Here is a 72,089-nt window from a genome sequence, read left to right as displayed (position 1 = left end):
ACAGGTTCTAGAATTACAGAAAACTAACAGGGGGAATATTTCTCTATGTTAATACAGAGAGGAGAGACTAACGAGCTGATCCACTGAGGATGGTCCTAATGGGACCTCTGAGTTACTACCCACACCACACCGGGAGAGGACAGGAGAGAGGAGAGGAGAGGAGAGGGGAGAGGAGAGGAGAGGAGAGGAGGAGAGGAGAGGAGGGTAGAGAGGAGAGTAGGAGGAGAGGAGAAGAGAGGAGAGGATGAGAGGAGAGGAGAGGAGGAGAGGAGGAGAGGAGAAGAGAGGAGAGGATGAGAGGAGAGTAGAGAGGAGAGGAGAGGAGAGGAGGAGGGTGAGGAGGAGAGGAGGAGCGGAGGGTGAGGGTGAGGATGGTAGAGAGGAGAGGAGGGTAGAGAGGAGAGGAGGAGAGGAGGAGAGGGGGGTAGAGAGAAGAGGAGGGGAGGAGGGTGGAGAGAAGGGTGAGGAGGAGAGGAGGAGCGGAGGGTGAGGAGGAGAGGAGGGTGAGGAGGGTAGAGAGGAGAGGAGGAGAGGAGGAGAGGAGGAGAGATGAGGGGAGCCTGATACCTCCATTGATATAATTGTCAGCTCTGACTCTATGTGATTCATCTAAATGAACCGAGACATCAACACAGTTTCAGACTATCAGGATGTGCATCGCTGAACTCCCAGGAAAATAATAACACACAGCTTCATTTGTAACTGTCAGACCATTCCTCCTGCTTCAGTTTCACTCTGCTTCTCCTCTGTGTAAGACACATTATCTATGTCAAACAAAAACTCAACCTGCATGTGTACTTAAGTTTGTCTAACATGCCAACTTCTCTGATTTAATACAGTCGCACTCTCCTGGCCGTTCTGACTCTTTCTGTCCTGTAGAGGAAAAACTATCTGATTCAATACAGTCACACTCTCCTGGCCGTTCTGACTCTTTCTGTCCTGTAGAGGAAAAACTATCTGATTCAATACAGTCACACTCTCCTGGCCGTTCTGACTCTTTCTGTCCTGTAGAGGAAAAACTATCTGATTCAATACAGTCGCACTCTCCTGGCCGTTCTGACTCTTTCTGTCCTAGCCATGTAATACAACTCAGCACACACACACACACACACACACACACACACACACACACACACACACACACAGTGGTCTTCTCCTCTCTGTTGTGTGTGTTTTATCTTGTTAACGACAGGACTCCTAACCGTCAGACCCTAACAAAGGGCATCCATCTTCCTCTGACATCCACCCACCCGTAGCCAACCGAGTTGGAGCAACTTCACCCACTACACCAACCTCCCCAGTCCCTCAGCCCCCCCCGTCCCTCCCCAGTCCCTCAGCCCCCCTGTCCCTCCCCAGTCCCTCAGCCCCCTTCCCTCCCCAGTCCCTCAGCACCCCCCTCCCTCCCCAGTCCCCCCTCCCCAGTCCCTCAGCCCCCCCTCCCTCCCCAGTCCCCCCCTCCCTCCCCCAGCCCCCCCCGTCCCTCCCCAGCTCTGCTCCTCTGTCTCCTCTGGCTGTGTTTATCCCCGTGTCAGGGCCCTGGTCCCCCCTCCCCCCAAGTCCCCTAGTGATTTATCAGAATTTGGAGGAGTGCTGCAGGGCCCACATAGAGCCCCCTGCAGGTGGGTCAGAATGGACCTACTGCCGGGCCTTGGACCACAGCTCCACTACAGAGGAAGACCATCGGACAATAGAGGACTGATAACTAACATCTCATCAACTGCATTAGTGCACTGTTTATCTTTCAGTTACAGTGATACACGGACAGAGGAAATGGAATATTAATTAACTATGTTTCATGTCTGTCTTGTTAAACTGGTAAAATGCGTTATAACATTGTCAGCTTATTACAATGATTATTCATCTCATGAAAAGAAATCATACATACATACATCCACGGCTCTCTCCTCAGTCTCAACATCATCAGTGTATTATTCCGCCCATTAGGCTGCACCTGGTGCCTCCCCACTGCTCCATTGCCTTCCCCTCATTACACAGTGTTTGAACATTAGGATTTTAGAGGGCATTTCATGGCAGAGTGTAATATCTCCTACGTTTGCTTCATAAAGGCTTAATTGTCCCTGATAGACATCATTCATTACTTGACCATCACACTACATGATTGATTCACAGCTTAATGGGTAAACTTTGACTGAGGCGGCAGCGTGGCAGAGACTTTAACAAGGCCCCATGTTTCTGGAAAAGGCTGGTACTAAATGAAAGAGTGATTAAGGTCAGTCGTTAGTTAGCTTGGCCTGACACCTCGCCACGCAGAGGCACGTCCTGGGAGACGGACAGAGACATTGATGCTCCATATCTCTCCGCTGCTCAGGTGAAGATTAAACACTTTAATGATGAAGCCATTTGCTTAATGTTCTTCTACATAAATCTGTTTTTCCAAACCCATGTCAGCTCGGCTAATTCTCTGCCTGTGTATGGACTCTCTTGGGAGGTATATTTTTGGCCTGGCTGGACGCATGTCTGACTGTCTGCTTGTTGCCTGACTGTCTGCTTGTTGTCTGACTGTCTGCTTGTTGTCTGACTGTCTGCTTGTTGTCTGACTGTCTGCTTGTTGCCTGGCTGGATGCATGTCTGGCTGTCTGCTTGTTGCCTGGCTGGCTGCTGTCTGACTGTCTGCTTGTTGCCTGGCTGGATGCTTGTTGTCTGACTGTCTGCTTGTTGCCTGGCTGGATGCTTGTCTGGCTGTCTGCTTGTTGCCTGGCTGGATGCTGTCTGACTGTCTGCTTGTTGCCTGGCTGGATGCATGTCTGACTGTCTGCTTGTTGTCTGACTGTCTGCTTGTTGCCTGGCTGATGCATGTTGTCTGACTGTCTGCTTGTTGCCTGGCTGGTGCTGTTGTCTGACTGTCTGCTTGTTGCCTGGCTGGATGCATGTCTGACTGTCTGCTTGTTGTCTGACTGTCTGCTTGTTGCCTGGCTGGATGCATGTCTGACTGTCTGCTTGTTGTCTGACTGTCTGCTTGTTGTCTGGCTGGATGCATGTCTGACTGTCTGCTTGTTGCCTGGCTGGATGCATGTTGTCTGACTGTCTGCTTGTTGCCTGGCTGGATGCATGTCTGACTGTCTGCTTGTTGTCTGACTGTCTGCTTGTTGCCTGGCTGGATGCATGTTGTCTGACTGTCTGCTTGTTGCCTGGCTGGATGCATGTTGTCTGACTGTCTGCTTGTTGCCTGGCTGGATGCATGTTGTCTGACTGTCTGCTTGTTGCCTGGCTGGAAGCATGTCTGACTGTCTGCTTGTTGCCTGGCTGGATGCATGTTGTCTGACTGTCTGCTTGTTGCCTGGCTGGATGCATGTCTGACTGTCTGCTTGTTGTCTGACTGTCTGCTTGTTGTCTGACTGTCTGCTTGTTGTCTGACTGTCTGCTTGTTGTCTGACTGTCTGCTTGTTGCCTGGCTGGATGCATGTCTGACTGTCTGCTTGTTGTCTGACTGTCTGCTTGTTGTCTGACTGTCTGCTTGTTGCCTGGCTGGATGCACGTCTGACTGTCTGCTTGTTGCCTGGCTGGATGCATGTCTGACTGTCTGCTTGTTGCCTGGCTGGATGCATTTCTGACTGTCTGCTTGTTGTCTGACTGTCTGCTTGTTGCCTGGCTGGATGCATGTCTGACTGTCTGCTTGTTGTCTGACTGTCTGCTTGTTGTCTGACTGTCTGCTTGTTGCCTGGCTGGATGCATGTCTGACTGTCTGCTTGTTGCCTGGCTGGATGCATGTCTGACTGTCTGCTTGTTGCCTGGCTGGATGCATGTCTGACTGTCTGCTTGTTGCCTGGCTGGATGCCGTCTGACTGTCTGCTTGTTGCCTGGCTGGATGCATGTCTGACTGTCTGCTTGTTGTCTGACTGTCTGCTTGTTGTCTGTCTGTCTGCTTGTTGCCTGGCTGGATGCATGTCTGACTGTCTGCTTGTTGCCTGGCTGGATGCATGTCTGACTGTCTGCTTGGTGTCTGACTGTCTGCTTGTTGTCAGTCTGTCTGCTTGTTGCCTGGCTGGATGCATGTCTGACTGTCTGCTTGTTGTCTGACTGTCTGCTTGTTGCCTGGCTGGATGCATGTCTGACTGTCTGCTTGTTGCCTGGCTGGATGCATGTCTGACTGTCTGCTTGTTGTCTGACTGTCTGCTTGTTGTCTGACTGGATGCATGTCTGACTGTCTGCTTGTTGCCTGGCTGGATGCATGTCTGACTGTCTGCTTGTTGCCTGGCTGGATGCATGTCTGACTGTCTGCTTGTTGCCTGGCTGGATGCATGTCTGACTGTCTGCTTGTTGCCTGGCTGGATGCATGTCTGACTGTCTGCTTGTTGTCTGACTGTCTGCTTGTTGTCTGACTGTCTGCTTGTTGTCAGTCTGTCTGCTTGTTGCCTGGCTGGATGCATGTCTGACTGTCTGCTTGTTGTCTGACTGTCTGCTTGTTGTCTGTCTGTCTGCTTGTTGCCTGGCTGGATGCATGTCTGACTGTCTGCTTGTTGTCTGACTGTCTGCTTGTTGTCTGACTGTCTGCTTGTTGCCTGGCTGGATGCATGTCTGACTGTCTGCTTGTTGTCTGACTGTCTGCTTGTTGTCTGACTGTCTGCTTGTTGTCTGACTGTCTGCTTGTTGCCTGGCTGGACGATTTCTGACTGTCTGCTTGTTGCCTGGCTGGATGCATGTCTGACTGTCTGCTTGTTGCCTGGCTGGATGCATGTCTGACTGTCTGCTTGTTGCCTGGCTGGATGCATGTCTGACTGTCTGCTTGTTGCCTGGCTGGACGCATTTCTGACTGTCTGCTTGTTGCCTGGCTGGATGCATGTCTGACTGTCTGCTTGTTGCCTGGCTGGATGCATGTCTGACTGTCTGCTTGTTGCCTGGCTGGATGCATGTCTGACTGTCTGCTTGTTGTCTGGCTGGATGCATGTCTGACTGTCTGCTTGTTGCCTGGCTGGATGCATGTCTGACTGTCTGCTTGTTGTCTGACTGTCTGCTTGTTGCCTGGCTGGATGCATGTCTGACTGTCTGCTTGTTGCCTGGCTGGATGTATGTCTGACTGTCTGCTTGTTGTCAGTCTGTCTGCTTGTTGCCTGGCTGGATGCATGTCTGACTGTCTGCTTGTTGTCTGACTGTCTGCTTGTTGTCTGACTGTCTGCTTGTTGCCTGGCTGGATGTATGTCTGACTGTCTGCTTGTTGCCTGGCTGGACGCATTTCTGACTGTCTGCTTGTTGCCTGGCTGGATGCATGTCTGACTGTCTGCTTGTTGCCTGGCTGGATGCATGTCTGACTGTCTGCTTGTTGCCTGGCTGGATGCATGTCTGACTGTCTGCTTGTTGTCTGACTGTCTGCTTGTTGTCTGACTGTCTGCTTGTTGCCTGGCTGGATGCATGTCTGACTGTCTGCTTGTTGTCTGACTGTCTGCTTGTTGTCTGACTGTCTGCTTGTTGTCAGTCTGTCTGCTTGTTGCCTGGCTGGATGCATGTCTGACTGTCTGCTTGTTGTCTGACTGTCTGCTTGTTGTCTGTCTGTCTGCTTGTTGCCTGGCTGGATGCATGTCTGACTGTCTGCTTGTTGCCTGGCTGGATGCATGTCTGACTGTCTGCTTGTTGCCTGGCTGGATGCATGTCTGACTGTCTGCTTGTTGCCTGGCTGGATGCATGTCTGACTGTCTGCTTGTTGCCTGGCTGGATGCATGTCTGACTGTCTGCTTGTTGTCTGACTATCTGCTTGTTGTCTGACTGTCTGCTTGTTGCCTGGCTGGATGCATGTCTGACTGTCTGCTTGTTGTCTGACTGTCTGCTTGTTGTCTGACTGTCTGCTTGTTGTCAGTCTGTCTGCTTGTTGCCTGGCTGGATGCATGTCTGACTGTCTGCTTGTTGTCTGACTGTCTGCTTGTTGTCTGTCTGTCTGCTTGTTGCCTGGCTGGATGCATGTCTGACTGTCTGCTTGTTGTCTGACTGTCTGCTTGTTGTCTGACTGTCTGCTTGTTGTCAGTCTGTCTGCTTGTTGCCTGGCTGGATGCATGTCTGACTGTCTGCTTGTTGTCTACTGTCTGCTTGTTGTCTGACTGTCTGCTTGTTGCCTGGCTGGATGCATGTCTGACTGTCTGCTTGTTGTCTGACTGTCTGCTTGTTGTCTGACTGTCTGCTTGTTGTCTGAATGTCTGCTTGTTGCCTGGCTGGACGCATGTCTGACTGTCTGCTTGTTGCCTGGCTGGATGCATGTCTGACTATCTGCTTGTTGCCTGGCTGGATGCATGTCTGACTGTCTGCTTGTTGCCTGGCTGGATGCATGTCTGACTGTCTGCTTGTTGCCTGGCTGGATGCATGTCTGACTGTCTGCTTGTTGCTCTGGCTGGATGCATGTCTGACTGTCTGCTTGTTGCCTGGCTGGATGCATGTCTGACTGTCTGCTTGTTGCCTGGCTGGATGCATGTCTGACTGTCTGCTTGTTGTCTGACTGTCTGCTTGTTGTCTGACTGTCTGCTTGTTGCCTGGCTGGATGCATGTCTGACTGTCTGCTTGTTGTCTGACTGTCTGCTTGTTGTCTGACTGTCTGCTTGTTGTCAGTCTGTCTGCTTGTTGCCTGGCTGGATGCATGTCTGACTGTCTGCTTGTTGTCTGACTGTCTGCTTGTTGTCTGTCTGTCTGCTTGTTGCCTGGCTGGATGCATGTCTGACTGTCTGCTTGTTGTCTGACTGTCTGCTTGTTGTCTGACTGTCTGCTTGTTGTCAGTCTGTCTGCTTGTTGCCTGGCTGGATGCATGTCTGACTGTCTGCTTGTTGTCTGACTGTCTGCTTGTTGCCTGGCTGGATGCATGTCTGACTGTCTGCTTGTTGTCTGACTGTCTGCTTGTTGTCTGGCTGGATGCATGTCTGACTGTCTGCTTGTTGTCTGGCTGGATGCATGTCTGACTGTCTGCTTGTTGCCTGGCTGGATGCATGTCTGACTGTCTGCTTGTTGCCTGACTGTCTGCTTGTTGCCTGGCTGGATGCATGTCTGACTGTCTGCTTGTTGTCTGACTGTCTGCTTGTTGCCTGGCTGGATGCATGTCTGACTGTCTGCTTGTTGCGTCTGACTGTCTGCTTGTTGTCTGGCTGGATGCATGTCTGACTGTCTGCTTGTTGTCTGGCTGGATGCATGTCTGACTGTCTGCTTGTTGCCTGGCTGGATGCATGTCTGACTGTCTGCTTGTTGTCTGACTGTCTGCTTGTTGTCTGACTGTCTGCTTGTTGCCTGGCTGGATGCATGTCTGACTGTCTGCTTGTTGTCTGACTGTCTGCTTGTTGTCTGACTGTCTGCTTGTTGTCAGTCTGTCTGCTTGTTGCCTGGCTGGATGCATGTCTGACTGTCTGCTTGTTGTCTGACTGTCTGCTTGTTGTCTGTCTGTCTGCTTGTTGCCTGGCTGGATGCATGTCTGACTGTCTGCTTGTTGTCTGACTGTCTGCTTGTTGTCTGACTGTCTGCTTGTTGTCAGTCTGTCTGCTTGTTGCCTGGCTGGATGCATGTCTGACTGTCTGCTTGTTGTCTGACTGTCTGCTTGTTGCCTGGCTGGATGCATGTCTGACTGTCTGCTTGTTGTCTGACTGTCTGCTTGTTGTCTGGCTGGATGCATGTCTGACTGTCTGCTTGTTGTCTGGCTGGATGCATGTCTGACTGTCTGCTTGTTGCCTGGCTGGATGCATGTCTGACTGTCTGCTTGTTGCCTGACTGTCTGCTTGTTGCCTGGCTGGATGCATGTCTGACTGTCTGCTTGTTGTCTGACTGTCTGCTTGTTGTCTGGCTGGATGTATGTCTGACTGTCTGCTTGTTGCCTGGCTGGATGTATGTCTGACTGTCTGCTTGTTGCCTGGCTGGATGCACGTCTGACTGTCTGCTTGTTGTCTGACTGTCTGCTTCTTGTCTGACTGTCTGCTTGTTGCCTGGCTGGATGCATGTCTGACTGTCTGCTTGTTGCCTGGCTGGATGTATGTCTGACTGTCTGCTTGTTGCCTGGCTGGATGCACGTCTGACTGTCTGCTTGTTGTCTACTGTCTGCTTGTTGTCTGACTGTCTGCTTGTTGCCTGGCTGGATGCATGTCTGACTGTCTGCTTGTTGCCTGGCTGGATGCATGTCTGACTGTCTGCTTGTTGCCTGGCTGGATGCATGTCTGACTGTCTGCTTGTTGTCTGACTGTCTGCTTGTTGCCTGGCTGGATGCATGTCTGACTGTCTGCTTGTTGTCTGACTGTCTGCTTGTTGCCTGGCTGGATGCATGTCTGACTGTCTGCTTGTTGCCTGGCTGGATGTATGTCTGACTGTCTGCTTGTTGTCTGGCTGGATGCATGTCTGACTGTCTGCTTGTTGCCTGGCTGGATGCACGTCTGACTGTCTGCTTGTTGTCTGACTGTCTGCTTGTTGCCTGGCTGGATGCATGTCTGACTGTCTGCTTGTTGTCTGACTGTCTGCTTGTTGCCTGGCTGGATGCATGTCTGACTGTCTGCTTGTTGCCTGGCTGGATGCATGTCTGACTGTCTGCTTGTTGTCTGACTGTCTGCTTGTTGTCTGGCTGTCTGCTTGTTGCCTGGCTGGATGCATGTCTGACTGTCTGCTTGTTGCCTGGCTGGATGCATGTCTGACTGTCTGCTTGTTGTCTGACTGTCTGCTTGTTGTCTGACTGTCTGCTTGTTGCCTGGATGGATGCATGTCTGACGGTCTGCTTGTTGCCTGGCTGGATGTATGTCTGACTGTCTGCTTGTTGTCTGGCTGGATGCATGTCTGACTGTCTGCTTGTTGCTTGGCTGGATGTATGTCTGACTGTCTGCTTGTTGTCTGGCTGGATGCATGTCTGACTGTCTGCTTGTTGCCTGGCTGGATGCATGTCTGACTGTCTGCTTGTTGTCTGACTGTCTGCTTGTTGCCTGGCTGGATGCATGTCTGACTGTCTGCTTGTTGCCTGGCTGGATGTATGTCTGACTGTCTGCTTGTTGTCTGGCTGGATGCATGTCTGACTGTCTGCTTGTTGCCTGGCTGGATGCACGTCTGACTGTCTGGTTGTTGTCTGACTGTCTGCTTGTTGCCTGGCTGGATGCATGTCTGACTGTCTGCTTGTTGCCTGGCTGGATGCACGTCTGACTGTCTGCTTGTTGTCTGACTGTCTGCTTGTTGCCTGGCTGGATAAATGTCTGACTGTCTGCTTGTTGTCTGACTGTCTGCTTGTTGCCTGGCTGGATGCATGTCTGACTGTCTGCTTGTTGCCTGGCTGGATGCATGTCTGACTGTCTGCTTGTTGTCTGGCTGGATGCATGTCTGACTGTCTGCTTGTTGTCTGACTGTCTGCTTGTTGTCTGGCTGGATGCATGTCTGACTGTCTGCTTGTTGCCTGGCTGGATGCATGTCTGACTGTCTGCTTGTTGTCTGACTGTCTGCTTGTTGCCTGGCTGGATGTATGTCTGACTGTCTGCTTGTTGTCTGACTGTCTGCTTGTTGCCTGGCTGGATGTATGTCTGACTGTCTGCTTGTTGTCTGACTGTCTGCTTGTTGCCTGGCTGGACGCATTTCTGACTGTCTGCTTGTTGCCTGGCTGGATGCACGTCTGACTGTCTGCTTGTTGCCTGGCTGGATGCATTTCTGACTGTCTGCTTGTTGTCTGACTGTCTGCTTGTTGCCTGGCTGGATGTATGTCTGACTGTCTGCTTGTTGTCAGTCTGTCTGCTTGTTGCCTGGCTGGATGCATGTCTGACTGTCTGCTTGTTGTCTGACTGTCTGCTTGTTGTCTGACTGTCTGCTTGTTGCCTGGCTGGATGCATGTCTGACTGTCTGCTTGTTGCCTGGCTGGATGCATGTCTGACTGTCTGCTTGTTGCCTGGCTGGATGCATGTCTGACTGTCTGCTTGTTGCCTGGCTGGATGTATGTCTGACTGTGTGCTTGTTGCCTGGCTGGATGCATGTCTGACTGTCTGCTTGTTGCCTGGCTGGATGCATGTCTGACTGTCTGCTTGTTGCCTGGCTGGATGCATGTCTGACTGTCTGCTTGTTGCCTGGCTGGATGCATGTCTGACTGTCTGCTTGTTGCCTGGCTGGATGCACTTCTGACTGTCTGCTTGTTGTCTGACTGTCTGCTTGTTGTCTGACTGTCTGCTTGTTGCCTGGCTGGATGCATGTCTGACTGTCTGCTTGTTGTCTGACTGTCTGCTTGTTGTCTGACTGTCTGCTTGTTGTCTGTCTGTCTGCTTGTTGCCTGGCTGGATGCATGTCTGACTGTCTGCTTGTTGTCTGACTGTCTGCTTGTTGTCTGTCTGTCTGCTTGTTGCCTGGCTGGATGCATGTCTGACTGTCTGCTTGTTGGCTGGCTGGATGCATGTCTGACTGTCTGCTTGTTGCCTGGCTGGATGCATGTCTGACTGTCTGCTTGTTGCCTGGCTGGATGCATGTCTGACTGTCTGCTTGTTGCCTGGCTGGATGCATGTCTGACTGTCTGCTTGTTGTCTGACTGTCTGCTTGTTGTCTGACTGTCTGCTTGTTGCCTGGCTGGATGCATGTCTGACTGTCTGCTTGTTGTCTGACTGTCTGCTTGTTGTCTGACTGTCTGCTTGTTGTCTGACTGTCTGCTTGTTGCCTGGCTGGACGCATTTCTGACTGTCTGCTTGTTGCCTGGCTGGATGCATGTCTGACTGTCTGCTTGTTGCCTGGCTGGATGCATGTCTGACTGTCTGCTTGTTGCCTGGCTGGATGCATGTCTGACTGTCTGCTTGTTGCCTGGCTGGATGTATGTCTGACTGTCTGCTTGTTGTCAGTCTGTCTGCTTGTTGCCTGGCTGGATGCATGTCTGACTGTCTGATTGTTGTCTGACTGTCTGCTTGTTGTCTGACTGTCTACTTGTTGCCTGGCTGGATGCATGTCTGACTGTCTGCTTGTTGCCTGGCTGGATGCATGTCTGACTGTCTGCTTGTTGCCTGGCTGGATGCATGTCTGACTGTCTGCTTGTTGCCTGGCTGGATGTATGTCTGACTGTGTGCTTGTTGCCTGGCTGGATGCATGTCTGACTGTCTGCTTGTTGCCTGGCTGGATGCATGTCTGACTGTCTGCTTGTTGCCTGGCTGGATGCATGTCTGACTGTCTGCTTGTTGCCTGGCTGGATGCATGTCTGACTGTCTGCTTGTTGCCTGGCTGGATGCATTCTGACTGTCTGCTTGTTGTCTGACTGTCTGCTTGTTGTCTGACTGTCTGCTTGTTGCCTGGCTGGATGCATGTCTGACTGTCTGCTTGTTGTCTGACTGTCTGCTTGTTGTCTGACTGTCTGCTTGTTGTCAGTCTGTCTGCTTGTTGCCTGGCTGGATGCATGTCTGACTGTCTGCTTGTTGTCTGACTGTCTGCTTGTTGTCTGTCTGTCTGCTTGTTGCCTGGCTGGATGCATGTCTGACTGTCTGCTTGTTGCCTGGCTGGATGCATGTCTGACTGTCTGCTTGTTGCCTGGCTGGATGCATGTCTGACTGTCTGCTTGTTGCCTGGCTGGATGCATGTCTGACTGTCTGCTTGTTGCCTGGCTGATGCATGTCTGACTGTCTGCTTGTTGTCTGACTGTCTGCTTGTTGTCTGACTGTCTGCTTGTTGTCCTGGCTGGATGCATGTCTGACTGTCTGCTTGTTGTCTGACTGTCTGCTTGTTGTCTGACTGTCTGCTTGTTGTCAGTCTGTCTGCTTGTTGCCTGGCTGGATGCATGTCTGACTGTCTGCTTGTTGTCTGACTGTCTGCTTGTTGTCTGTCTGTCTGCTTGTTGCCTGGCTGGATGCATGTCTGACTGTCTGCTTGTTGTCTGACTTTCTGCTTGTTGTCTGACTGTCTGCTTGTTGTCAGTCTGTCTGCTTGTTGCCTGGCTGGATGCATGTCTGACTGTCTGCTTGTTGCCTGGCTGGATGCATGTCTGACTGTCTGCTTGTTGCCTGGCTGGATGCATGTCTGACTGTCTGCTTGTTGCCTGGCTGGATGCATGTCTGACTGTCTGCTTGTTGCCTGGCTGGATGCATGTCTGACTGTCTGCTTGTTGCCTGGCTGGATGCATGTCTGACTGTCTGCTTGTTGCCTGGCTGGATGCATGTCTGACTGTCTGCTTGTTGCCTGGCTGGAGCACGTCTGACTGTCTGCTTGTTGTCTGACTGTCTGCTTGTTGCCTGGCTGGATGCATGTCTGACTGTCTGCTTGTTGCCTGGCTGTCGATGTATGTCTGACTGTCTGCTTGTTGTCAGTCTGTCTGCTTGTTGCCTGGCTGGATGCATGTCTGACTGTCTGCTTGTTGTCTGACTGTCTGCTTGTTGTCTGACTGTCTGCTTGTTGCCTGGCTGGATGCATGTCTGACTGTCTGCTTGTTGCCTGGCTGGACGCATTTCTGACTGTCTGCTTGTTGCCTGGCTGGATGCATGTCTGACTGTCTGCTTGTTGCCTGGCTGGATGCATGTCTGACTGTCTGCTTGTTGCCTGGCTGGATGTATGTCTGACTGTCTGCTTGTTGCCTGGCTGGATGCATGTCTGACTGTCTGCTTGTTGCCTGGCTGGATGCATGTCTGACTGTCTGCTTGTTGCCTGGCTGGATGCATGTCTGACTGTCTGCTTGTTGCCTGGCTGGATGCATGTCTGACTGTCTGCTTGTTGCCTGGCTGGATGCATGTCTGACTGTCTGCTTGTTGTCTGACTGTCTGCTTGTTGTCTGACTGTCTGCTTGTTGCCTGGCTGGATGCATGTCTGACTGTCTGCTTGTTGTCTGACTGTCTGCTTGTTGTCTGACTGTCTGCTTGTTGTCAGTCTGTCTGCTTGTTGCCTGGCTGGATGCATGTCTGACTGTCTGCTTGTTGTCTGACTGTCTGCTTGTTGTCTGTCTGTCTGCTTGTTGCCTGGCTGGATGCATGTCTGACTCTCTGCTTGTTGCCTGGCTGGATGCATGTCTGACTGTCTGCTTGTTGCCTGGCTGGATGCATGTCTGACTGTCTGCTTGTTGCCTGGCTGGATGCATGTCTGACTGTCTGCTTGTTGTCTGACTGTCTGCTTGTTGTCTGACTGTCTGCTTGTTGCCTGGCTGGATGCATGTCTGACTGTCTGCTTGTTGTCTGACTGTCTGCTTGTTGTCTGACTGTCTGCTTGTTGTCAGTCTGTCTGCTTGTTGCCTGGCTGGATGCATGTCTGACTGTCTGCTTGTTGTCTGTCTGTCTGCTTGTTGCCTGGCTGGATGCATGTCTGACTGTCTGCTTGTTGTCTGACTGTCTGCTTGTTGTCTGACTGTCTGCTTGTTGTCAGTCTGTCTGCTTGTTGCCTGGCTGGATGCATGTCTGACTGTCTGCTTGTTGTCTGACTGTCTGCTTGTTGTCGACTGTCTGCTTGTTGCCTGGCTGGATGCATGTCTGACTGTCTGCTTGTTGTCTGACTGTCTGCTTGTTGTCTGACTGTCTGCTTGTTGTCTGACTGTCTGCTTGTTGCCTGGCTGGACGCATTTCTGACTGTCTGCTTGTTGCCTGGCTGGATGCATGTCTGACTGTCTGCTTGTTGCCTGGCTGGATGCATGTCTGACTGTCTGCTTGTTGCCTGGCTGGATGCATGTCTGACTGTCTGCTTGTTGCCTGGCTGGATGCATGTCTGACTGTCTGCTTGTTGCCTGGCTGGATGCATGTCTGACTGTCTGCTTGTTGCCTGGCTGGATGCATGTCTGACTGTCTGCTTGTTGTCTGACTGTCTGCTTGTTGTCTGACTGTCTGCTTGTTGCCTGGCTGGATGCATGTCTGACTGTCTGCTTGTTGTCTGACTGTCTGCTTGTTGTCTGACTGTCTGCTTGTTGTCAGTCTGTCTGCTTGTTGCCTGGCTGGATGCATGTCTGACTGTCTGCTTGTTGTCTGACTGTCTGCTTGTTGTCTGTCTGTCTGCTTGTTGCCTGGCTGGATGCATGTCTGACTGTCTGCTTGTTGTCTGACTGTCTGCTTGTTGTCTGACTGTCTGCTTGTTGTCAGTCTGTCTGCTTGTTGCCTGGCTGGATGCATGTCTGACTGTCTGCTTGTTGTCTGACTGTCTGCTTGTTGCCTGGCTGGATGCATGTCTGACTGTCTGCTTGTTGTCTGACTGTCTGCTTGTTGTCTGGCTGGATGCATGTCTGACTGTCTGCTTGTTGCCTGGCTGGATGCATGTCTGACTGTCTGCTTGTTGCCTGACTGTCTGCTTGTTGCCTGGCTGGATGCATGTCTGACTGTCTGATTGTTGCCTGGCTGGATGCATGTCTGACTGTCTGCTTGTTGCCTGGCTGGATGCATGTCTGACTGTCTGCTTGTTGCCTGGCTGGATGCACGTCTGACTGTCTGCTTGTTGTCTGACTGTCTGCTTGTTGTCTGACTCTCTGCTTGTTGCCTGGCTGGATGCATGTCTGACTGTCTGCTTGTTGTCTGACTGTCTGCTTGTTGTCTCTGCTTGTTGTCAGTCTGTCTGCTTGTTGCCTGGCTGGATGCATGTCTGACTGTCTGCTTGTTGTCTGACTGTCTGCTTGTTGTCTGTCTGTCTGCTTGTTGTCTGACTGTCTGCTTGTTGTCTGACTGTCTGCTTGTTGCCTGGCTGGATGCATGTCTGACTGTCTGCTTGTTGCCTGGCTGGATGCATGTCTGACTGTCTGCTTGTTGCCTGGCTGGATGCATGTCTGACTGTCTGCTTGCTGCCTGGCTGGATGCATGTCTGACTGTCTGGTTGTTGCCTGGCTGGATGCATGTCTGACTGTCTGCTTGTTGTCTGACTGTCTGCTTGTTGTCTGACTGTCTGCTTGTTGCCTGGCTGGATGCATGTCTGACTGTCTGCTTGTTGTCTGACTGTCTGCTTGTTGTCTGACTGTCTGCTTGTTGTCAGTCTGTCTGCTTGTTGCCTGGCTGGATGCATGTCTGACTGTCTGCTTGTTGTCTGACTGTCTGCTTGTTGTCTGTCTGTCTGCTTGTTGCCTGGCTGGATGCATGTCTGACTGTCTGCTTGTTGTCTGACTGTCTGCTTGTTGTCTGACTGTCTGCTTGTTGTCAGTCTGTCTGCTTGTTGCCTGGCTGGATGCATGTCTGACTGTCTGCTTGTTGTCTGACTGTCTGCTTGTTGTCTGACTGTCTGCTTGTTGCCTGGCTGGATGCATGTCTGACTGTCTGCTTGTTGTCTGACTGTCTGCTTGTTGTCTGACTGTCTGCTTGTTGTCTGACTGTCTGCTTGTTGCCTGGCTGGACGCATTTCTGACTGTCTGCTTGTTGCCTGGCTGGATGCATGTCTGACTGTCTGCTTGTTGCCTGGCTGGATGCATGTCTGACTGTCTGCTTGTTGCCTGGCTGGATGCATGTCTGACTGTCTGCTTGTTGCCTGGCTGGATGCATGTCTGACTGTCTGCTTGTTGCCTGGCTGGATGCATGTCTGACTGTCTGCTTGTTGCCTGGCTGGATGCATGTCTGACTGTCTGCTTGTTGCCTGGCTGGATGTATGTCTGACTGTCTGCTTGTTGTCTGGCTGGATGCATGTCTGACTGTCTGCTTGTTGCCTGGCTGGATGCACGTCTGACTGTCTGCTTGTTGTCTGACTGTCTGCTTGTTGCCTGGCTGGATGCATGTCTGACTGTCTGCTTGTTGCCTGGCTGGATGTATGTCTGACTGTCTGCTTGTTGTCAGTCTGTCTGCTTGTTGCCTGGCTGGATGCATGTCTGACTGTCTGCTTGTTGTCTGACTGTCTGCTTGTTGTCTGACTGTCTGCTTGTTGCCTGGCTGGATGTATGTCTGACTGTCTGCTTGTTGCCTGGCTGGACGATTTCTGACTGTCTGCTTGTTGCCTGGCTGGATGCATGTCTGACTGTCTGCTTGTTGCCTGGCTGGATGCATGTCTGACTGTCTGCTTGTTGCCTGGCTGGATGTATGTCTGACTGTGTGCTTGTTGCCTGGCTGGATGCATGTCTGACTGTCTGCTTGTTGCCTGGCTGGATGCATGTCTGACTGTCTGCTTGTTGCCTGGCTGGATGCATGTCTGACTGTCTGCTTGTTGCCTGGCTGGATGCATGTCTGACTGTCTGCTTGTTGCCTGGCTGGATGCATGTCTGACTGTCTGCTTGTTGTCTGACTGTCTGCTTGTTGTCTGACTGTCTGCTTGTTGCCTGGCTGGATGCATGTCTGACTGTCTGCTTGTTGTCTGACTGTCTGCTTGTTGTCAGTCTGTCTGCTTGTTGCCTGGCTGGATGCATGTCTGACTGTCTGCTTGTTGTCTGACTGTCTGCTTGTTGTCTGTCTGTCTGCTTGTTGCCTGGCTGGATGTCATGTCTGACTGTCTGCTTGTTGCCTGGCTGGATGCATGTCTGACTGTCTGCTTGTTGCCTGGCTGGATGCATGTCTGACTGTCTGCTTGTTGCCTGGCTGATGCATGTCTGACTGTCTGCTTGTTGCCTGGCTGGATGCATGTCTGACTGTCTGCTTGTTGCCTGGCTGGATGCATGTCTGACTGTCTGCTTGTTGCCTGGCTGGATGCATGTCTGACTGTCTGCTTGTTGCCTGGCTGGATGCATGTCTGACTGTCTGCTTGTTGCCTGGCTGGATGCATGTCTGACTGTCTGCTTGTTGTCTGACTGTCTGCTTGTTGTCTGACTGTCTGCTTGTTGCCTGGCTGGATGCATGTCTGACTGTCTGCTTGTTGTCTGACTGTCTGCTTGTTGTCTGACTGTCTGCTTGTTGTCAGTCTGTCTGCTTGTTGCCTGGCTGGATGCATGTCTGACTGTCTTTGTTGTCGTCTGTCTGCTTGTTGCCTGGCTGGATGCATGTCTGACTGTCTGCTTGTTGTCTGACTGTCTGCTTGTTGTCTGACTGTCTGCTTGTTGTCAGTCTGTCTGCTTGTTGCCTGGCTGGATGCATGTCTGACTGTCTGCTTGTTGTCTGACTGTCTGCTTGTTGTCTGACTGTCTGCTTCTTGCCTGGCTGGATGCATGTCTGACTGTCTGCTTGTTGTCTGACTGTCTGCTTGTTGTCTGACTGTCTGCTTGTTGTCTGACTGTCTGCTTGTTGCCTGGCTGGACGATTTCTGACTGTCTGCTTGTTGCCTGGCTGGATGCATGTCTGACTGTCTGCTTGTTGCCTGGCTGATGCATGTCTGACTGTCTGCTTGTTGCCTGGCTGATGCATGTCTGACTGTCTGCTTGTTGCCTGGCTGGATGCATGTCTGACTGTCTGCTTGTTGCCTGGCTGGATGCATGTCTGACTGTCTGCTTGTTGCCTGGCTGGATGCATGTCTGACTGTCTGCTTGTTGTCTGACTGTCTGCTTGTTGTCTGACTGTCTGCTTGTTGCCTGGCTGGATGCATGTCTGACTGTCTGCTTGTTGTCTGACTGTCTGCTTGTTGTCTGACTGTCTGCTTGTTGTCAGTCTGTCTGCTTGTTGCCTGGCTGGATGCATGTCTGACTGTCTGCTTGTTGTCTGACTGTCTGCTTGTTGTCTGTCTGTCTGCTTGTTGCCTGGCTGATGCATGTCTGACTGTCTGCTTGTTGTCTGACTGTCTGCTTGTTGTCTGACTGTCTGCTTGTTGTCAGTCTGTCTGCTTGTTGCCTGGCTGATGCATGTCTGACTGTCTGCTTGTTGTCTGACTGTCTGCTTGTTGCCTGGCTGGATGCATGTCTGACTGTCTGCTTGTTTTCCTGACTGTCTGCTTGTTGTCTGGCTGGATGCATGTCTGACTGTCTGCTTGTTGCCTGGCTGTGCATGTCTGACTGTCTGCTTGTTGCCTGACTGTCTGCTTGTTGCCTGGCTGGATGCATGTCTGACTGTCTGCTTGTTGTCTGACTGTCTGCTTGTTGTCGTGGCTGTGTATGTCTGACTGTCTGCTTGTTGCCTGGCTGGATGTATGTCTGACTGTCTGCTTGTTGCCTCTGCGTCTGACTGTCTGCTTGTTGTCTGACTGTCTGCTTGTTGTCTGACTGTCTGCTTGTTGCCTGGCTGGATGCATGTCTGACTGTCTGCTTGTTGCCTGCTGGATGCATGTCTGACTGTCTGCTTGTTGCCTGGCTGTGTTGTCTGACTGTCTGCTTGTTGTCTGACTGTCTGCTTGTTGCCTGGCTGGATGCATGTCTGACTGTCTGCTTGTTGCCTGGCTGGATGCATGTCTGACTGTCTGCTTGTTGTCTGACTGTCTGCTTGTTGTCTGGCTGTCTGCTTGTTGCCTGGCTGGATGCATGTCTGACTGTCTGCTTGTTGCCTGGCTGGGATGCATGTCTGACTGTCTGCTTGTTGCCTGGCTGGATGCATGTCTGACTGTCTGCTTGTTGTCTGACTGTCTGCTTGTTGTCTGACTGTCTGCTTGTTGCCTGGATGGATGCATGTCTGACTGTCTGCTTGTTGCCTGGCTGGATGTATGTCTGACTGTCTGCTTGTTGTCTGGCTGGATGCATGTCTGACTGTCTGCTTGTTGCCTGGCTGGATGCATGTCTGACTGTCTGCTTGTTGCCTGGCTGGATGTATGTCTGACTGTCTGCTTGTTGTCTGGCTGGATGCATGTCTGACTGTCTGCTTGTTGCCTGGCTGGATGCATGTCTGACTGTCTGCTTGTTGTCTGACTGTCTGCTTGTTGCCTGGCTGGATGCATGTCTGACTGTCTGCTTGTTGTCTGACTGTCTGCTTGTTGCCTGGCTGGATGCATGTCTGACTGTCTGCTTGTTGCCTGGCTGGATGTATGTCTGACTGTCTGCTTGTTGTCTGGCTGGATGCATGTCTGACTGTCTGCTTGTTGCCTGGCTGGACCGTCTGACTGTCTGCTTGTTGTCTGACTGTCTGCTTGTTGCCTGGCTGGATGCATGTCTGACTGTCTGCTTGTTGCCTGGCTGGCTGCACGTCTGACTGTCTGCTTGTTGTCTGACTGTCTGCTTGTTGCCTGGCTGGATGCTCTGACTGTCTGCTTGTTGTCTGACTGTCTGCTTGTTGCCTGGCTGGATGCTGTCTGACTGTCTGCTTGTTGCCTGGCTGGATGCATGTCTGACTGTCTGCTTGTTGTCTGGCTGTGCTGTCTGACTGTCTGCTTGTTGTCTGACTGTCTGCTTGTTGTCTGGCTGGATGCATGTCTGACTGTCTGCTTGTTGCCTGGCTGTGCTGTCTGACTGTCTGCTTGTTGTCTGACTGTCTGCTTGTTGTCTGGCTGGATGCATGTCTGACTGTCTGCTTGTTGTCTGATGGATGCTGTCTGACTGTCTGCTTGTTGCCTGGCTGGTGCATGTCTGACTGTCTGCTTGTTGCCTGGCTGGATGCATGTCTGACTGTCTGCTTGTTGTCTGACTGTCTGCTTGTTGCCTGGCTGGATGCATGTCTGACTGTCTGCTTGTTGCCTGGCTGGATGCATGTCTGACTGTCTGCTTGTTGCCTGGCTGGATGCATGTCTGACTGTCTGCTTGTTGTCTGACTGTCTGCTTGTTGCCTGGCTGGATGCATGTCTGACTGTCTGCTTGTTGTCTGACTGTCTGCTTGTTGTCTGACTGTCTGCTTGTTGCCTGGCTGGATGCATGTCTGACTGTCTGCTTGTTGCCTGGCTGGATGCATGTCTGACTGTCTGCTTGTTGCCTGGCTGGATGCATGTCTGACTGTCTGCTTGTTGTCTGACTGTCTGCTTGTTGTCTGGCTGTCTGCTTGTTGTCTGGCTGTCTGCTTGTTGCCTGGATGGACGCATTTCTGACTGTCTGCTTGTTGTCTGGCTGTCTGCTTGTTGCCTGGATGGATGCATGTCTGACTGTCTGCTTGTTGTCTGACTGTCTGCTTGTTGTCTGACTGTCTGCTTGTTGTCTGACTGTCTGCTTGTTGTCTGACTGTCTGCTTGTTGTCTGACTGTCTGCTTGTTGTCTGACTGTCTGCTTGTTGCCTGGCTGGATGCATGTCTGACTGTCTGCTTGTTGTCTGACTGTCTGCTTGTTGTCTGACTGTCTGCTTGTTGTCTGACTGTCTGCTTGTTGTCTGACTGTCTGCTTGTTGTCTGACTGTCTGCTTGTTGCCTGACTGTCTGCTTGTTGTCTGACTGTCTGCTTGTTGTCTGACTGTCTGCTTGTTGTCTGACTGTCTGCTTGTTGTCTGACTGTCTGCTTGTTGTCTGACTGTCTGCTTGTTGCCTGGCTGGATGCATGTCTGACTGTCTGCTTGTTGCCTGGCTGGATGCATGTCTGACTGTCTGCTTGTTGTCTGACTGTCTGCTTGTTGTCTGACTGTCTGCTTGTTGTCGGACTGTCTGCTTATTGTCTGGCTGGATGCACCTCTCTCTCATCATTAGGATTGTAACTATTTCCACCTCAGCAACATCCACTAACGGTAACTGAACACTACCACAGGAACTCTAGTTAAACACAACAGTCATTTGAATACTGGGAGGTGCCCCTACAGAGCCCGGTCTTCCTCACCCCATACCCATCCCATCAGCTCACATCAAATCCAACAACCTTAGTTTAAATGGTTATTAACGAGCCCCTAATAATTACACAGATGTACAGGATGGGGGTCTTCAACAGCCATTACAGCTAATGTTCTGTAAAGCCGTGATGATGTTGATGCTAGAGGAGTCAAATGTCAATGATGGAGCTGGTTGGCTCTAACGAGTGAAGGGCTATCGGTTCTGACCCGACGCTCCAGAGAGCTGTCAGTCATCCAGACGGTATAATGGGGTTGTTCCGTTTCATTTCAATCACTGTTTGACTGCACCCCATTTGATTTGAATGAAACTTTCTATAAATATTTGTCCATTGTAGAAGTGGTCAGAAAGTGACCGTTTTGGACCTGAATGACAAAACATTTAGGATATATAGGTGCTCAAAGTTAACATTTTTAATTCAATACAAATTTAAATGGTGTGCCGGCTAAATTGCAGTGGTCTAAAGGGGTAGGTCCAGTCTATGAATTATATTTCTGTGATTGAAATGACACCCACCATGCTGTCTCAACCGATGGCACAACACATACACCTCAGATTATGTAAAATACAACATATGCCAAAATGAAAAATAATCTGAGTTGATGCATTATTAGATAATTGATGTTAAAGGTTAAAATTGTTATTAAAAAACATTTTTTTCAAGAAATTATAAATAGTTTGACAACCCTGTTTGTAAGCTTTTAAATGATATCAATCTCAACCGTTTATCTTTTCCATGGATGAAGACATGGATGTCTCATGGTAGGGTGGGGGATGCAAAATGGGTCAGTTTGGCGCACCTCTATCTCCCAAACGCTTTGGCATTCAGACCACTTCTACCATGGGAAAATATGCATAGAACGTTTATTTCAAATCGAAAGGAGTGCGGTCAGAAAGTGATTGAAATGGAACAGAAGGACCTGATAGGGAAAGGCCCAGTGCAGTCAAAACGCTGTTTTCCTGGGTTTTATATCATGTTGGACAACAGCTGATGAAACTAACACTGTAAAAGTAGGAAAAAAACGGATTAGTGTTATTCCTGATAGATGCTGGTTGAAAATACACTACACAGGACCTTCTAATCAGCAGGTTTGCATTGGGGCGTGAATTTCGTCTTTCCATGGTGACATCACCATGTGGTAAATTGGTCAACAGACCAATTACAAAGAGAGTTCCAAACCTCTCTGCCAATAACAGCTAGTTTTCAGTTTTCCCCTGTCCACTCAGACCACTCCCAGACAGTCCTAGCTAAATTTTTGCTTGAGAAATCGTTTTTTTTTGCTAAAAAAGCTATTTTTGCCCATTTGAATGGAAATGTATTACAGTAAGGTAGAAGATAGAAGGCTTTGTTCAACAACTCGAAGAGGAAGAGCTCTGTTCAACGACTCGAAGAGGAAGAGCTTAACAGCCGCGTCGCTCTCTCAACAAATCTCCTGCCAACTGGAGCGCTGGGCCAGCCACTCTTAAATAACGCCTGGAGCGCTGGGCCAGCCACTCTTAAATAACGACTGGAGCGCTGGGCCAGCCACTCTTAAATAACGCCTGGAGCGCTGGGCCAGCCACTCTTAAATAACGCCTGGAGCGCTGGGCCAGCCACTCTTAAATAACGACTGGAGCGCTGGGCCAGCCACTCTTAAATAACGCCTGGAGCGCTGGGCCAGCCACTCTTAAATAACGACTGGAGCGCTGGGCCAGCCACTCTTAAATAACGACTGGAGCGCTGGGCCAGCCACTCTTAAATAACGCCTGGAGCGCTGGGCCAGCCACTCTTAAATAACGCCTGGAGCGCTGGGCCAGCCACTCTTAAATAACGCCTGGAGCGCTGGGCCAGCCACTCTTAAATAACGCCTGGAGCGCTGGGCCAGCCATTCTTAAATAACGACTGGAGCGCTGGGCCAGCCACTCTTAAATAACGCCTGGAGCGCTGGGCCAGCCACTCTTAAATAACGCCTGAGCGCTGGGCCAGCCACTCTTAAATAACGACTGGAGCGCTGGGCCAGCCACTCTTAAATAACGCCTGGAGCGCTGGGCCAGCCACTCTTAAATAACGCCTGGAGCGCTGGGCCAGCCACTCTTAAATAACGCCTGGAGCGCTGGGCCAGCCACTCTTAAATAACGCCTGAGCGCTGGGCCAGCCACTCTTAAATAACGACTGGAGCGCTGGGCCAGCCACTCTTAAATAACGACTGGAGCGCTGGGCCAGCCACTCTTAAATAACGCCTGGAGCGCTGGGCCAGCCACTCTTAAATAACGCCTGGAGCGCTGGGCCAGCCACTCTTAAATAACGCCTGGAGCGCTGGGCCAGCCACTCTTAAATAACGACTGGAGCGCTGGGCCAGCCACTCTTAAATAACGACTGGAGCGCTGGGCCAGCCACTCTTAAATAACGACTGGAGCGCTGGGCCAGCCACTCTTAAATAACGACTGGAGCGCTGGGCCAGCCACTCTTAAATAACGCCTGGAGCGCTGGGCCAGCCACTCTTAAATAACGCCTGGAGCGCTGGGCCAGCCACTCTTAAATAACATCCTGACCAACAAGGATGTGATTCCACCTAAATAGAACCATACTCCAAATCCAAAACCAAATCCAAAACGAAAGCCTGTGACATAATTGTTGCCAAGATATGATTTGATTTTGATATAAAAACGTCTGCATTGGGCCCTCGAGACACAGCCCAGTGGCTCCGTATCAGACACAAGCTGTGGCATCGTTAGTGTTATAAAAACAGATATTTTTTCCTCCCAATACTCATAATGTGTCACTTTGGCATCAGACTGTTGGGAAACTAGGGAATGGGACAAATGAGACTTCTGGATCGACTTAACAATAACGTAACAATGATACTGTTGATGCTGTATGTTCTGGAGGACCACATGAGACATTTGGTCAGTAATCTTAAGGGCTGTATTCAGTCTGGATGGCTGAAGCCTTACAGCGGGATAGAGATGTTAAGGTCATTTCCGATTGAACTCACATATGCAGCGTTTACAGTGAATGCAGTCTCCGCTAACGGGGAACATTGTCTTTGAATTTCAATCACGTTGTAATGCTGAACTTCCGCAATATGGATTAAATAGAGCCCTAAGTCAAACTGTATTAGTTGTATTCAGACATGACACTGAATACTGATATCATGAGGAAGGCTGAACCACTGAATACTGATATCATGAGGAAGGCTGAACCATTGAATACTGATATCATGAGGAAGGCTGAACCCATGAATACTGATATCATGAGGAAGGCTGAACCACTGAATACTGATATCATGAGGAAGGCTGAACCCATGAATACTGATATCATGAGGAAGGCTGAACCACTGAATACTGATATCATGAGGAAGTCTGAACCACTGAATACTGATATCATGAGGAAGGCTGAACCACTGAATACTGATATCATGAGGAAGGCTGAACCACTGAATACTGATATCATCAGGAAGGCTGAACCACTGAATACTGATATCATGAGGAAGGCTGAACCACTGAATACTGATATCATGAGGAAGGCTGAACCACTGAATACTGATATCATGAGGAAGGCTGAACCACTGAATACTAATATCATGAGGAAGTCTGAACCACTGAATACTGATATCATGAGGAAGGCTGAACCACTGAATACTGATATCATGAGGAAGGCTGAACCACTGAATACTGATATCATGAGGAAGGCTGAACCACTGAATACTGATAACATGAGGAAGTCTGAACCACTGAATACTGATATCATGAGGAAGGCTGAACCACTGAATACTGATAACATGAGGAAGTCTGAACCACTGAATACTGATATCATGAGGAAGGCTGAACCACTGAATACTGATATCATGAGGAAGGCTGAACCACTGAATACTGATATCATGAGGAAGGCTGAACCACTGAATACTGATATCATGAGGAAGGCTGAACCACTGAATACTGATATCATGAGGAAGGCTGAACCACTGAATACTGATATCATGAGGAAGGCTGAACCACTGAATACTGATATCATGAGGAAGGCTGAACCACTGAATACTGATATCATGAGGAAGGCTGAACCACTGAATACTGATATCATGAGGAAGGCTGAACCACTGAATACTGATATCATGAGGAAGGCTGAACCACTGAATACTGATATCATGAGGAAGGCTGAACCACTGAATACTGATATCATGAGGAAGGCTGAACCACTGAATACTGATATCATGAGGAAGGCTGAACCACTGAATACTGATATCATGAGGAAGGCTGAACCACTGAATACTGATATCATGAGGAAGGCTGAACCACTGAATACTGATATCATGAGGAAGGCTGAACCACTGAATACTGATATCATGAGGAAGGCTGAACCACTGAATACTGATATCATGAGGAAGGCTGAACCACTGAATACTGATATCATGAGGTAGGCTGAACCACTGAATACTGATATCATGAGGAAGGCTGAACCACTGAATACTGATATCATGAGGAAGGCTGAACCACTGAATACTGATATCATGAGGAAGGCTGAACCACTGAATACTGATATCATGAGGAAGGCTGAACCACTGAATACTGATATCATGAGGAAGGCTGAACCACTGAATACTGATAACATGAGGAAGGCTGAACCACTGAATACTGATATCATGAGGAAGGCTGAACCACTGAATACACACCTACAGTGTCTCTAGTCAGTCCATGTGATGACCATAAGAAGACCAAGGTGAAGAGTCACAGTGGCAGAACCAGCAACAACTCCACTGTCTCTTTGTTCCTGTCCTCCACACTCACACACCTACACCCTGAGAAACTCACTCCTCATGTACCCCTTCTTTAGAAAGCAGCTCCACAATCTAGATGATCACTGTGGAGAGTTTAGAAGAGATGGTGCTAACAGCCATCCCTGGAGTGTCTCCCTACCAGGCAGTGGTGCGGCAGGCTGCTGCTATTGGAGTTCTGCTAAGCTGTGCTACGGTCCAGGAGCCCACTCACATGATGGGCCCTCTCACAAAGACACTTCTACACTGTCAACATAGTAATGTGAGTACAGCGTACCCAACTACACACACTGGGACACACACCACGCTACACACACTGGGACACACACCACGCTACACACACTGGGACACACACACACCACGCTACACACACTGGGACACACACACACCACGCTACACACACTGAGCTACACACACTGGGCTACACACACTGAGCTACACACACTGGGACACACACACACCACGCTACACACACCGAGCTACACACACTGGGACACACACCACGCTACACACACTGGGACACACACACACCACGCTACACACACTGGGACACACACCACGCTACACACACTGGGACACACACCACGCTACATACACTGGGACACACACCACGCTACACACACTGGGACACACACCACGCTACACACACTGGGACACACACCACGCTACACACACTGGGACACACACCACGCTACACACACTGGGACACACACCACGCTACACACACTGAGTGAACACCTACTACACACACTGGGACACACACTAAGCTACACACACTGGGACACACACCACGCTATACACACACAGAGCGCTACTCCCACTGTGCTATACACTGGTTCTTCATGTGTTAATGGAAACTTGTCTCTGATGTGAGGCTTTTAGGGTGAAACTACGGAGAGGGGATGTTACAGTGTGCTGTAATTGTAGGGGACATGTTCCACTCTTCATGCAAAGAGAGGCTCTAACTATGGAGGGTGATGTGGTGTTCAAAATAATTAGACTTCCACAAAAGTTTTTGGAGTATTGGACTTTTGGAGTATGTCTTTATTTGTGGTAATAGTTGTCATTGCAAATCTCATTTTAAGTAATTTTAAGTTATATAAATGAATAAACAGCGTTTGTTCAATTAGTGGAAAAGAATCCCACTAATGAGAAAGTTATTCAAAACTTAGAACAACACATTTATAAAACAAAAATAATATTTTATTCAGTTTTTATTCTGCTTAATCTAAGGTATAGCAGCTACTGTATTGGAATATTATACAATACAACATCAGAGAATAATATCATTGATTCATTGATTTGTGGAATATTTTAAAGCAAAACTGTAATTGAGGAAACCTATGATTCATGTAAATATATTCAACATAACAAACACTATTGTAAAGTGTAACTCGTGCACTGTGACTACCAAAATGTGTCCACTAAGAACAAAACATTGTGTGTTTACCACATTTTAAAATAGTGTTTCTAAAAACAGAATGATTTGATTATTTGAATGATATCAGTAGAATAATAGCCTAGAGATAATAGTCTGAATAAAGATGGGTATTTCCCCTCCTGAAATGGAACAGAGCTTTGATGGTCTGCACCTATAGAAAATAGAAACACCTACACAAAATGACCAAGAAAAACAGCCTCCTACACAAAGACAAAGAAATAATTCTGCCCATGCAGCATCTCCCACACGTTGTCTTGAGATCTCAGCCAGTATTATAACAGGTTGCTGTCCCCCCCATTCACTGCTGTGGGACAAAGCTCATCTGAGGCTGTGGGTGGAGGGTGGAGGGAGGAGTGGGTGGAGGGTGACAGGTTGCTTTATGCTGCTCTGTCCTAGAGAGGTCCTATGGCTGACCAGAAGAGGGCTAGGGTCTGACCAACTGACCAAGAGCCAGTGTTGAACATTCCTTTCTCATTGCACTTTCCCTCTCTTTTCTCCCTATGTAAAAAAATAAAAAAATCTAAATCCAATAGCTTTGTAAATATCTAATTATTTTTAGATAACTGTACTTTAGCCTATAGGAGAACAAATATGATTGTTAAAATCTCCTCTCGTTTGAATATCATGCAGTTGCTAACAGATCAACTATCAGGGCATTTGACAAGGAACAAAGCACATGACCATGTTATCAATCAGTTCCGCTGAGACTCAAACTACTATTCACTGCATAACACCAAAACATCCAGATAGATTGGTTGGGACTGGCACCCCAAAACCAGACTCAAACTACTATTCACTGCATAACACCAAAACATCCAGATAGATTGGTTGGGACTGGCACCCCAAAAACCAGACTCAAACTACTATTCACTGCATAACACCAAAACATCCAGATAGATTGGTTGGGACTGGCACCCCAAAAACCAGACTCAAACTACTATTCACTGCATAACACCAAAACATCCAGATAGATTGGTTGGGACTGGCACCCCAAAACCAGACTCAAACTACTATTCACTGCATAACACCAAAACATCCAGATAGATTGGTTGGGACTGGCACCCCAAAACCAGACTCAAACTACTATTCACTGCATAACACCAAAACATCCAGATAGATTGGTTGGGACTGGCACCCCAAAAACCAGACTCAAACTACTATTCACTGCATAACACCAAAACATCCAGATAGATTGGTTGGGACTGGCACCCCAAAAACCAGACTCAAACTACTATTCACTGCATAACACCAAAACATCCAGATAGATTGGTTGGGACTGGCACCCCAAAAAAAACAGAAGAACTCAAAACTAAACAAAGGAAACAAGTGATTAAATAAATCCTCATAGCTAGGAGCCATTTGGCCCCGGCTGACTTCCAGCACACGCAGAAAAACTAAACGTCTGTGTTCAGCAGCTGGCGGGTGGGTGAGGCAGTGTGCTCAGGGCCATCAGTCCCAAGCAGGACCTGCCATCGGCCCCAAAGGCCCCGTCCAGAGGCCCCCATCGGCCCCGTCGTCCACCAGGCATTCAGCAGGCCCTGGCTGCCAGGACAGGCCCCTGGGGCTCAGTGGGCTAACATTGTTGTGTGTGTGGGCGAGACACAGAAAACAAGAGCATTTCAAACTGTTTCCTCATTTCATTTGAGGAGGAGGATGATGAGAATTCCTGAAAATGTGAAACATTCAGATGGAGTTAACAACACATAGGTTTCCAGTGTTCGGAGACAGACTGCAGACCTTTTGTTTCCTGACTGAGACACTTTCAATGGGCTACCAATAACATACACTACAGTACAATCGCAGCTTTAATTCAGCACTGAGCACTTAGCAATGATGAAATAAATGACCTCTAGTGACCTCTACAAAGTTATTAAAGACCACTACAAGGTTGTTTATGTTATAATTTAGTTATATATTTTGGAAAGTTTTCCTATTTCAGATCACATAATGAGAACTTGCACTATGACAGTACAGCACATCTCCACAGTGCTAGAAGGTCCACTCCCTCAGACAGACATCAGTATTCAGACCAGAACCTTGCTGTATTTGACTGGACCAGAAGAGAATAACTGTCATTTGAACTAGGAACATCCCCTGTGAAGCAGTGGCTGTGCCAAGCGGAGAGCTAGAGCGGTCAGGCTCTCTATAACCAGTGTGTCGTCCCTGTGAAGCAGTAGCTGTGCCAAGCGGAGAGCTAGAGCGGTCAGGCTCTCTATAACCAGTGTGTCGTCCCTGTGAAGCAGTAGCTGTGCCAAGCGGAGAGCTAGAGCGGTCAGGCTCTCTATAACCAGTGTGTCGTCCCTGTGAAGCAGTGGCTGTGCCAAGCGGAGAGCTAGAGCGGTCAGGCTCTCTATAACCAGTGTGTCGTCCCTGTGAAGCAGTGGCTGTGCCAAGCGGAGAGCTAGAGCGGTCAGGCTCTCTATAACCAGTGTGTCGTCCCTGTGAAGCAGTAGCTGTGCCAGCGGAGAGCTAGGCGGTCAGGCTCTCTATAACCAGTGTGTCGTCCCTGTGAAGCAGTAGCTGTGCCAAGCGGAGAGCTAGAGCGGTCAGGCTCTCTATAACCAGTGTGTCGTCCCTGTGAAGCAGTGGCTGTGCCAAGCGGAGAGCTAGAGCGGTCAGGCTCTCTATAACCAGTGTGTCGTCCCTGTGAAGCAGTGGCTGTGCCAAGCGGAGAGCTAGAGCGGTCAGGCTCTCTATAACCAGTGTGTCAGACAGGGAGGCTTGTTAATACGGCTCGTAAAACAGGGCAGCTTCATTACCTCATCTCGTTATGGACGTCCAGGCTCTGAGGCCATGTTTAAAGATCTGAGACAATTGCACCCTATTCCCTATGGGTCCCTAGGTCAAAAGTAGTGCACTGTCTAAGGAATAGGGTGCCCTTTGGGACACAGTACTAACAGGGTAATCGGCACAGCCCTGCTTCTCTGGCATCACTCTGTCACCAGGGTTTATTCAGCCCTGCTCCTCTGGCATCACTCTGTCACCAGGGTTTATTCAGCCCTGCTCCTCTGGCATCACTCTGTCACCAGGGTTTATTCAGCCCTGCTTCTCTGGCATCACTCTGTCACCAGGGTTTATTCAGCCCTGCTTCTCTGGCATCACTCTGTCACCAGGGTTTATTCAGCCCTGCTCCTCTGGCATCACTCTGTCACCAGGGTTTATTCAGCCCTGCTTCTCTGGCATCACTCTGTCACCAGGGTTTATTCAGCCATGCTCCTCTGGCATCACTCTGTCACCAGGGTTTATTCAGCCCTGCTCCTCTGGCATCACTCTGTCACCAGGGTTTATTCAGCCCTGCTCCTCTGGCATCACTCTGTCACCAGGGTTTATTCAGCCCTGCTCCTCTGGCATCACTCTGTCACCAGGGTTTATTCAGCCCTGCTTCTCTGGCATCACTCTGTCACCAGGGTTTATTCAGCCCTGCTTCTCTGGCATCACTCTGTCACCAGGGTTTATTCAGCCCTGCTCATCTGGCATCACTCTGTCACCAGGGTTTATTCAGCCCTGCTTCTCTGGCATCACTCTGTCACCAGGGTTTATTCAGCCCTGCTCCTCTGGCATCACTCTGTCACCAGGGTTTATTCAGCCCTGCTCCTCTGGCATCACTCTGTCACCAGTGTTTATTCAGCCCTGCTCCTCTGGCATCACTCTGTCACCAGGGTTTATTCAGCCCTGCTCCTCTGGCATCACTCTGTCACCAGGGTTTATTCAGCCCTGCTCCTCTGGCATCACTCTGTCACCAGGGTTTATTCAGCCCTGCTCCTCTGGCATCACTCTGTCACCAGTGTTTATTCAGCCCTGCTCCTCTGGCATCACTCTGTCACCAGGGTTTATTCAGCCCTGCTCCTCTGGCATCACTCTGTCACCAGGGTTTATTCAGCCCTGCTCCTCTGGCATCACTCTGTCACCAGGGTTTATTCAGCCCTGCTCCTCTGGCATCACTCTGTCACCAGGGTTTATTCAGCCCTGCTTCTCTGGCATCACTCTGTCACCAGTGTTTATTCAGCCCAGAGCTATTAGGCGGAGAAATGGCGTGGCTCCTGACAGGCACACCGACGGGCCTCACGGCAGGTAGCGCAGACAGGACGATGTAAATGTCTGGTCTGACTGTGGCTGGTTGCAGCTATCGAACGGACGGGGTGATTCACAGAGACGCACTCCAGTCGATAACCCACCGAGGGGTTGTTACGGTTACGAACGCTTATAGAAAACATGATCTTTAACGGATGGTCTTTCTGGGTGACAACGGCCATGCTGGTCTGGTGGACTGGGGAGTATAGGCTAGATTAGACAGTACTACACCATTCAAACGAAGAAGGTTGGTGGAGCAATGTTAGATAGACAGAGATAGTGATGGTCTCTCTGTGCTCCACAAACAGCTTGTTGCAGGGTGGGGGGCGGTGGAGGATGGAGGTGGTAGATGGATGTTTGATAGTATTACTGTGACAGTTCTCTGTGGAATGATACATGGGCGTGTTGTTGTTTTAGGAGGTGACAGAGGTGGGAGACAGCGGGGGGGGTTGTGGTTTGGTTTCCCATTTGGTGGTGAATGTCTTGTCACATGTAGTTAGAAGTTACAATGAAATCGCAGCACACTATGTAGGCTACCGCCGGTGTATGGTCTTAGTCTGTGGGCCCAAAAAAAGTTGGACCTTCATCTGAACTCAATGGCTTTCATGTCACTAGAATGTGTGGATGAAAAGTTTTTAGTTTCTGAAGTTTGTCAGAGACAAAGGTAACATTCAGAGTGTCAAAGAAGTGAGGTCGTTGTGAAAGCATTGACATGAACAAGACTCTGTTGTGGGGCTGGACCAAAGGCTGCTGCAGAACTGTCTCAGAACACAGTGTGTTACTGTGTTAGAACCTCACCGTTTGGAAAGAGTGGCTTAAACAGAAACTCACATGGGGGGTGTAGGGGGGCATTCCAACACACACACACACACACACACCACACACACTCACACACACACACACAAACACACACACACACACACACACACAGTCAAACACACAAACACACTCACACACACATACTGTACACACAAACACACTCACACACACACATACTGTACACACACACACACACTCACACACACAGTCACACACACAAACACACACACGCACACTCGCACACACTATTTTGCTGTATTTTTCTAAATATTCTTAATTCTTCTAATCTGAGAGCGACTCCTAAGTCTGTTGATCTCATGTGGGCCTAAACTAAATAAAGTGGATCTCCTCCTACAGCCTCCTAATGTGGATCTCCTCCTACAGCCTCCTAATGTGGATCTCCTCCTACAGCCTCCTAATACAATATGAATTGTTCTGGCATGCTTCGTTTCTTTAGAGGGGACACTATTCTCTGCTCGGTGGTGACATTTTGGCAGGATTAACGTTTGATATTGTGGACTGAGTTGCTTTTTTATTATGACAAGTGTTTATAGGATTAAACCCAGTGAAGCAGCGCAGTACAACATGCTTAGGCTGCTTCCAGGTCAGGTAATGCAGCATGCTTCCCCCTGTCTGTCTGCAGTACAACATGCTTAGGCTGCTTCCAGGTCAGGTGATGCAGCATGCTGCCCCCTGTCTGTCTGTGAGCACACAGGACAGATCCTGACGACCTATTGAGCCTGATATGATGACGTTCAGGACAAGGAGAAGAGACACGCACTTTTAACACACTGAACCGTTGGAATCCAAGACCAAATGGATGCTGATCATTTTAACAAATACAGAATCTGCTGTTTTAATGCTGGAAGATTAAAAAATATAATTTAAAAAGTCGTGATTCATAAACATAACGTTTTTTCGCTCATCATCGTGTTCCTACCACGCAACTCCGCATAGCCCACACCTCTCCTGTGGTTTCGACCTCAAACCTCCTACATATAGGAACAGTAAATATGTAGGTCTGTTAATTAGGTTATCAAGCAGTCTGCCATTATCTCTCCTTTTCACCAATATAGCCTTGACAACAAATACATTATCTATTGCCATTTATAGGCTACAATCGTCTGATTGAGCAGCGGTCTAGTAGAGTTTTATTCACAGTCAGTTCCCATATTGTTAATGATACTTTTAACTGACGGGGCCGGTGAAAGGCGCGCTCAGCAGCATGGCTCGTGTTAAATTAATAGAGTTCTCATTGACAACCTTTATTGACTACAACAGGATTAATGTGAGGAGTGTGTGGGATCATGATGCTCGGTGCGGTTTCCTTACAAACCGGAAACCTCGCAAATCAACCAGAGCCTTTTCCATTCACAGAGTCAGGGAGCTGAATCATGAAGGATTCAGTCTTGTCTATATCCTGTTGATATTATTATTAGCAATAATTGTTATTCAATCGTTATTATAGTAATATCAACATAATAATAAGCCTAACTACTTACAATAAATGGCATATTATTAATAAAATAATAATACCTATAGCCTAATGTGTAAGTATCAAGAAAATGTGATAACTTTTTATAGTCATCAAATGTTTAAATTTAGATAATTTTCTCCCACACGTTACTTGACACAGCCACAATCTGGAAATTGCCTTCCAACCAGGCCCACGACCCGCTCGCCCACCCATCTAGTTTTAACTTTCAAGTTTCTCAACCCACAGGGGGACTTTACCAGTATACCAAGTCTACCAAGCTGTGCTCATTGCAATATTTAATACAGCGCCTTTATCGTCTCTGAACGGAAATGTTTTTGTGAACTATGTCCGGTTTTCTAAAATGCGCGCGGGGTTCCCGAGGTTTTAGATGGGTGTCATTGAAACACCAGACAGTGAGTAGCCTAGATGGCGTGCCGGACAGATGAGTCGACCTCTCAGTTCCGGACAACACCGCTGGAGGGCAATAGTATTGAGAATCAACAACAAAATAATAATAATAATAATAATAATAATAATAATAATAATAATAATAATAACAAATACAGTAATCATATTATTAGTAGCCTATATTAACAATATAAAAATGTATATTTGACTATGATAGATTATAGGCCTAGTTAATAGCCTAATGTATAACTAACCTGGGTCTACTACAGTATCCATATGTTCCGTTATCATTAGACCACATGACTATACCCATTTTATTTTAGGATGTCAAAGTCATGAAACTTGCCACTAGAGACAATTGTAGCCTATAAAAAAATAATTTCAAGACATATACTTTCCCCTTCTATTGATATAAATAGCTCATAAGTAAATAGGCTTGTAGTCTTTCCTAAAGCAAAGCCTATTCAAATGACCCTGACAAAGTTTCCGAGTCTAATGCAGCGAAGGTGAAAATTCCGTGATTGTGTCTCTCATTTGATTGTGGTTTGCGACGGTAGTTCAGCCGCTGCTCTCTGCTCGGCAAGATTCGACAGTTTCCGACGCTCATATTCCGGAATATGACCCTTATATGTAGGCAGGGGTGTTCTTAGATTTACCGGATAAAACCATGTATGGCTTTTAGAGAAGAACCGGAATTCCTCTTTGAAGGCGATGTGTAGAGGAAACATTTCAAATCTTACAGACCAGATAAGCTTATAACGTTGATGTCAGTCTAAACTGATACCATGCCATCATGCGTTTGTTTAATTTATTTTCACCTGTATTGTTTTATAATTTTCGTGCTAATGGAGCTGCATGAAAAAAAACATTGTATCACTTTATATTGGCAACTTTCACTTGTGGGTTCTCCATTGACAAGTGTTCTGTGATCTCGTCACGCAGCCCGGGGCCAATAGGATCCCCCAGCGCCTCCTCTCGCTAACCACACGGTCCTTGTATGGGCAGTGACGTAGTGGCGCATTCACTGCCCCTCTGATAAATACATACTACCGCTGCTCGTGCTGCCAGGACCCGTCATTCACTAAACAGCCTGATGTTCTGGAGAGAGTAGAGTAGGCTATAGAGGTGGTATCAACAGGCGCAGCCTGATGTTCTGGAGAGAGTAGAGTCGGCTATAGAGGTGGTATCAACAGGCGCAGCCTGATGTTCTGGAGAGAGTAGAGTCGGCTATAGAGGTGCTATCAACAGGCGCAGCCTGATGTTCTGGAGAGAGTAGAGTCGGCTATAGAGGTGGTATCAACAGGCGCTCCAGAGTTTGGCAACTTCTCCGGACAGGTTATCAGATGTTCCAGTGTAGGACAGGACTGTAAAGCCACACATACTCAACCAGCCGGTTCAAATACCGTTTGAACGTGGAAACAGCGAGGACCCGTTAGTTAAATGATGACAGCTAAAACTTTAGACAAAGTCCCGGTCTCTCTGGGTGCGTTTGTCCATCCTCTCTCTGATAGTATCTACCCGGTGGATCATGACAGTCTGCCGCCCGGGGTGGCTATCTTTCCTAACGCTGATTTGGGAGGCCACTACCACGACCATCTTAGCGGAGCTCCAGGTAAGCTTGGACTATACATGGTGTTGTTTGGATATCATGGGGACTTTAAGAGAATGCAACTTGTGCTGTATTTGGTTATTGGAGAAGAAACGTATAGGCTACTCCTTTCAGTTATAATATTATGCACAATGTTTGATATTGCATTTTTCACCTTGGCCAAAAGCTTTTGGAAATATTTTGAATTAAAGGTTGTGGGACAAATTTATGTCTGGATATTTGTATCAGTGGTAATAAAAGGTTATGTTTAGAGGCACATGGCTAGAGTTAAGCACTTAAAAAAAAAGTTTGCATAAAAGTAAAACGACATCCCTTTGAAAAGTTGAATGAATGAGTGCGTAAAGGAGGCGAGCGCGCAGCACGCACCGCTGTTCCAAACACTGTGCGCACGAGAACGGACCTGCAGTGTGTGTTTGAAGCTCTCTGATTTGTTTGTTTCGTGATATGTTTTGTGATTATCTGCTAAGATGTCTCTTGTTATCTTCCAGATGGCTTGATGAGTGGCGATATGAGCTTGGAGAAACGCTCTCTCGACCTGTCTTATTCCAGCTTCTCCCAGCCGCCTGGCCATCGGAACCAGACCTTCACCTACATGGGAAAGTTCTCCATCGACTCTCAGTATCCCGGTAACTGGAACCCAGAGGGCGTCATCAACATAGTGAGTGCGGGGATCCTGGGCATGACCCAGCCATCCTCTGCCTCCTCCTCCCCTGCGTCCTCCTCCTCTCCCGGCCACTTCTCCTCCACGCTCAGCTGCACCATGGCCCAGAACCAGGCCGACATGGAGCATCACATCTACTCTCCCCCGCCTCCCTACTCCGGTTGTGGGGAGGTCTACCAGGACCCGTCGGCTTTCCTCTCCACCGGCCCCGGTATCTCCTACCCGCCGCCGTCCTACTCCTCCCCCAAGCCCAACACAGACTCGGGTCTCTTCCCCATCATCCCAGACTATGCTGGGTTCTTCCAGCCGCCCTGTCAGCGGGACATGCAGGCCATGCCTGACCGCAAGCCCTTCCCCTGCCCACTGGACTCCTTCAGAGTACCCCCACCTCTGACTCCCCTGAACACTATTAGGAACTTTACATTAGGTGGACCGGTCTCGGATGGACCCAGACTCCCCACGGGGTACAGCCCCCAGAACCTCCCCCTGAGACCCATCCTGCGGCCCAGAAAATACCCCAACAGACCGAGCAAGACCCCGGTCCATGAGCGGCCGTACCCCTGCCCAGCGGAGGGCTGCGACCGGCGGTTCTCCCGGTCTGACGAGCTGACCAGACACATCCGGATCCACACGGGACACAAACCGTTCCATTGCAGGATCTGCATGAGGAACTTCAGCCGCAGCGACCATCTCACCACCCACATCCGCACGCACACCGGAGAGAAGCCCTTCGCCTGTGATTTCTGTGGCCGTAAGTTCGCGAGGAGCGACGAGCGCAAAAGACACACCAGGATTCATCTCAGACAGAAAGATAAAAAATCATCCACTGCGTCATCAAACAACACGAACTCTGATCACTCCGGTACCGGTTCTATAAGCATACCTAGCGGAGTCTGCTCCTCTAGCACGGGACAGCTGGCGGGATGCCCCTCGCGGGCGTTATAGAATACACTATAGACAATAGGTTTATGGAATAAATATTTTAGAAACTTTGATGAACTAAAGACAATAGAGATTGAGGTTTAATTGTTTGGAAGCTGCAAGTTCAAAACACAAGATGGAACGAACTTTATATGCAACAGCATAATTCTCTTTCATGCGTAATTGAGCATCATCCCGGTGTGCTCCAAACGGTCACACGATGAATAATCTCAGTTTTGGCGGCTGAGAGAAACGCACTTTTTTTTTTGCATAGCCTACTGAAGTCACTCAAGTTAATAGACATTACTTTTAACACTTAGTAGCCTATATTCTCGTAATGTAAACGGGAAGAAACGTATTGAGGATTAATATCAAGCACATTTACACTGACGTGCCAATAGGCTACAATGTACACAACGCTGCATGGAAACAACGTTATATTTGCAATAATTTAGAAGGGAAAGCGTTTTAAATTATTTACCAGACAAAATGTGTCAATTTTAACATGTTGGTTGATTGTATTTCCCCCTGTTGTGCCTCGTTTCACATTGTTTTGTACATTGTCAGATACAAGGACGATTTAATGAAATTGTAAATTTTGTCATTTAATATCAAAGTTTGATTATATATTTTTGTACACATTGTGCCGTGTAACTATGGAACGTGTTGTGGTTTACGTCTAAAAATAAGGAATGCAAATAACTGAACTCATATATCGACTTGACATTTGTTTTTTTGTGAATGTTTCCGACTCATATTAAATGTTAATGTTGATTTAAAAAAAAATCTCAATGGCCTCCAGAAAGGCCTGGTTATTTCTTGTGAACTAAAAACAAATAAAGTAAACTCTGAACAACATTAATATAATGTTATATTATTGGAAAGTAGACCATACGGGCGAGTATGGTAATTCCCATGTAACGTCAGTCTGATGAGTGAGTCATACTTTCACAAGGCTGCTCCCACTCACCGTCTATCTGTGCTGTTCTGATTGTTAACAACTAGAACAGGAAAGATCTTTCACGTTGTTCACATATAGAGATCTATACACATAGGACATCCAATAATCGAAAGTTCATACTTTGATCATCCAAAACAAAAGCCATAGCCTAGCCAATATCTGATCGAGGCATTAAAGAAGAACCACGAGTTGATTGAAACCACAGGATATTACCAACATCTCACGTACAGTATCTTTATGAACTGCTTTGGTCTTCGACAACCCTTGAATTACAGACACACACAACAGGCGTTTTTGGTAGGTTGGATACTGTTAAGGTCACTTTATGGAGTTAAATGTCATCAACAAACTGTCTGTCAAAGTGATTCATGTCATGGTCAAAACATGTTGATACAACAGTAGCTAAGATGGGGAGAAGTCTGTCCATAATAAAGCGCTGCTCTGCCTTCTTAACAGCACTGTCAACAAGGCAGGTCCTACATGCTCTAGTTTTGTCGCACCTGGACTACTGTTCAGTCATGTGATCAGGTGCCACAAAGAGTGACATACAATTGGCTCAGAACAGGGCAGCACGGCTGGGAGAGCTAACATTAATAATATGCATGTCAATCTCTCATGGCTCAAAGTGGAGTAGAGATTGAGTTCATCACTACTTGTATTTGTGAGAGGTATTGACATGTTGAATGCACCGAGTTGTCTGTTTAAACTACTATCACACAGCTCGGACACCCATGCATACCCCACAAGACATGCCACCAGAGGTCTCTTCACAGTCCCCAAGTCCAGAACAGACTATGGGAGGCGCACAGTACTACATAGAGCCATGACTACATGGAACTCTATTCCACATCAGGGATAACTGATGCAAGCAGTAGAATCAAATTTAAAAACCAGATAAAAATACACCTTATGGAACAGCGGGGACTGTGAAGAGACACACACACAGGTACAGACACACGCATATGCACACACGCTAGCACACGCACTCTACACACACATTCATTGTACTATTGTTGTATGGTGGTATTATACATTTTGTATTGTAGATATGTAGTGGGGTAGTAATGTTATATGATGTACTGTTTAATCTTTTGTTTTATATGTAATGTAAGTGCCTTAATGGATCCATGGAAGAGTAGCTGCTGCCTTGGCATGAATTAAAGGGAATCCATAATAAACCCCAGGAAGAGTAGCTGCTGCCTTGGCAGGAACTAATGGGAATCCATAATAAACCCCCAGGAAGAGTAGCTGCTGCCTTGGCAGGAACTAATGGGGATCCATAATAAACCCCAGGAAGAGTAGCTGCTGCCTTGGCAGGAACTAATGGGGATCCATAATAAACCCCAGGAAGAGTAGCTGCTGCCTTGGCAGGAACTAATGGGAATCCATGATAAACCCCAGGAATAGTAGCTGCTTTCTTGGCAGGAACTAATAGGGATCCATAATAAACCCCAGGAAGAGTAGCTGCTGCCTTGGCAGGAACTAATAGGGATCCATAATAAACCCCAGGGAGAGTAGCTGCTGCCTTGTGTCAGTGTTGCTGTAGATTGGTGTGGTGTGGAATCAGGCGCAGGACGCAGAAGTTAAGTCCAACAAAGACTTTTAGTAGAGCACACAAAAATACAATCCAAACAGCCCGGAGGCGAGAAAAGCGCACACAGGCGTAAACAAACGAGCGCACAAAACATGTGCGAAAATCCTCTCCTAAAATAAACAAGGAGGAAAGCTACAAATAGCGCACGAAACGGGTAAGCGCAACAACACGACAACGGGAACAATTACACACAACACCTAAACTCACAACAAGGAACTAAATAGGGTGCTTAATGAGACATAACACAAAACAGGTGTGACAAACAGACAAAACTAATCAAACATGAAACATAGAACCGGTGGCAGCTAGTACTCCGGAGACGAGCGACCGCGAAACCTGCCCGAACAAGGAGGAGGGGCCGCCTCGGCCGAAACCGTGACACCTTGGCAGGAAATAATGGGGATCCATAATAAACCCCAGGAAGAGTAGCTGCTGCCTTGGCAGGAACTAATGGGGATCCATAATAAACCCCAGGAAGAGTAGCTGCTGCCTTGGCAGGAACTAATGGGGATCCATAATAAACCCCAGGAAGAGTAGCTGCTGCCTTGGCAGGAACTAATGGGGATCCACAATAAACCCCAGGAAGAGTAGCTGCTGCCTTGGCAGGAACTAATGGGGATCCATAATAAAGCCCAGGAAGAGTAGCTGCTGCTTTGGCAAGAACTAATGGGGATCCATAATAAACCCCAGGAAGAGTAGCTGCTGCCTTGGCAGGAACTAATGGGGATCCACAATAAACCCCAGGAAGAGTAGCTGCTGCCTTGGCAGGAACTAATGGGGATCCATAATAAACCCCAGGAAGAGTAGCTGCTGCCTTGGCAGGAAATAATGGGCATCCATAATAAACCCCAGGAAGAGTAGCTGCTGCCTTGGCAATAACTAATGGGGATCCATAATAAACCCCAGGAAGAGTAGCTGCTGCCTTGGCAGGAACTAATGGGGATCCATAATAAACCCCAGGAAGAGTAGCTGCTGCCTTGGCAGGAACTAATGGGGATCCATAATAAACCCCAGGAAGAGTAGCTGCTGCCTTGGCAGGAACTAATGAGGATCCATAATAAACCCCAGGAAGAGTAGCTGCTGCCTTGACAGGAACTAATGGGGATCCATAATAAACCCCCAGGAAGAGTAGCTGCTGCCTTGGCAGGAACTAATGGGGATCCATAATAAACCCCAGGAAGAGTAGCTGCTGCCTTGGCAGGAACTAATGGGGATCCACAATAAACCCCAGGAAGAGTAGCTGCTGCCTTGACAGGAACTAATGGGGATCCATAATAAACCCCAGGAAGAGTAGCTGCTGCCTTGGCAGGAACTAATGAGGATCCATAATAAACCCCAGGAAGAGTAGCTGCTGCCTTGACAGGAACTAATGGGGATCCATAATAAACCCCAGGAAGAGTAGCTGCTGCCTTGGCAGGAACTAATGGGGATCCATAATAAACCCCAGGAAGAGTAGCTGCTGCCTTGGCAGGAACTAATGGGGATCCATAATAAACCCCAGGAAGAGTAGCTGCTGCCTTGGCAGTAACTAATGGGGATCCACAATAAACCCCAGGAAGAGTAGCTGCTGCCTTGGCAGGAACTAATGGGGATCCATAATAAACCCCAGGAAGAGTAGCTGCTGCCTTGGCAGGAAATAATGGGGATCAATAATAAACCCCAGGAAGAGTAGCTGCTGCCTTGGCAAGAACTAATGGGGATCCATAATAAACCCCAGGAAGAGTAGCTGCTGCCTTGGCAGGAACTAATGGGGATCCACAATAAACCCCAGGAAGAGTAGCTGCTGCCTTGGCAGGAACTAATGGGGATCCATAATAAACCCCAGGAAGAGTAGCTGCTGCCTTGGCAGGAACTAATGGGGATCCATAATAAACCCCAGGAAGAGTAGCTGCTGCCTTGGCAGGAACTAATTTGAATCCATGATAAACCCCCAGGAATAGTAGCTGCTGTCTTGGCAGGAACTAATAGGGATCCATAATAAACCCCAGGAAGAGTAGCTGCTGCCTTGGCAGGAACTAATAGGGATCCATAATAAACCCCAGGAAGAGTAGCTGCTGCCTTGGCAGGAACTAATGGGGATCCATAATAAACCCCCAGGAAGAGTAGATGCTGCCTTGGCAGGAACTAATGGGGGATCCATAATAAACCCCAGGAAGAGTAGCTGCTGCCTTGGCAGGAACTAATGGGGATCCACAATAAACCCCAGGAAGAGTATCTGCTGCCTTGGCAGGAACTAATGGGGATCCATAATAAACCCCAGGAAGAGTAGCTGCTGCCTTGGCGGGAACTAATGGGGATCCATAATAAACCCCAGGAAGAGTAGCTGCTGCCTTGGCAGGAACTAATGGGGATCCATAATAAACCCCAGGAAGAGTAGCTGCTGACTTGGCATGAACTAATGGGGATCTCATAATAAACCCCAGGAAGAGTAGATGCTGCCTTGGCAGGAACTAATGAGGATCCATAATAAACCCCAGGAAGAGTAGCTGCTGCCTTGACAGGAACTAATGGGGATCCATACTAAACCCCCAGGAAGAGTAGCTGCTGCCTTGGCAGGAACTAATGGGGATCCATAATAAACCCCAGGAAGAGTAGCTGCTGCCTTGGCAGGAACTAATGGGGATCCACAATAAACCCCAGGAAGAGTAGCTGCTGCCTTGACAGGAACTAATGGGGATCCATAATAAACCCCAGGAAGAGTAGCTGCTGCCTTGGCAGGAACTAATGAGGATCCATAATAAACCCCAGGAAGAGTAGCTGCTGCCTTGACAGGAACTAATGGGGATCCATAATAAACCCCAGGAAGAGTAGCTGCTGCCTTGGCAGAACTAATGGGGATCCATAATAAACCCCAGGAAGAGTAGCTGCTGCCTTGGCAGGAACTAATGGGGATCCACAATAAACCCCAGGAAGAGTAGCTGCTGCCTTGACAGGAACTAATGGGGATCCATAATAAACCCCAGGAAGAGTAGCTGCTGCCTTGGCAGGAACTAATGGGGATCCATAATAAACCCCAGGAAGAGTAGCTGCTGCCTTGGCAGGAACTAATGGGGATCCATAATAAACCCCAGGAAGAGTAGCTGCTGCCTTGGCAGTAACTAATGGGGATCCACAATAAACCCCCAGGAAGAGTAGCTGCTGCCTTGGCAGGAACTAATGGGGATCCATAATAAACCCCAGGAAGAGTAGCTGCTGCCTTGGCAGGAAATAATGGGGATCAATAATAAACCCCAGGAAGAGTAGCTGCTGCCTTGGCAAGAACTAATGGGGATCCATAATAAACCCCAGGAAGAGTAGCTGCTGCCTTGGCAGGAACTAATGGGGATCCACAATAAACCCCAGGAAGAGTAGCTGCTGCCTTGGCAGGAACTAATGGGGATCCATAATAAACCCCAGGAAGAGTAGCTGCTGCCTTGGCAGGAACTAATGGGGATCCATAATAAACCCCAGGAAGAGTAGCTGCTGCCTTGGCAGGAACTAATTTGAATCCATGATAAACCCCAGGAATAGTAGCTGCTGTCTTGGCAGGAACTAATAGGGATCCATAATAAACCCCAGGAAGAGTAGCTGCTGCCTTGGCAGGAACTAATAGGGATCCATAATAAACCCCAGGAAGAGTAGCTGCTGCCTTGGCAGGAACTAATGGGGATCCATAATAAACCCCAGGAAGAGTAGATGCTGCCTTGGCAGGAACTAATGGGGATCCATAATAAACCCCAGGAAGAGTAGCTGCTGCCTTGGCAGGAACTAATGGGGATCCACAATAAACCCCAGGAAGAGTATCTGCTGCCTTGGCAGGAACTAATGGGGATCCATAATAAACCCCAGGAAGAGTAGCTGCTGCCTTGGCAGGAACTAATGGGGATCCATAATAAACCCCAGGAAGAGTAGCTGCTGCCTTGGCAGGAACTAATGGGGATCCATAATAAACCCCAGGAAGAGTAGCTGCTGACTTGGCATGAACTAATGGGGATCCATAATAAACCCCAGGAAGAGTAGATGCTGCCTTGGCAGGAACTAATGAGGATCCATAATAAACCCCAGGAAGAGTAGCTGCTGCCTTGACAGGAACTAATGGGGATCCATAATAAACCCCAGGAAGAGTAGCTGCTGCCTTGGCAGGAACCAATGAGGGATCCATAATAAACCCCAGGAAGAGTAGCTGCTGCCTTGGCAGGAACTAATGGGGATCCACAATAAACCCCCAGGAAGAGTAGCTGCTGCCTTGACAGGAACTAATGGGGATCCATAATAAACCCCAGGAAGAGTAGCTGCTGCCTTGGCAGGAACTAATGAGGATCCATAATAAACCCCAGGAGAGTAGCTCTGCCGCCACAACCCAGCAGCTGCCTTGACAGGAACTAATGGGGATCCATAATAAACCCCCAGGAAGAGTAGCTGCTGCCTTGGCAGGAACTAATGAGGATCCATAATAACCCCAGGAAGAGTAGCTGCTGCCTTGACAGGAACTAATGGGGATCCATAATAAACCCCAGGAAGAGTAGCTGCTGCCTTGGCTGGAACTAATGGGGATCCATAATAAACCCCCAGGAAGAGTAGCTGCTGCCTTGGCAGGAACTAATGGGGATCCATAATAAACCCCAGGAAGAGTAGCTGCTGCCTTGGCTGTAACTAATGGGGATCCATAATAAACCCCAGGAAGAGTAGCTGCTGCCTTGGCAGGAACTAATGGGGATCCATAATAAACCCCAGGAAGAGTAGCTGCTGCCTTGGCAGGAACTAATGGGGATCCACAATAAACCCCAGGAAGAGTAGCTGCTGCCTTGACAGGAACTAATGGGGATCCATAATAAACCCCAGGAAGAGTAGCTGCTGCCTTGGCAGGAACTAATGAGGATCCATAATAAACCCCAGGAAGAGTAGCTGCTGCCTTGACAGGAACTAATGGGGATCCATAATAAACCCCAGGAAGAGTAGCTGCTGCCTTGGCAGGAACTAATGGGGATCCATAATAAACCCCAGGAAGAGTAGCTGCTGCCTTGGCAGGAACTAATGGGGATCCACAATAAACCCCAGGAAGAGTAGCTGCTGCCTTGGCAGGAACTAATGGGGATCCATAATAAACCCCCAGGAAGAGTAGCTGCTGCCTTGGCAGGAACTAATGAGGATCCATAATAAACCCCCAGGAAGAGTAGCTGCTGCCTTGACAGGAACTAATGGGGATCCATAATAAACCCCAGGAAGAGTAGCTGCTGCCTTGGCAGGGAACTAATGGGGATCCATAATAAACCCCAGGAAGAGTAGCTGCTGCCTTGGCAGTAACTAATGGGGGATCCATAATAAACCCCAGGAAGAGTAGCTGCTGCCTTGGCAGGAACTAATGGGGATCCATAATAAACCCCAGGAAGAGTAGCTGCTGCCTTGGCAGGAACTAATGGGGATCCATAATAAACCCCAGGAAGAGTAGCTGCTGCCTTGACAGGAACTAATGGGGATCCATAATGAACCCCAGGAAGAGTAGCTGCTGCCTTGGCAGGAACTAATGAGGATCCATAATAAACCCCAGGAAGAGTAGCTGCTGCCTTGACAGGAACTAATGGGGATCCATAATAAACCCCAGGAAGAGTAGCTGCTGCCTTGGCAGGAACTAATGGGGATCCATAATAAACCCCAGGAAGAGTAGCTGCTGCCTTGGCAGGAACTAATGGGGATCCACAATAAACCCCAGGAAGAGTAGCTGCTGCCTTGACAGGAACTAATGGGGATCCATAATAAACCCCAGAAGAGTAGCTGCTGCCTTGGCAGGAACTAATGAGGATCCATAATAAACCCCAGGAAGAGTATTTGCTGCCTTGACAGGAACTAATGGGGATCCATAATAAACCCCAGGAAGAGTAGCTGCTGCCTTGGCAGGGAACTAATGGGGATCCATAATAAACCCCTCAGGAAGAGTAGCTGCTGCCTTGGCAGGAACTAATGGGGATCCATAATAAACCCCCAGGAAGAGTAGCTGCTTCTTGGCAGTAACTAATGGGGATCCACAATAAACCCCAGGAAGAGTAGCTGCTGCCTTGGCAGGAACTAATGGGGATCCATAATAAACCCCAGGAAGAGTAGCTGCTGCCTTGGCAGGAAATAATGGGGATCATAATAAACCCCAGGAAGAGTAGCTGCTGCCTTGGCAAGAACTAATGGGGATCCATAATAAACCCCCAGGAAGAGTAGCTGCTGCCTTGGCAGGAACTAATGGGGATCCACAATAAACCCCCAGGAAGAGTAGCTGCTGCCTTGGCAGGAACTAATGGGGATCCATAATAAACCCCAGGAAGAGTAGCTGCTGCCTTGGCAGGAACTAATGGGGATCCATAATAAACCCCAGGAAGAGTAGCTGCTGCCTTGGCAGGAACTAATTTGAATCCATGATAAACCCCAGGAATAGTAGCTGCTGTCTTGGCAGGAACTAATAGGGATCCATAATAAACCCCAGGAAGAGTAGCTGCTGCCTTGGCAGGAACTAATGGGGATCCATAATAAACCCCAGGAAGAGTAGCTGCTGCCTTGGCAGGAACTAATGGGGATCCATAATAAACCCCAGGAAGAGTAGATGCTGCCTTGGCAGGAACTAATGGGGATCCATAATAAACCCCAGGAAGAGTAGCTGCTGCCTTGGCAGGAACTAATGGGGATCCACAATAAACCCCAGGAAGAGTATCTGCTGCCTTGGCAGGAACTAATGGGGATCCATAATAAACCCCAGGAAGAGTAGCTGCTGCCTTGGCAGGAACTAATGGGGATCCATAATAAACCCCAGGAAGAGTAGCTGCTGCCTTGGCAGGAACTAATGGGGATCCATAATAAACCCCAGGAAGAGTAGCTGCTGACTTGGCATGAACTAATGGGGATCCATAATAAACCCCAGGAAGAGTAGATGCTGCCTTGGCAGGAACTAATGAGGATCCATAATAAACCCCAGGAAGAGTAGCTGCTGCCTTGACAGGAACTAATGGGGATCCATAATAAACCCCAGGAAGAGTAGCTGCTGCCTTGGCAGGAACTAATGGGGATCCATAATAAACCCCAGGAAGAGTAGCTGCTGCCTTGGCAGGAACTAATGGGGATCCACAATAAACCCCAGGAAGAGTAGCTGCTGCCTTGACAGGAACTAATGGGGATCCATAATAAACCCCAGGAAGAGTAGCTGCTGCCTTGGCAGGAACTAATGAGGATCCATAATAAACCCCAGGAAGAGTAGCTGCTGCCTTGACAGGAACTAATGGGGATCCATAATAAACCCCCAGGAAGAGTAGCTGCTGCCTTGGCAAGAACTAATGGGGATCCACAATAAACCCCCAGGAAGAGTAGCTGCTGCCTTGGCAGGAACTAATGGGGATCCACAATAAACCCCAGGAAGAGTAGCTGCTGCCTTGGCAGGAACTAATGGGGATCCATAATAAACCCCAGGAAGAGTAGCTGCTGCCTTGGCAGGAACTAATGGGGATCCATAATAAACCCCAGGAAGAGTAGCTGCTGCCTTGGCAGGAACTAATTTGAATCCATGATAAACCCCAGGAATAGTAGCTGCTGTCTTGGCAGGAACTAATAGGGATCCATAATAAACCCCAGGAAGAGTAGATGCTGCCTTGGCAGGAACTAATGGGGATCCATAATAAACCCCAGGAAGAGTAGCTGCTGCCTTGGCAGGAACTAATGGGGATCCACAATAAACCCCAGGAAGAGTATCTGCTGCCTTGGCAGGAACTAATGGGGATCCATAATAAACCCCAGGAAGAGTAGCTGCTGCCTTGGCAGGAACTAATGGGGATCCATAATAAACCCCAGGAAGAGTAGCTGCTGCCTTGGCAGGAACTAATGGGGATCCATAATAAACCCCAGGAAGAGTAGATGCTGCCTTGGCAGGAACTAATGGGGATCCATAATAAACCCCAGGAAGAGTAGCTGCTGCCTTGGCAGGAACTAATGAGGATCCATAATAAACCCCAGGAAGAGTAGCTGCTGCCTTGACAGGAACTAATGGGGATCCATAATAAACCCCAGGAAGAGTAGCTGCTGCCTTGGCAGGAACTAATGGGGATCCATAATAAACCCCAGGAAGAGTAGCTGCTGCCTTGGCAGGAACTAATGGGGATCCACAATAAACCCCAGGAAGAGTAGCTGCTGCCTTGACAGGAACTAATGGGGATCCATAATAAACCCCAGGAAGAGTAGCTGCTGCCTTGGCAGGAACTAATGAGGATCCATAATAAACCCCAGGAAGAGTAGCTGCTTTCTTGACAGGAACTAATGGGGATCCATAATAAACCCCAGGAAGAGTAGCTGCTGCCTTGGCAGGAACTAATGGGGATCCATAATAAACCCCAGGAAGAGTAGCTGCTGCCTTGGCAGGAACTAATGGGGATCCATAATAAACCCCAGGAAGAGTAGCTGCTGCCTTGGCAGTAACTAATGGGGATCCACAATAAACCCCAGGAAGAGTAGCTACTGCCTTGGCAGGAACTAATGGGGATCCATAATAAACCCCAGGAAGAGTAGCTGCTGCCTTGTTAGGAAATAATGGGGATCCATAATAAACCCCAGGAAGAGTAGCTGCTGCCTTGGCAAGAACTAATGGGGATCCATAATAAACCCCAGGAAGAGTAGCTGCTGCCTTGGCAGGAACTAATGGGGATCCATAATAAACCCCAGGAAGAGTAGCTGCTGCCTTGGCAGGAACTAATGGGGATCCATAATAAACCCCAGGAAGAGTAGCTGCTGCCTTGGCAGGAACTAATGGGGATCCATAATAAACCCCAGGAAGAGTAGCTGCTGCCTTGGCAGGAACTAATTTGAATCCATGATAAACCCCAGGAATAGTAGCTGCTTTCTTGGCAGGAACTAATAGGGATCCATAATAAACCCCAGGAAGAGTAGCTGCTGCCTTGGCAGGAACTAATAGGGATCCATAATAAACCCCAGGAAGAGTAGCTGCTGCCTTGGCAGGAACTAATGGGGATCCATAATAAACCCCAGGAAGAGTAGCTGCTGCCTTGGCAGGAACTAATGGGGATCCATAATATACCCCAGGAAGAGTAGCTGCTGCCTTGGCAGGAACTAATGGGGATCCACAATAAACCCCAGGAAGAGTAGCTGCTGCCTTGGCAGGAACTAATGGGGATCCATAATAAACCCCAGGAAGAGTAGCTGCTGCCTTGACAGGAACTAATGGGGATCCATAATAAACCCCAGAAGAGTAGCTGCTGCCTTGGCAGGAACTAATGGGGATCCATAATAAACCTCAGGAAGAGTAGCTGCTGCCTTGACAGGAACTAATGGGGATCCATAATAAACCCCAGGAAGAGTAGCTGCTGCCTTGGCAGGAACTTATGGGGCTCCATAATAAACCCCAGGAAGAGTAGCTGCTGCCTTGTCAGGAACTAATGGAGATCCACAATAAACCACAGGAAGAGTAGCTGCTGCCTTGACAGGAACTAATGGCGATCCATAATAAACCCCAGGAAGAGTAGCTGCTGCCTTGGCAGGAACTAATGGGGATCCACAATAAACCCCAGGAAGATATGTATATTTCATAGACATGAGTTATGTGGGGTGTTCTTCCAGAGAGGACATCACAACAACAACATAGAACTGAAGTACAGCATCAGACTGACCTCTGTATTGAACACAATAACAGCCCCACTGCAACATCTCCTGACACAATAACAGCCCCACTGCAACATATCCTGACACAATACCAGCCCCACTGCAACATCTCCTGACACAATACCAGCCCCACTGCAACATCTCCTGACACAATAACAGCCCCACTGCAACATCTCCTGACACAATCAACAGCCCCACTGCAACATCTCCTGACACAATAACAGCCCCACTGCAACATCTCCTGACACAATAACAGCCCCACTGCAACATCTCCTGACACAATAACAGCCCCACTGCAACATCTCCTGACACAATAACAGCCCCACTGCAACATCTCCTGACACAATAACAGCCCCACTGCAACATCTCCTGACACAATAACAGCCCCACTGCAACATCTCCTGACACAATAACAGCCCCACTGCAACATCTCCTGACACAATAACAGCCCCACTGCAACATCTCCTGACACAATAACAGCCCCACTGCAACATCTCCTGACACAACAACAGCCCCACTGCAACATCTCTGACACAATAACAGCCCCACTGCAACATCTCCTGACACAATAACAGCCCCACTGCAACATCTCCTGACACAATAACAGCCCCACTGCAACATCTCCTGACACAATAACAGCCCCACTGCAACATCTCCTGACACAATAACAGCCCCACTGCAACATCTCCTGACACAATAACAGCCCCACTGCAACATCTCCTGACACAATAACAGCCCCACTGCAACATCTCCTGACACAATAACAGCCCCACTGCAACATCTCCTGACACAATAACAGCCCCACTGCAACATCTCCTGACACAATAACAGCCCCACTGCAACATCTCCTGACACAATAACAGCCCCACTGCAACATCTCCTGACACAATAACAGCCCCACTGCAACATCTCCTGACACAATAACAGCCCCACTGCAACATCTCCTGACACAATAACAGCCCCACTGCAACATCTCCTGACACAATAACAGCCCCACTGCAACATCTCCTGACACAATAACAGCCCCACTGCAACATCTCCTGACACAATAACAGCCCCACTGCAACATCTCCTGACACAATAACAGCCCCACTGCAACATCTCCTGACACAATAACAGCCCCACTGCAACATCTCCTGACACAATAACAGCCCCACTGCAACATCTCCTGACACAATAACAGCCCCACTGCAACATCTCCTGACACAATAACAGCCCCACTGCAACATCTCCTGACACAATAACAGCCCCACTGCAACATCTCCTGACACAATAACAGCCCCACTGCAACATCTCCTGACACAATAACAGCCCCACTGCAACATCTCCTGACACAATAACAGCCCCACTGCAACATCTCCTGACACAATACCAGCCCCACTGCAACATCTCCTGACACAATAACAGCCCCACTGCAACATCTCCTGACACAATAACAGCCCCACTGCAACATCTCCTGACACAATAACAGCCCCACTGCAACATCTCCTGACACAATAACAGCCCCACTGCAACATCTCCTGACACAATACCAGCCCCACTGCAACATCTCCTGACACAATACCAGCCCCACTGCAACATCTCCTGACACAATAACAGCCCCACTGCAACATCTCCTGACACAATAACAGCCCCACTGCAACATCTCCTGACACAATAACAGCCCCACTGCAACATCTCCTGACACAATACCAGCCCCACTGCAACATCTCCTGACACAATACCAGCCCCACTGCAACATCTCCTGACACAATAACAGCCCCACTGCAACATCTCCTGACACAATAACAGCCCCACTGCAACATCTCCTGACACAATAACAGCCCCACTGCAACATCTCCTGACATAATAACAGCCCCACTGCAACATCTCCTGACACAATACCAGCCCCACTGCAACATCTCCTGACACAATAACAGCCCCACTGCAACATCTCCTGACATAATAACAGCACCACTGCAACATCTCCTGACACAATAACAGCCCCACTGCAACATCTCCTGACACAATAACAGCCCCACTGCAACATCTCCTGACACAATAACAGCCCCACTGCAACATCTCCTGACACAATAACAGCCCCACTGCAACATCTCCTGACACAATACCAGCCCCACTGCAACATCTCCTGACACAATAACAGCCCCACTGCAACATCTCCTGACACAATAACAGCCCCACTGCAACATCTCCTGGAACATTACCAGCCCCACTGCAACATCTCCTGACATCTTCTCTGGCTGACATAATAACCCTTGTTCATGAGATGGATATGACATCCCTTCTCTGGCTGACATAATGACCCTTGTTCATGAGATGGATATGACATCTCTTCTCTGGCTGACATAATGACCCTTGTTCATGAGATGGATATGACATCTCTTCTCTGGCTGACATAATGACCCTTGTTCATGAGATGGATATGACATCTCTTCTCTGGCTGACATAATGACCCTTGTTCATGAGATGGATATGACATCTCTTCTCTGGCTGACATAATGACCCTTGTTCATGAGATGGATATGACATCTCTTCTCTGGCTGACATAATGACCCTTGTTCATGAGATGGATATGACATCTCTTCTCTGGCTGACATAATAACCCTTGTTCATGAGATGGATATGACATCTCTTCTCTGGCTGACATAATGACCCTTGTTCATGAGATGGATATGACATCTCTTCTCTGGCTGACATAATGACCCTTGTTCATGAGATGGATACGACATCTCTTCTCTGGCTGACATAATGACCCTTGTTCATGAGATGGATATGACATCTCTTCTCTGGCTGACATAATGACCCTTGTTCATGAGATGGATATGACATCTCTTCTCTGGCTGACATAATGACCCTTGTTCATGAGATGGATATGACATCTCTTCTCTGGCTGACATAATGACCCTTGTTCATGAGATGGATATGACATCTCTTCTCTGGCTGACATAATGACCCTTGTTCATGAGATGGATATGACATCTCTTCTCTGGCTGACATAATGACCCTTGTTCATGAGATGGATATGACATCTCTTCTCTGGCTGACATAATGACCCTTGTTCATGAGATGGATATGACATCTCTTCTCTGGCTGACATAATGACCCTTGTTCATGAGATGGATATGACATCTCTTCTCTGGCTGACATCATGACCCTTGTTCATGAGATGGATATGACATCTCTTCTCTGGCTGACATAATGACCCTTGTTCATGAGATGGATATGACATCTCTTCTCTGGCTGACATAATGACCCTTGTTCATGAGATGGATATGACATCTCTTCTCTGGCTGACATAATGACCCTTGTTCATGAGATGGATATGACATCTCTTCTCTGGCTGACATAATGACCCTTGTTCATGAGATGGATATGACATCTCTTCTCTGGCTGACATAATAACCCTTGTTCATGAGATGGATATGACATCTCTTCTCTGGCTGACATAATGACCCTTGTTCATGAGATGGATATGACATCTCTTCTCTGGCTGACATAATGACCCTTGTTCATGAGATGGATATGACATCTCTTCTCTGGCTGACATAATAACCCTTGTTCATGAGATGGATATGACATCTCTTCTCTGGCTGACATAATGACCCTTGTTCATGAGATGGATATGACATCTCTTCTCTGGCTGACATAAAAACCCTTGTTCATGAGATGGATATGACATCTCTTCTCTGGCTGACATAATGACCCTTGTTCATGAGATGGATATGACATCTCTTCTCTGGCTGACATAATGACCCTTGTTCATGAGATGGATATGACATCTCTTCTCTGGCTGACATAATAACCCTTGTTCATGAGATGGATATGACATCTCTTCTCTGGCTGACATAATGACCCTTGTTCATGAGATGGATATGACATCTCTTCTCTGGCTGACATAATGACCCTTGTTCATGAGATGGATATGACAGACTGCGTCAGCTGACAGCTCAGAGTCCAGACTAATTGTCTGTAATTATACTGAATAGCTGATAATCCCAGTTATGAGCTGACCAGCCTAGCGTGTCAAGGACAGGGCAGGTGTGACCATGAAGACTGGGGCATTTGGGATATTCCTTCCATGGGGCCGGCATTAGGACCCTGCAGCAGAGGCAGGGCAGCTCCAATAGACTGGAATTAGATGACACTGATGACACTGATGACACTGATGACACTGATGATACTGATGACACTGATGACACTGATGACACTGATGATACTGATGACACTGATGATACTGATGACACTGATGATACTGATGACACTGATGATACTGATGACACTGATGACACTGATGACACTGATGACACTGATGACACTGATGATACTGATGATACTGATGACACTGATGATACTGATGATACTGATGACACTGATGATACTGATGACACTGATGACACTGATGATACTGATGACACTGATGACACTGATGACACTGATGATACTGATGACACTGATGATACTGATGATACTGATGACACTGATGATACTGATGACACTGATGACACTGATGACACTGATGACACTGATGATACTGATGACACTGATGATACTGATGACACTGATGATACTGATGACACTGATGACACTGATGATACTGATGACACTGATGACACTGATGACACTGATGATACTGATGACACTGATGATACTGATGACACTGATGATACTGATGACACTGATGACACTGATGACACTGATGACACTGATGATACTGATGACACTGATGATACTGATGACACTGATGACACTGATGATACTGATGATACTGATGACACTGATGATACTGATGATACTGATGACACTGATGATACTGATGACACTGATGACACTGATGATACTGATGACACTGATGATACTGATGATACTGATGATACTGATGACACTGATGATACTGATGACACTGATGACACTGATGATACTGATGACACTGATGATACTGATGACACTGATGATACTGATGACACTGATGATACTGATGATACTGATGACACTGATGACACTGATGACACTGATGATACTGATGATACTGATGAAGGACCTTATACAGTTTATTGCTCCACAAACATTTAGTAACTAAAACCATCTAAAACAAACATACAGTAGCCTATATACTGACCAGATAGGAAGGAGTGATGAGAACAGAGGAGTGATACAGGAAGGAGTGATCGGAACAGAGGAGTGATACAGGAAGGAGTGATCAGAACAGAGGAGTGATACAGTAAGGAGTGATGAGAACAGAGGAGTGATACAGGAAGGAGTGATCGGAACAGAGGAGTGATACAGGAAGGAGTGATCAGAACAGGAGTGATCAGAACAGAGGAGTGATACAGGAAGGGGGGTGTATATCCTGATATATATGCAGTAAGGTTTTGGTAGAACTTTCAGCTGTCCAAAAAAATAAAAACCTTAAAGCATAAACAAAGCTAGAATAAGTGTTTACATACACACATATGTGTTTGGAATAAATCAATGAAAGATATAAAATGTAGTGTGCACTTGGAAACAAGAAATGATAAATGCTTTCTAAGTTTACATTCAATACTCACATAAGGCATATCATATTTTCAGTTACAAACAATGGTGTTAAGAGCATAGGATGTTTCTGAGGCTGGTCAGGATGAAAACATCTTCTTTGGAAGTTTGCAGGAGATATAGAAAGTTCAATATTGAAACTAATAAGGTGATTAAAAGCCTATCCCAGACATATCCAAGACACCTGCAGTTCATTCAGTTGCTCCAACTCATGTCCCACTCAAAACGATTCAAAGTATTTTGAAAGTAATTTGGCAGCCCCTATTTGGTCACTGGTATCCCTCCCTTTACAACACAGACATTAGAAGGAGACCTTGGGCCCGAGGTATGGTTCACCCCCACACCAGAAGCCATCAGGCTGGCCTATCTCTAGTAACCACGTCTCTTCCTCCCACTCCTTCTGCGGCTCTACCTTACTGTCTGCGTCGGGAACAGTCTGTAAGACTTGATAATAATGACAGTCCCTCCCATCTTCCGGGTCATACGGAGGTGCCAGGATGTCGAGGAAGACAGCAGGTCCATCCACCGCGTCGATCTGATGCAGGTTCTCCCTATGCGGGGTTAAGATACACGGACTACTGTCATGGGTGAACCACGTGGTGGCCCTGAGCACAGCTCGCCGCAGACAGTCCTTCTGGAACGGTAGCAGCGGCGGGTCGAACTGGGTCTCACTCTCCGACTGGGCCGGAGGTTTATCCAACAGGTCAAAACACCTGATACTGACCTTCCCGTATAGAACCTTCAGCATCCCGTTCATACCCGGGTGGTCGTGGAGCGGGATGGAAGCCCCGCTGTTCAGTAGAAACACCCCCATACTGAACGACTCCGTCTCGCAGATGTGCATGTACGTGACGGGTGGGCTTTGGTCGGAATGGGAGCCGTTCGGTTTCATCTGCGCGATCTTCAGGTCTGCAGCCCTGACTTCGGTCAGCAGGTTGATTAGATCCCCACGGTTGTCCAAGAATACTTTGTTGTCCCCAATTGCGGATGCATTGAAATCTTTAAATGTGATATTGGCTTGGCTGGCTATTTTCTGAATGAGAGACGTCTTGTTATCCCGTGGCATTTTGCAGATGGAGAGACAGAACCGACGCTTATCGATGCTGGTTTTCTTCAGACGCAGCTGAGCAACAGGCAGCAGAAACTAACCGAGTTCAAAACGCTCTTATCTCTGCGAATCTTACACAAGATCGTCACTTAAGGATGGGACCACGTTCAAACTAAGCAAATACGCGTCTAAAGTTATAATGTAACGTTTTCTATGGTAATAAAATATGGTTTTAATGCCAGAGAATATTCACGGTCCAGAATCATTTCCCACCCTATCTGATCCTCACGTTCGCAGTGATAGGGACTGCGTAGAGGAAACAAGGCATTTTGGATCTTGAAGTTTATTTTCAAAGTAGGGAAATATATTTCTGTAATCAACCCCCCCCCCCCAAAAAAACAACAAAAAAACTCTACGATTATCCAATCCCTTCACTCAACAGAAGTTACACCGGGGAAAATATGATTCTCACATACGCTCCTATTACAAGAGAAAAACAATCTTCTCCATTATAAAAGCACTACAATTCCCACCGCCTGTCGGGCTTCCGGAGAGGCATAGAGAGCCAGAGGGGATGGCCAGACAGGCCATTCAACCCGCTCCCCTCCCCCAGTCTATCCCCTCTCTGCCGCTCTCTTCTGGGATGACAGTTTCCCCTTTTTATCACTTTATTCAGCAACACTGTATGACGTTTTGAGGAGTATCGACTTTGTTACAAACAAATGTTAAGAGTCTAAGGTACTTTACACAAGTAGATTGAGTGCACATATAATGGACAGGTGATACACCACATGTAGCCTGATGGTAAATGGGCTACCTTTGATGGAAAGGACAGCATTCAAAAGATTACAGTCCACTTGATAGCTATTGACAATTTACAGTATTCAAGTGTTATCTGATCAGAGGGAACTGTTTCATGAGTTGTTTTTTTACTGATCATATTAACATATTATTCCAACACATACCAGCGAACATTAGGAGCAAAAAAGCTTTAATTATACCCTGTTGCCTCAAATCAATACATGTGAAATGTTGATCATTTATCCATAGAATAATCAGATCAATAGATGACCATTTGGCCATATAATAATCTGCTATAGGAACACTACACTACACTACACTACTCTACACTATATACCACTACACTACACTACACTACTCTACACTACACTATATACCACTACACTACACTACTCTACACTACACTATATACCACTACACTACACTGCTCTACACTACACTACACTACTCTACACTACACTACTCTACACTACACTACTCTACACTATATACCACTACACTACACTACTCTACACTACACTATATACCACTACACTACACTACACTACACTATATACCACTACACTACACTACACTACACTACACTACTCTACACTACACTACTCTACACTATATACCACTACACTACACTACTCTACACTACACTATATACCACTACACTACACTACACTACACTATATACCACTACACTATATACCACTACACTACACTACACTACACTACACTATATACCACTACACTACACTACTCTACACTACACTATATACCACTACACTACACTACACTATATACCACTACACTACACTACTCTACACTACACTATATACCACTACACTACACTACTCTACACTACACTATATACCACTACACTACACTACTCTACACTACACTATATACCACTACACTATATACCACTACACTACACTACACTACACTACACTACACTACACTACACTATATACCACTACACTACACTACACTACACTACACTACACTATATACCACTACACTACACTACTCTACACTACACTATATACCACTACACTACACTACACTATATACCACTACACTACACTACTCTACACTACACTACACTATATACCACTACACTACACTACTCTACACTACACTATATACCACTACACTACACTACACTACACTACACTACTCTACACTACACTATATACCACTACACTACACTGCTCTACACTACACTACACTACACTACTCTACTCTACACTATATACCACTACACTACACTACTCTACACTACACTATATACCACTACACTACACTACTCTACACTACACTATATACCACTACACTACACTACACTACACTACTCTACACTACACTATATACCACTACACTACACTACTCTACACTACACTATATACCACTACACTATATACCACTACACTACACTACACTACACTACACTACACTACACTACACTATATACCACTACACTACACTACACTACACTACACTACACTACACTACACTATATACCACTACACTACACTACTCTACACTACACTATATACCACTACACTACACTACACTATATACCACTACACTACACTACTCTACACTACACTATATACCACTACACTACACTACTCTACACTACACTATATACCACTACACTACACTACACTACACTACTCTACACTACACTATATACCACTACACTACACTGCTGTACACTACACTACACTACACTACTCTACACTATATACCACTACACTACACTACTCTACACTACACTATATACCCACTACACTACACTACACTACACTATATACCACTACACTCACACTACACTACACTACACTATATACCACTACACTACACTACTCTACACTATACTATATACCACTACACTACACTACACTACTCTACACTCACACTATATACCACTACACTACACTGCTCTACACTACACTATATACCACTACTCTACACTACACTACACTATATACCACTCACACTACACTACTCTACACTACACTATATACCACTACACAACACTACTCTACACTACACTACACTATATACCACTACACTACACTCACTCTACACTACACTATATACCACTACACTACACTACTCTACACTACACTATATAACACTACACTACACTACTCTACACTACACTATATACCACTACACTACACTACACTACTCTACACTACACTATATACCACTACACTACACTGCTCTACACTACACTATATACCACTACTCTACACTACACTACACTATATACCACTACACTACACTACTCTACACTACACTATATACCACTACACTACACTACTCTACACTACACTATATACCACTACACTACACTACACTACTCTACACTACACTATATACCACTACACTACACTGCTCTACACTACACTATATACCACTACACTACACTACACTACTCTACACTACACTACTCTACACTACACTACACTATATACCACTACACTACACTACTCTACACTACACTACTCTACACTACACTACACTATATATCACTACACTACACTGCTCTACACTACACTATATACCACTACACTACACTGCTCTACACTACACTATATACCACTACACTACTCTACACTACTCTACACTACACTATATACCACTACACTACACTACACTACTCTACACTATATACCACTACACTACACTATATACCACTACACTACACTATATACCACTACTCTACTCTACTCTACTCTACTCTACACTACACGATATACCACTACACTACACTTCTCTACACTACACTATATACCACTACTCTACTCTACACTACACTATATACCACTACACTGCTCTACACTACACTATATACCACTACACTACTCTACATTATATACCACTACACTACACTACACTACTCTACACTATATACCACTACACTACACTACACTACTCTACACTATATACCACTACACTACTCTACACTACTCTACACTACACTATATACCACTACACTATATACCACTACACTACACTACTCTACACTATATACCACTACACTACACTACACTACTCTACACTATATACCACTACACTACACTACACTACTCTACACTATATACCACTACACTACACTACTCTACACTATATACCACTACACTACACTACTCTACACTACACTACACTACACTACACTATATACCACTACACTACACTACTCTACACTATATACCACTACACTACACTACACTACTCTACACTACACTACTCTACACTACACTATATACCACTAAACTATATACCACTACACTACACTACTCTACACTATATACCACTATACTACACTACACTACACTACACTACACTACACTACTCTACACTATATACCACTACACTACACTACTCTACACTACACTACACTACTCTACACTATATACCACTACACTACACTACTCTACACTATATACCACTACACTACACTACACTACACTACACTACTCTACACTATATACCACTACACTATACTACTCTACACTACACTACACTACTCTACACTATATACCACTACACTACACTGCTCTACTCTACACTATATACCACTACACTACACTACACTACACTACTCTACACTATATACCACTACACTACACTACACTACTCTACACTATATACCACTACACTACACTACACTACACTACACTACTCTACACTATATACCACTACACTACACTACACTACACTACACTATATACCACTACACTACACTACACTACACTACACTACACTACTCTACACTATATACCACTACACTACACTACACTACTCTACACTATATACCACTACACTACACTACACTATATACCACTACACTACACTACACTACACTACACTACTCTACACTATATACCACTACACTACACTACACTACACTACTCTACACTATATACCACTACACTATATACCACTACACTACAGACCACTACACTATATACCACTACACTACTCTACTCTACTCTACACTACACTACTCTACACTACACAACACTATATACCACTACACTACAGACCACTACACTATATACCACTACACTACCTCTACACTACTCTACACTATATACCACTACACTACAGACCACTACACTATATACCACTACACTACAGACCACTACACTATATACCACTACACTACAGACCACTACACTATATACCACTACACTAAAGACCACTACACTATATACCACTACACTACAGACCACTACACTATATACCACTACTCTACTCTACTCTACTCTACACTACACTACAGACCACTACACTACACTACAGACCACTACACTATATACCACTACACTACTCTACACTACACTACACTACTCTAATCTACACTGCACTACAGACCACTAACTACACTACACTATATACCACTACACTATATACCACTACACTATATACCACTACACTATATACCACTACACTACCCTACACTACTCTACACTACACTATATACCACTACACTATATACCACTACACTATATACCACTACACTATATACCACTACACTATATACCACTACACTACCCTACACTACTCTACACTACACTACACTACAGTACTCTACACTACACTATATACCACTACACTATAGACCACTACACTACACTACACTACACAACACCATACCACACTACACTATACTACACTACCCTATACTACACTACACAACACAACACATACCACACTACACTATACCATACTATACTACACTATACTCCACCATACCGCACTATAATATACCACAATATACTACACCATACTATACTATACTATAATACACTACCCACCACTATACTATACTACACTATACTACACACCACTATACTACACTATACCACACAACACTATACCACACCACACTACACCACACACCACTGTACTGCACAACACTACACTACACACCACTATACTATACTAAACTATACTACACTATACACAATATACGACACTATACTACACTATAATACGCTATACTACACTATACCACACTATACTACACTATACTACACTATACTACAATATACTACAATACACTACAATATACTACAATATACTACACTATACTACACTACGCTATACTATAATATACTACACACCACTATGCTACACCATACTACACTCGCTATACTATACTATACTACACACCACTATACTACACCACACTACACACACACTACACTACACTACACTTCACTATACTACACTATACTACAATATCATACACGCATACTACACTATACTACACTATACTACAATATACTACAATATACTACAATATACTACAATATACTACAATATACTACAACATACTACACTATACTACACCATACTACAGATACTACCATATACCACAGCGTAATATGCTATACTACACTATACTACACTATACTACAATATACCACACTATACTACACTAAACTACAATGTACACACTATACTACAATATACTACACTATACTACACTATACTACACTATACTACACTGTACTACGATATAATACGATAAACTACACTATACTACACCATGCCACTATACTACACTATACTATACTATACTACACTACAGTACAGTGCTCCTCTTACCTTGTATCTTTATTCATGAGGGACAGACTGGCACAGAGAGAAGAGCATCCTCTTCAGAAATAATGAGGCCAGCTCATTACGCTAGTGGCACCCTATTCCCCAGAGCCCTGGTCTAGTGTACGCCCCTAGTGGCACCCTATTCCCCAGAGCCCTGGTCTAGTGTACGTCCCTAGTGGCACCCTATTCCCCAGAGCCCTGGTCTAGTGTACGTCCCTAGTGGCACCCTATTCCCCAGAGCCCTGGTCTAGTGTACCTCCCTAGGCACCCTATTCCCCAGAGCCCTGGTCTAGTGTACGTCCCTAGTGGCACCCCTATTCCCCCAGAGCCCTGGTCTAGTGTACGCCCCTAGTGGCACCCTATTCCCAGAGCCCTGGTCTAGTGTACGTCCCTAGTGGCACCCTATTCCCCAGAGCCCTGGTCTAGTGTACCTCCTAGTGGCACCCTATTCCCCAGAGCCCTGGTCTAGTGTACGCCCCTAGTGGCACCCTATTCCCCAGAGCCCTGGTCTAGTGTACGTCCCTAGTGGCACCCTATTCCCCAGAGCCCTGGTCTAGTCCCTAGTGGCACCCTATTCCCCAGAGCCCTGGTCTAGTGTACCTCCCTAGTGGCACCCTATTCCCCAGAGCCCTGGTCTAGTGTACGTCCCTAGTGGCACCCTATTCCCCAGAGCCCTGGTCTAGTGTACGCCCCTAGTGGCACCCTATTCCCCAGAGCCCTGGTCTAGTGTACCTCCCTAGTGGCACCCTATTCCCCAGAGCCCTGGTCTAGTGTACGTCCCTAGTGGCACCCTATTCCCCAGAGCCCTGGTCTAGTGTACGTCCCTAGTGGCACCCTATTCCCCAGAGCCCTGGTCTAGTGTACGTCCCTAGTGGCACCCTATTCCCCAGAGCCTGGTCTAGTGTACCTCCCTAGTGGCACTCCTATTCCCCAGAGCCCTGGTCTAGTGTACGTCCCCTAGTGGCACCCTATTCCCCAGAGCCCTGGTCTAGTGTACGTCCCCTAGTGGCACCCTATTCCCCAGAGCCCTGGTCTAGTGTACGCCCCTAGTGGCACCCTATTCCCCAGAGCCCTGGTCTAGTGTACGCCCCTAGTGGCACCCCTATTCCCCAGAGCCCTGGTCTAGTGTACGTTCCCTAGTGGCACCCTATTCCCCAGAGCCCTGGTCTAGTGTACCTCCCTAGTGGCACCCTATTCCCAGAGCCCTGGTCTAGTGTACCTCCCTAGTGGCACCCTATTCCCCAGAGCCCTGGTCTAGTGTACGTCCCTAGTGGCACCCTATTCCCCAGAGCCCTGGTCTAGTGTACCTCCCTAGGCACCCTATTCCCCAGAGCCCTGGTCTAGTGTACGCCCCTAGTGGCACCCTATTCCCCAGAGCCCTGGTCTAGTGTACGTCCCTAGTGGCACCCTATTCCCCAGAGCCCTGGTCTAGTGTACCTCCCTAGTGGCACCCTATTCCCCAGAGCCCTGGTCTAGTGTACGTCCCTAGTGGCACCCTATTCCCCAGAGCCCTGGTCTAGTGTACGTCCCCTAGTGGCACCCTATTCCCCAGAGCCCTGGTCTAGTGTACGTCCCTAGGCACCCTATTCCCCAGAGCCCTGGTCTAGTGTACGCCCCTAGTGGCACCCTATTCCCCAGAGCCCTGGTCTAGTCCCTAGTGGCACCCTATTCCCCAGAGCCCTGGTCTAGTGTACGTCCCTAGTGGCACCCTATTCCCCAGAGCCCTGGTCTAGTGTACGTCCCTAGGCACCCTATTCCCCAGAGCCCTGGTCTAGTGTACGCCCCTAGTGGCACCCTATTCCCCAGAGCCCTGGTCTAGTCCCTAGTGGCACCCTATTCCCCAGAGCCCTGGTCTAGTGTACCTCCCTAGTGGCACCCTATTCCCCAGAGCCCTGGTCTAGTGTACCTCCCTAGTGGCACCCTATTCCCCAGAGCCCTGGTCTAGTGTACGTCCCTTAGTGGCACCCTATTCCCAGAGCCCTGGTCTAGTGTACGTCCCCTAGTGGCACCCTATTCCCCCAGAGCCCTGGTCTAGTGTACGTCCCTAGTGGCACCCTATTCCCCCAGAGCCCTGGTCTAGTGTACTCCCTAGTGGCACCCTATTCCCCCAGAGCCCTGGTCTAGTGTACCTCCCCTAGTGGCACCCTATTCCCCAGAGCCTGGTCTAGTGTACGTCCTAGTGGCACCCTATTCCCCAGAGCCCTGGTCTAGTGTACGTCCCTAGTGGCACCCTATTCCCCAGAGCCCTGGTCTAGTGTACGTCCCTAGTGGCACCCTATTCCCCAGAGCCCTGGTCTAGTGTACCTCCCTAGTGGCACCCTATTCCCCAGAGCCCTGGTCTAGTGTACGTCCCTAGGCACCCTATTCCCCAGAGCCCTGGTCTAGTGTACCTCCCTAGTGGCACCCTATTCCCAGAGCCCTGGTCTAGTGTACGCCCTAGTGGCACCCTATTCCCCAGAGCCCTGGTCTAGTGTACGTCCCTAGTGGCACCCTATTCCCCAGAGCCCTGGTCTAGTGTACTCCTAGTGGCACCCTATTCCCCAGAGCCCTGGTCTAGTGTACCTCCCTAGTGGCACCCTATTCCCCAGAGCCCTGGTCTAGTGTACGTCCCTAGTGGCACCCTATTCCCCAGAGCCCTGGTCTAGTGTACCTCCCTAGTGGCACCCTATTCCCCAGAGCCCTGGTCTAGTGTACGTCCCTAGTGGCACCCTATTCCCCCAGAGCCCTGGTCTAGTGTACCCTCCCTAGTGGCACCCTATTCCCAGAGCCCTGGTCTAGTGTACGTCCCTAGTGGCACCCTTATTCCCAGAGCCCTGGTCTAGTGTACCTCCTAGTGGCACCTATTCCCCAGAGCCCTGGTCTAGTGTACGTCCCCTAGTGGCACCCCTATTCCCCAGAGCCCTGGTCTAGTGTACGCCCCTAGTGGCACCCTATTCCCCAGAGCCCTGGTCTAGTGTACGTCCCCTAGTGGCACCCTATTCCCCAGAGCCCTGGTCTAGTGTACGCCCCTAGTGGCACCCTATTCCCCAGAGCCCTGGTCTAGTGTACGTCCCTAGGGCACCTATTCCCAGAGCCCTGGTCTAGTGTACGCCCCTAGGCACCCTATTCCCCAGAGCCCTGGTCTAGTGTACCTCCCTAGGCACCCTATTCCCCAGAGCCCTGGTCTAGTGTACGCCCCTAGTGGCACCCTATTCCCCCAGAGCCCTGGTCTAGTGTACCTCCCTAGTGGCACCCTATTCCCCAGAGCCCTGGTCTAGTGTACTTCCCTAGTGGCACCCTATTCCCCAGAGCCCTGGTCTAGTGTACCTCCCTAGTGGCACCCTATTCCCCAGAGCTCCTGGTCTAGTGTACGCCCCTAGTGGCACCCTATTCCCAGAGCCCTGGTCTAGTGTACGTCCCTAGTGGCACCCTATTCCCCAGAGCCCTGGTCTAGTGTGCGTCCCTTAGTGGCACCCTATTCCCCAGAGCCCTGGTCTAGTGTACGCCCCTAGTGGCACCCTATTCCCCAGAGCCCTGGTCTAGTGTACCTCCTAGTGGCACCCCTATTCCCCAGAGCCCTGGTCTAGTGTACGTCCCTAGTGGCACCCTATTCCCCAGAGCCCTGGTCTAGTGTACCTCCTAGTGGCACCCTATTCCCCCAGAGCCCTGGTCTAGTGTACGTCCCCTAGGCACCCTATTCCCCAGAGCCCTGGTCTAGTGTACCTCCCTAGTGGCACCCTATTCCCCAGAGCCCTGGTCTAGTGTACCTCCCTAGTGGCACCCTATTCCCCAGAGCCCTGGTCTAGTGTACGCCCCTAGTGGCACCCTATTCCCAGAGCCCTGGTCTAGTGTACGTCCCTAGGGCACCCCTATTCCCCAGAGCCCTGGTCTAGTGTACCTCCCCTAGTGGCACCCCTATTCCCCAGAGCCCTGGTCTAGTGTACCTCCCTAGTGGCACCCTATTCCCCAGAGCCCTGGTCTAGTGTACCTCCCCTAGTGGCACCTATTCCCCAGAGCCCTGGTCTAGTGTACGTCCCTAGGCACCCTATTCCCAGAGCCCTGGTCTAGTGTACGTCCCTAGTGGCACCCTATTCCCAGAGCCCTGGTCTAGTGTACGTCCCTAGTGGCACCCCTATTCCCCAGAGCCCTGGTCTAGTGTACGTCCCTAGGCACCCTATTCCCCAGAGCCCTGGTCTAGTGTTGTCGCCCCTAGTGGCACCCTATTCCCAGAGCCCTGGTCTAGTGTACGTCCCTAGTGGCACCCTATTCCCCAGAGCCCTGGTCAACAGCAGGGCATTACATAGGGAATAGGGTGCTAAACATGCAACACTTCCTGTTGGTCTAATTCAGCCAGGCCCTCTAAATGGTCCATATGAAAATACATTGCTTAGAGACATCACTGTCTCCGCTACCATCATCACTGTGTTTAGGCACGGTCCTGCTGGTTCACCACCACGTCTCAGATAAGACCATGAACGCATGCTTTATGCTGCCCTCACTGATGAAATATTAGTTGATGATGAAGACATGAAATGGTTAACAATGACTAAATACCCTCATCTTATGAAGATAAGTGATTTATTTCATATGTTACTATATTATACATGGCCAGCTTTCAATTATTTTAGATCTAAATTTAACAAACAAATTCTGTTATTTACTGATTTCAACATGCAGTCTTTTGGGTGACATCACTGGATAAAGGATACAAGCTATTCTACTAAATACATTTTTAGACCAGGGTCCTTTATCTCAAAAGAAGAATCTATCTGTTCTAAACCAGGAGAAAAAAAAAGACAACGTTATATTGTGGCTGTTTAAAAATGTGCATGACTAACATAGCCCAGAAGTCAAGCTGAGAGGCTCACATACTTCCCTCAGAGTTCTGGCCAAGAATCCTGACTGAGCAGAGGACTCTTCTGTCCTCCGGAATCAGCATTCTGGACAATAAGACAATCTGAGTGCTTATGGATCCCCTGGTCAACGTCCTCTTTGTCTCTCCAATATGCTGCCTGTTCTGCTCTGATCCCTGTTATTATTATTTCCCACTTTCCATCCCGGGGCCTTTCAGTGGCCCCTGCCATTAGGGGCCCTTTTGATTCACTAACCAAAGACAGCTCTGTTGTTGGAAGCATCTTAACAATTTCTGCAAAATAATGAAAATTCATAAGTCGTCAGCCGGCTGGGGAAATGTCTGCATAACTTTAGAGCCAGACGCAATACAAATATTTGTTATTTACATTGGAAAGGTGCATTCCTTCTGAAAGGTCCTCTCTGTGATTCTAACAGTGGCTGAATGGACGGTTGTTCCTCACATTCGTCATCTCATTATCAGACAGAACGTTCCAGGAGAATTGTTCCATAGTTGTTCTCAGAATGATTTACCTTGCCAAAGTGTTTACAGGTAAATAATGTGTGGCTACATAAACTCAACATTCTCAAAGTAGTTTTTGATATTTTCTATAATTTCCGAATACTAGCATTTAGAATTTCACAATCACACTTCTTCATCTTACTGTTATAATTCACTATCTATTACGTTCAATGTTACATTTTTTCTAGACGAACCACAACTTTCTCATGTGTGATATGCCACCCAACACTAATGATAAGAAAGGACACTCTGTTCCACTGTTTCCAGTGTATCTGACACCACAATCTGTTTCCAGTGTATCTGACACCACAACCTGTTTCCTGTATATATAACACCACAACCTGTTTCCTGTATATCTGACACCACAACCTGTTTCCTGTATATCTGACACCACAATCTGTTTCCTGTATATCTGACACCACAATCTGTTTCCTGTATATCTGACACCACAACTGTTTCCTGTATATCTGACACCACAACATGTTTCCTGTATATATAACACCACAACTGTTTCCTGTATATCTGACACCACAACCTGTTTCCTGTGTATCTGGCACCACAATCTGTTTCCTGTATACTCTGACACCAGAATCTGTTTCCTGTATATTCTGACACCACAACCTGCTTCCTGTATATCTGACACCACAATCTGTTTCCTGTATATCTGACACCACAACCTGTTTCCTGTGTATATGGCACCACAATCTGTTTCCTGTATACTCTGACACCAGAATCTGTTTCCTGTATATTCTGACACCACAACCTGCTTCCTGTATATCTGACACCACAATCTGTTTCCTGTAAATCTGACACCACAACCTGTTTCCTGTGTATCTGACACCACAATCTGTTTCCTGTATATCTGACACCACCATCTGTTTCCTGTGTATCTGACACCACAACCTGTGTCCTGTATGTCTGACACCACAACCTGTTTCCTGTGTATCTGGCACCATAATATGTTTCCTGTATACTCTGAGACCACAACCTGCTCCCTGTATATCTGACACCACAATATGTTACCTGTATATCTGACACCATAATCAGTTTCCTGTGTATCTGACACCAGAATATGTTTCCTGTATATCTGACACCATAATATGTTTCCTGTATATCTGACACCATAATCCGTTTCCTTTATATCTGACACCAGAATCGGTTTCCTGTGTATCTGGCACCATACTCAGTTTCCTGTATATCTGACACCAGCATATGTTTCCTGTATATCTGACACCAGAATCTGTTTCCTGTATATCTGACACCACAACCTGTTTCCTGTATATCTGACACCAGAATCTGTTTCCTGTATATCTGACACCAGAATCTGTTTCCTGTATACTCTGACACCAGAATCTGTTTCCTGTATATCTGACACCAGAATCTGTTTCCTGTATACTCTGACACCAGAATCTGTTTCCTGTATATCTGACACCAGAATCTGTTTCCTGTATACTCTGACACCAGAATCTGTTTCCTGTATATCTGACACCAGAATCTGTTTCCTGTATACTCTGACACCAGAATCTGTTTCCTGTATATCTGACACCACAATCTGTTTCCTGTAAATCTGACACCACAACCTGTTTCCTGTGTATCTGACACCACAATCTGTTTCCTGTATATCTGACACCAGAATCTGTTTCCTGTATATTCTGACACCACAACCTGTGTCCTGTATGTCTGACACCACAACCTGTTTCCTGTGTATCTGGCACCATAATATGTTTCCTGTATACTCTGACACCACAACCTGCTTCCTGTATATCTGACACCACAATATGTTACCTGTATATCTGACACCATAATCAGTTTCCTGTGTATCTGACACCAGAATATGTTTCCTGTATATCTGACACCATAATATGTTTCCTGTATATCTGACACCATAATCCGTTTCCTTTATATCTGACACCAGAATCGGTTTCCTGTGTATCTGGCACCATACTCAGTTTCCTGTATATCTGACACCAGCATATGTTTCCTGTATATCTGACACCAGAATCTGTTTCCTGTATATCTGACACCATACTCAGTTTCCTGTATATCTGACACCAGAATCTGTTTCCTGTATTTCTGACACCAGAATCTGTTTCCTGTATATCTGACACCAGAATCTGTTTCCTGTATATCTGACACCAGAATCAGTTTCCTGTATACTCTGACACCAGAATCTGTTTCCTGTATATCTGACACCAGAATCAGTTTCCTGTATATCTGACACCAGAATCTGTTTCCTGTATATCTGACACCATAATCAGTTTCCTGTATATCTGACACCAGAATCTGTTTCCTGTATATCTGACACCAGAATCTGTTTCCTGTATACTCTGACACCAGAATCTGTTTCCTGTATACTCTGACACCAGAATCTGTTTCCTGTATACTCTGACACCAGAATCTGTTTCCTGTATACTCTGACACCAGAATCTGTTTCCTGTATACTCTGACACCAGAATCTGTTTCCTGTATACTCTGACACCAGAATCTGTTTCCTGTATACTCTGACACCAGAATCTGTTTCCTGTATACTCTGACACCAGAATCTGTTTCCTGTATATCTGACACCAGAATCTAAAGTCACCAGTTCCATCCCTCTGCATCCCCCATTGCACCCTAAGGTATTCCTTATGTAGGGGACCCACAGGGCTCTGGTCCAAAGCAGTGCCCAATATAGGAATACGGACCCACAGGGCTCTGGTCTAAAGCAGTGCCCAATATAGGGAATACGGACCCACAGGGCTCTGGTCTAAAGCAGTGCCCAATATAGGGAATACAGACCCACAGGGCTCTGGTCTAAAGCAGTGCCCAATATAGGGAATACGGACCCACAGGGCTCTGGTCTAAAGCAGTGCCCAATATAGGGAATACGGACCCACAGGGCTCTGGTCTAAAGCAGTGCCCAATATAGGGAATACGGACCCACAGGGCTCTGGTCTAAAGCAGTGCCCAATATAGGGAATACGGACCCACAGGGCTCTGGTCTAAAGCAGTGCCCAATATAGGGAATACGGACCCACAGGGCTCTGGTCTAAAGCAGTGCCCAATATAGGGATACGGACCCACAGGGCTCTGGTCCAAAGCAGTGCCCAATATAGGGAATACGGACCCACAGGGCTCTGGTCTAAAGCAGTGCCCAATATAGGGAATACGGACCCACAGGGCTCTGGGTCTAAAGCAGTGCCCAATATAGGGAATACGGACCCACAGGGCTCTGTCAAAGCAGTGCCCAATACTAGGAATACGGACCCACAGGGCTCTGGTCTAAAGCAGTGCCCAATATAGGGAATACGGACCCACAGGGCTCTGTCTCAAAGCAGTGCCCAATATAGGGAATACGGACCCACAGGGCTCTGGTCTAAAGCGAGTGCCCAATATAGGGAATACGGACCACAGGGCTCTGGTCTAAAGCAGTGCCCAATATAGGGAATACGGACCCACAGGGCTCTGGTCTAAAGCAGTGCCCAATATAGGAATACGGACCCACAGGGCTCTGGTCTAAAGCAGTGCCCAATGGGAATACGGACCCACAGGGCTCTGGTCAAAGCAGGGCCCAATATAGGGAATCACGGACCCACAGGGCTCTGGTCTAAAGCAGGGCCCAATATAGGGAATACGGACCCACAGGGCTCTGGTCTAAAGCAGGGCCCAATGGGAATACGGACCCACAGGGCTCTGGTCTAAAGCAGTGCCCAATATAGGGAATACGGACCCACAGGGCTCTGGTCTAAAGCAGTGCCCAATATAGGAATACGGACCCACAGGGCTCTGGTCTAAAGCAGTGCCCAATATAGGGAATACGGACCCACAGGGCTCTGGTCAAGCAGTGCCCAATATAGGGAATACGGACCCACAGGGCTCTGGGCCTAAAGCAGTGCCCAATATAGGGAATACGGACCCACAGGGCTCTGGTCTAAAGCAGTGCCCAATATAGGGATACGGACCCACAGGGCTCTGGTCTAAAGCAGTGCCCAATATAGGGGATACGGACCCACAGGGCTCTGGTCTAAAGCAGTGCCCAATATAGGGGATACGGACCCACAGGGCTCTGGTCTAAAGCAGTGCCCAATATAAGGGATACGGACCCACAGGGCTCTGGTCTAAAGCAGTGCCCAATATAGGGAATACGGTGCCATTTGGGATATAGTCTTGGAGTGAGTAATGTGTAAAACATGCTGGGAGAGAAAGCATTGACCCGGAGGAGCAGGACACAGGGACAGGGAAGATACTTTTATTAATGCAATCACATGACTGTCCAAGACTTCCCAAACGGGCTCCTGAACACTAGAGAGGGTGTTATTTCTGACTGTTTAAACTTCCATTGTCTTCTGACAGAACTATGTACAGTACCAGTCAAAAGTTTGGACACACCCTACTCATTCAAGGGTTTTCTTTATTTTTACTATTTTCTACATTGTAGAATAATAGTGAAGACATCAAAATTATGAAATAACACATATGGAATCATGTAGTAACCAAAAAAGTGTTAAACAAATCAAAACATATTTTAGATTTTAGATTCTTCAAATTAGCCACCCTTTGCCTTGATGACAGCTTTGCACACTCTTGGCATTCTCTCAACCAGCTTCACCTGGAATGTTTTTTCAACAGTCTTGAAGGAGTTCCCACATATGCTGAGCACTTGTTGGCTGCTTTTCCTTCACTCTGCGGTCCGACTCATCCCAAACCATCTCAATTGGGTTGAGGTCGGGGGATTGTGGAGGCCAGGTCATCTGATGATGCAGCACTCCATCACTCTCCTTGGTCAAATAGCCCTTACACAGCCTGGAGGTGTGTTTTGGGTCATTGTCCTGTTGAAAAACAAATTATAGTCCCACTAAGTGCAAACCAGATGGGATGGCGTATCGCTGCAGAATGCTGTGGTAGCCATGCTGATTAAGTGTGCCTTGAATTCTAAATAAACCACTGACATTGTCACCAGCAAAGCACCCCCACACCATCACACCTCCTCCTCTATGCTTCACGGTGGGAACCACACATGCAGAGATCATCCGTTCACCTACTCTACGTCTCACAAAGACACACGGCGTCA

The 72,089-nt window shown here is 47.7% G+C and overlaps 2 protein-coding genes across 3 annotated transcripts; one reads left to right on the top strand and one right to left on the bottom strand.

Annotated features, from left to right (window-relative positions):
• Nucleotides 1-34,408: 34,408 nt before the first annotated feature.
• Nucleotides 34,409-37,369, top strand: LOC121584720 (early growth response protein 2b). 2 transcript variants are annotated; one of them, XM_045217870.1, is made up of 3 exons: nt 34,416-34,502; nt 34,613-34,934; nt 35,420-37,369. In XM_045217870.1, exons 2-3 carry the CDS (start codon nt 34,763-34,765, stop codon nt 36,535-36,537), a joined length of 1,290 nt encoding a protein of 429 aa, XP_045073805.1. In that variant the 5' UTR covers nt 34,416-34,502; nt 34,613-34,762; the 3' UTR covers nt 36,538-37,369. The 2 variants fall into 2 exon arrangements, with proteins under 2 accessions (XP_041756720.2, XP_045073805.1); XM_041900786.2 differs by having other exon boundaries at nt 34,409-34,934.
• A 16,347-nt stretch (nt 37,370-53,716) lies between these two features.
• Nucleotides 53,717-55,583, bottom strand: LOC121584714 (2-aminoethanethiol dioxygenase-like). The gene has a single exon (XM_041900773.2). The coding sequence runs from the start codon at nt 55,282-55,284 to the stop codon at nt 54,520-54,522; it is 765 nt and encodes a 254-aa protein (XP_041756707.2). The 5' UTR covers nt 55,285-55,583; the 3' UTR covers nt 53,717-54,519.
• Nucleotides 55,584-72,089: the final 16,506 nt, after the last annotated feature.

Source organism: Coregonus clupeaformis, unplaced genomic scaffold (genome assembly GCF_020615455.1).
Source record: "Coregonus clupeaformis isolate EN_2021a unplaced genomic scaffold, ASM2061545v1 scaf1261, whole genome shotgun sequence".
Lineage (NCBI taxonomy): Eukaryota > Metazoa > Chordata > Actinopteri > Salmoniformes > Salmonidae > Coregonus > Coregonus clupeaformis.
The sequence above is the reverse complement of the archived record's forward strand: the minus strand, read 5'-3'. Positions and strand labels throughout refer to the sequence as shown.

Excerpts from the sequence above, each read along its gene's own strand:
- LOC121584720 (XM_041900786.2), top strand. The coding sequence starts at position 34,763 with ATGATGACAGCTAAAACTTTAGACAAAGTCCCGGTCTCTCTGGGTGCG. Across the intron at positions 34,935-35,419 it reads CCATCTTAGCGGAGCTCCAG|ATGGCTTGATGAGTGGCGAT; the intron begins GTAAGCTTGGAC and ends GTTATCTTCCAG.
- LOC121584714 (XM_041900773.2), bottom strand. The coding sequence starts at position 55,284 with ATGCCACGGGATAACAAGACGTCTCTCATTCAGAAAATAGCCAGCCAA.